General features: G+C 42.9%; 2 protein-coding genes across 3 annotated transcripts; one reads left to right on the plus strand and one right to left on the minus strand.

Annotated features, from left to right (window-relative positions):
• Positions 1-23,711: 23,711 nt before the first annotated feature.
• Positions 23,712-50,771, minus strand: EXOC5 (exocyst complex component 5). Of its 2 annotated transcripts, XM_027719733.2 has the most exons (19): positions 50,648-50,771; positions 46,205-46,296; positions 43,465-43,612; positions 42,879-43,073; positions 37,990-38,054; positions 37,523-37,551; positions 37,275-37,384; positions 36,772-36,816; positions 36,532-36,672; positions 35,369-35,451; positions 34,700-34,909; positions 34,429-34,464; positions 33,409-33,556; positions 31,241-31,349; positions 30,414-30,534; positions 29,927-30,013; positions 27,463-27,571; positions 26,253-26,468; positions 23,712-26,109 (listed from the first exon to the last, which is right to left on the minus strand). In XM_027719733.2, exons 1-19 carry the CDS (start codon positions 50,672-50,674, stop codon positions 25,921-25,923), a joined length of 2,160 nt encoding a protein of 719 aa, XP_027575534.1. In that variant the 5' UTR covers positions 50,675-50,771; the 3' UTR covers positions 23,712-25,920. The 2 variants fall into 2 exon arrangements, with proteins under 2 accessions (XP_027575534.1, XP_027575536.1); XM_027719735.2 differs by lacking the exon at positions 34,429-34,464.
• A 227-nt stretch (positions 50,772-50,998) lies between these two features.
• AP5M1 (adaptor related protein complex 5 subunit mu 1) lies at positions 50,999-59,511 on the plus strand. Its single transcript, XM_027719739.2, has 8 exons — positions 50,999-51,093; positions 54,676-55,321; positions 56,487-56,714; positions 57,175-57,314; positions 58,036-58,121; positions 58,223-58,338; positions 58,587-58,683; positions 59,339-59,511. The coding sequence occupies exons 1-8, from the start codon at positions 51,026-51,028 to the stop codon at positions 59,419-59,421; spliced, it is 1,464 nt and encodes a 487-aa protein (XP_027575540.1). The 5' UTR covers positions 50,999-51,025; the 3' UTR covers positions 59,422-59,511.
• The last annotated feature ends 12,116 nt before the right edge of the window (positions 59,512-71,627 follow it).

Genomic DNA, 71,627 nt, shown 5'->3' on the forward strand with positions numbered 1-71,627 from the left:
TTTTTCACTTGAGACTCATTCCAAGAGCTGCAAAGCCACTACAGCTTCCAAAATGTAGGACAGAATTCCTCAGGTTATTGCCTTACACACATGTCCACACAGCCAACGATTAAAAATTCACAAGAACATCTTGTCATACGCCTCAGCATTCAGCTCGTTCCCGGCCTCTGAGTCTAATCTTACCTTGAGCATTCCTTATCTCAGGAGGGAGTTAGACTCACAGTTAAGACAGGACTAGGCAACAAAGTCACAAGAGTTCAAGTCCTGATCCTGCTTCTGAGTTTTGAATAACTTGTTTAATCCCTCCAAGGTGCAGCTTTCCGTGTGTAGAATGGGAATAATACAGCTTCCTTTAGGTTGTCTGTTCGGTCTTTACAAATCCCAAGTTATTTAGGAAATAGTTTCTTAACATGTATCTACTTTTTGCTTTGTGGAGCAGGCCTTCCAATGCCATTGGAGCCCTTAAGTAATATTAGTGAAAGTTGGTGAAATTATGCCAAAGGATATCATGGTGTGTCTAGTTTTCCAAGCCAGGTTAGTAAAAAAAAAACTCTCCAGAATGTTCTAAACAGAATTGCTCCTGTCTTGAAGAACGTGGTTCAGCTACATCATTACTTCTCAGTGGGGTTCATTAGTTAAGAACTGTTCCTTCTCTCACCCTGGTACAGGGCTCCTGGGTCTGAAGGGATTTAATTTCTGATTTAATGCTTGAGCACCAGGAGGGCATCACTGAGGAAGGAAGGCGGTTTTGTGACTCCTACCATGACAAAAGACTGAACTGTGTTTCAACCTAACATTGATGGGCCTGATGGAGAGATTTCAGGATTAAATTCTCTGGCTAATATCTGCCAAGTGTCAGGACAGATGATCACAGTAAATCCTGTTACTCTTACAAAAATTTGGCTAATCCACTGTGGCCAACTCTCAGCTCAGGCTCATGAGCAAGTAGTGATCAACACACAGAAGACCATCTTGTTCCAACCTCCCTGCCCTGGGCAGGGACACTCTCCACTAGCCCAGGTTGCTCCAAGCCCCATCCAACCTGACCTGGAACACTTCCAGGGATGGGGCAGGCACAGTTTCTCTGGGCAACCTGTGCCTTACACCCCCACAGGCCATACAAGTTGTAGCCACAAGGAAACTTTTGCAAGATTCTGAGGAGCAAATACCACCCCAGATATCACAGGCCATTCAGGGAAATATTTTTTTTTTGCATATGAGGAAAAGGGATGTGTTCGGAAGAATGGAGTCTGCAAATTGTTCACCCCGTTCCACTAAGCCTCCTAAATCGTCTGGAGGTGTCCCAGTTAAGCAGAACTACAATCCCTATTAAGTGGCACTCATTGCCACTAAGCATCGTCGGACTTACACGATTTCCCTTGTAGATGTCTGGATTAAGTGGTTTTGCCAACTAAGCACCTCCTTTTTCCGATTCAGCGGAGCGCACGGAATCGCCCGCGTTTTCCTGCTTTATATGTTTCAAACGGCACGAAAGACTGGCTGGTTTTGTGAAAATTAAAATGCACTTTATCTGTTGCACGAGTTTTCAATACACGTGAGCTCCCAGTGCATGTGGAATACATTTCAGCCCATCCATACATTCGGCCCTGTGTTATGTATACAGTGGTTTTCAGGGAGCAGCGAGCGGCCTCGCCATGCACTTACCCTGGTCTGATAACATTCTTCCAAGGCAGAAATCACGTGCTGAATGTGGGAATAATGTCAGTTCACAAAGGGAAAGGGGGAAATAAATAAGTAAGCCCAAAATCCAGGCACCTTGAAGCGAAGCTCTGAGAAAACCGTGTGTGTCTCAACGGAAAATCCGAAAGCTGGTACATTTGGCGGCTTTCAGAGCGCGGTTTGGAGAGCAATGCCCCTTTCATTGGACACTCAAAGCTCTAGAGTCACATCTGTTTGGGAGATTGGCACGCTGCTTCTGTGGATGAAAGCCGGAGTGATGGTGCCAACCCACTGGGAAAAGCATGGCTTTCAGGATTTTCCCTTTCTTTCCTTTTGCTCTGAGTATTCTCATGCCGTGCCAAGGCGGGCACAAGAGGCGAGCGCACATGAGTTTTCTTTGGAGGATGAGGGGAAGGGAAGGAAAGGAGTAGGGGGTGAGGAGTGTGAAGGGGGAGAGAGGCATCTTGTCTGAAATCTGAACCTGTCATATGGTTCTTTCATTTTGGTGATGAAAAAAACAGGTCCATAATGATCTGGACCACGGAAGGGAACAGAAGGTTTGCCATTAACTTCCACAGAGGCAGCTCCGGCCTCTGGGCCCGTGTGGCGCCTCAGCCTTCGGTGGGAATGTGCCTGATTTTCAAAATAAAATCTTTACAAATTGTTTCCTTTTCAGGTGAAGCAGGTCAAGATCCTCTTCTCCAGAGTGCCTGGAGAAGAGAAGGCTCAGGGGTGACCTTACTGCAGCCTTTTGATTCCTGAATAGGGCCTACAAGGGAGCTGGAGTGGGACTTTGGTCAACAGGATGGAATGACAGGACAAGGGGAAATGGCTTCAAACTGATAGAGGGCAGGGTTAGAACAGATATTAGGAAGAAATTCTTGCTGTGAGGGTGGTGAGGCCCTGGCACAGGGTGCCCAGAGAAGCTGTGGATGCTCCATCTCTGGAGGTGTTCAAGGGCAGTTTGGACAGGGCTTGGAGCAATGTGGTCCATTGGCAGGTCTCCCTGCCTACAGCAGGGGGTTGGAACTAGGTGGTCTTAGAGGTCCCTTCCAACCCACATGTTTAACCTAATGAAGAATTTAAGCACTGACGAATCAGGGGTTGCAAAGCCAAACTTCCAAGTGCTTGGTCCCAGGAGACCCCCCCCAGTTCATGGTGCATGCCTCTGTACTTCTATCAACGGACAGGGAAAGCTGGAGACCTCTGAATTTGGCTGGTGAGTTTTTGCAGCTCATGCTTGAAACAGTAGCACCATCACCTTTATTCAGCATGGTCCAAACAACTCACGCTTCAATTTTTTTCCATCCTCTCCTGGGATTATTCAAGGAACAATATCCAAATAGGCCACTCTATAGCCCGAGAGATGCAAACTTGGGCCCAAGCTGCTGGTTCCCCCACGGGATAGGAGGAATGGGTCACAGAATCACAAAGTCATTTTGACTGGAAAAGTCGTCTGAGATCACAAGGTCCAAACATCCCCCAGCACTGCCACGTCCACCACTAACCCACGTCCCCATGTGCCACATCTACTCGGCTTTTAAATCCCTCCAGGGACGGTGATTCCACCATCGCCCTGGGCAGCCAGTTCCAATGCCTGACCATCCTTTCTGTGAAGAAATTGTTCCTGATATCCTGTCCAAACTTCCCCTAGCGCAACTTGAAGCCATTCCTCTTGTCTTGTCACTTTTTACTTGGGAGAAAAGCCACCCCCACCAGGCTCCACCCTCCTGTCAGGGAATTGTAGAGATCAAAAAGGTCCCCCCCTGAGCCTCCTTTTCTCCAGGTTGAACACCCTCAATTCTCTCAGCTGCTCCTTGTAAGACTTGTGCTCCAGACCCTTCCCCAGCTCAATTGTCCTATTTACACTTCATTTCTAGGTAGGTTTTGATTAATAGGAATTGATGCTATGGCCCAAAATTTGAGTCCTAAAATAGGCCTCATCCAGGAACAAGCGTAAAACCCAGAGTTCTACTCTTCTTGTTTGAAACCCAGGTCTCAGACATGATTCCTTGAACATCAAGTGGAAAGCAGGGCCAGGAAAACATTACAGACCCTTCACCTTGGAACAGCATCACCAGAAGGAAAATAGCACATGAGTCATGAGGCCAGAACTCATGGAGGCTTTCAATGCCTTCATAAGGGAATATTAAAAAACAGCAAAAGAAAAAGAATTTGGATTTGCAGCAGGACTGAGATTTCAGTTAACCTCATTCTCATGCCTTGTAAAATATCTGAGAATAATTAAATTTGTTCCTTTTCTTTAATTAGCCTGTGTCTCATTAGAGCAGTTCACTGCCATGTCTTTATTTACTTGATTTATATCTCCTCCACACCTTTGCCTTCCCTCCTTCACCTAATCTTAACATCTCTCTTTTCCTTCCCTTAAAGCTCTTTATTTCAATGCTTTGATGTTATATTGGCTTCCCCTCGACATGTTTTGTTTAAAAGAAAAACAAAGACAGAAAATCTATACACAAAACAGAAGTCAACTACATCTTGACAAATGAAGCTTTTAAAAAGTCAGAAAAAGCAGATTTAGAGATGAAAGCTCATTCTTAACCCAGCTTCCTTCTTCAGAGACCTTAATATGATCTCTTTATGTAACTGTTTGCCAATTAATTCAAAATATAATGCAAGCTGCAATTTTGCTTAGAGACATGCATTCATTAGGGTTGGGGAAAGTATATAGTTTTCAGGTTTTGATTGATTTTTTAAATCTCATTGAGACGTACAGAACAAGACATCTTTTAAAGACATCAATTGTCCAAACAACCACGGTTTATATCTACAAATTCACGAGAAACAGATGGTTTGCACACAGGGTAGAAAACAGAGTTATCCTGGAAGAATGGCAGCAGCATTTAATCTTAGAGTGATGACAAGCCCTGTTCAAGTTGTGACCTACATCTAGAGAAAACAGCAGTTCTTCATCACAGAGTTGGCCTTTCTCAACATATGAGCAAAGCTTATGAACAGAGAGATCAGATTCCTGAATATGTAAGATTATAACCTGTAAAAGTTGCTCTGGGCACTTGTAATTGTTATTTCCATCCTCTGGAAGATGCCACTGTATTGCCCTATGGCATAAGGACATGTGGCTTTACAGGTAGACACATCCTTAAAACCAGCCCAAATTCAAATAGGAATAGGAAGCTTTTTTCCCCGCCAGTTCTGCTTGAGAAACACATCTTGGAGAGACAGTAATTGCAGGGACAAAGGTTTTACAGGCTCCATTTCTGATTTCATACCTAAACAGTGCTGCTGCCCCAAAGTTGTTCTGCTCATCCTTCCTATAACAGCTCTCTGGCCTTCTCTGAGATACAAGGAAAGATAAGAAGCTGTGGAATATGTTATTAAGGTGTACTGGCATGTGCTTCAGGTACCCAGAGTATTCATTAAACAGGAAAGGGTTTAACTGGGCTCAGATTTAATTTTCAAGGATTCCTGAGTGGAACCAGGAGTCCAAACCTCGATGCCTTTCAGATCTCTCCACTCCTGACTCACTGGAAGTGCTTCCAAGTCCCTGCCCTGCAGCTCCAGCTGCAGCCTTTTTACTTAACAACATTACTGCAACATTAAGCTACAGATGCAACCCAAGATCTCATAGAAAATGGAGTCACTGCCTAAAAAAATAAATTGCAGACCTCTAAGTCCTGGTATAAACCAAAGTATTCCCTGCATTCTTAACATGTAAATGGGCTGAAGCATCAAACATGGTCCCATGGTATCATATTTATGGAATCACATAATCATTAAGGTTGGAAAATACCTCCAAGACCATTGAGTTCAAGTTTTGACTGACCACCACCTTGTCAACTAAACCATAGCACTCAAGTGCCACATCCAGTCATTTCTTGAACATTTCCAGGGATGGGGACTCCCCTGGGCAATCCGTTCCAATGCCTGACCACCCCTTCCAAGAAGAAATTCTTCCTGATGTCCAACCTGAACCTTCCCTGACACAGCTTGAGGCCATTTCCTCTTTTCCTGTTGACATTTTAACAGGACTGGGTAGGAAGATGGCCAGAATCCTTCTGAGATTGCAGTCTACCTGGATTAGCTTCCAAGTGAACCTTCCTCCGCGAGCCTCATTTTTAAAAACTCCTACCCAGCCATTTTTGGCACTTCAATTAAATGCATTACTGTGTAGAATACTGAAGCTAAAATAAACTGCTACTGGAGCATTATCACCCATAGAATTTGGCTGGAGACCATACCAGCTCTGCAGGCATAAAGACAATCTCAGACATTACCATTCTTCAAATACATAATACAAGTCTTGTGATATAAAGGGCACAATGATATGTCTGCAGACAGAGCTCTCTGAGTGTGGTAGTTTCATGTTATTTATGTTAGTGTTTATGTTATTTAACTACATAAACCCACTACAGGTAGGACTCCAACTTCTTGTGCCACCAGACCTTAGGTGACACGAGCCAGGTGGAGAAAGAAAAACAATCTGAGCAGCAGATTAGTGAAGGAAATGGACTGACCATGAGAGAGGGGCACAGTGCACACAAAAAGCAGAGAAAGGAAAGCACGGGGCTGTTGGGTGGAGTGGTCAATGTTTGGCCAACCAGTGGGAAAGAAAAGGAGCAGAGGAGAAAGGCTGTTACCAGCAGCATGGAGGGAAGGCACAAAAGAGAACTGCTGGACTGAGACCCAAACATGCTCTCCCCTTGAGCGGGCCAGGGGTAGTGATACAGCCTCATTGTTCTATCCTGCTTAGAATCATAGACACATAGAATGGTTTGGGTTGAAAGGGACCTTAAGGACCATGTAGTCCAATCCCAGACCATCTAGTCCAATCCCTGCATGCAGGGATCTGTTAATAAACATCAAAACTGCAGCTGGGGATGTTCTGACCAAGCCCCCTTGTTCCTGTGGCCACCCTGTCCTCACCCCAGCACCTCGGTGTGGGTGGCAAACACCCATTCCACAGGCACTCACTTCTTGGATCCAATTTCCAAGTAACACATTAGCCCTCTCAGGACTTTTTCTCCCAGCATGTGACATCTCACTGGCTAAGTTGGAGGACTGTGAAAAGCCAAGTGCTCAGCTGCAGCCCAGCAATGTGCCTCCCTCAGGGACAGCACACGCTGCTGCAGGGACACAGGACCCAAACCACACAACAGCACCACAACGCTTCTCACATTCCAAGACCTCGCTCTCAAGACAACTACAGCTGGTTCATGAGGTAGGAGAGCAGCACAGGGTGGCAGAACAGCACTGCAAGAGTATGAGACACCAGATTTTAATTTCAGGGAGCAGGAGCCAGCTCTGAGCTTCATGTTCAATAAACAAGACCAGTGAATTAGTAAGGAGGCAATTCTGGAGTAGGAAAGAATGGGTACCAGAATACAGCCTCAGACCTGGTTCAGAGACTGTCTAACGGTGTCCCAAAATATGATGCTGTTAGAGGTTGTGTGAAAATAAAACCCAAAATTTAAAAACTCAGCAAAACCAGCAACAAGATGACAATATAGATGGGTTCCTCAGGAGTCCCACATAATCAGGATCCCGACCCTGTCCTCTTTGCTCAGACAAAACTACTGAGGAGAGGAATTTCCTCTGCGACAGAGCGTGCTGGAAGCATGCCCAGGCCCACCATGGCTCCATCCCAGTAGTTCAGTGTGGAGCCCCCGGTGCTATTCACGATCAAGAGAGTGAATTCTATGGCCCCCTGCTTCCCCCTGTCCCTCTGGCAGCCAAATTCCTACACTGGGGTTATGCAAATCCAGCTCAGCCCCCCATGCCCCCCCACTCCTCAGCTCTGTACAATATTTTATTGAGCTATTGTTTCTCCGGGACAGTACAGAAAACATCACGTATTGTTCTCTGTTGACAGTCTCCAGCCACAAAGGAAAACATTCCTGCCCTCACAGCTGAGGTTTGCAAGCACACAGCACGTGCTTACGCCCCATTCGTGGCAGCACAGTCTCACGAGGTCTGGTACACCAGTTATCATCCAGGCAGCCTGTTTCCCCAGCTGGTGTTATCCCCAGGCACTCTGAACAATGGGCCCCCCCTCAGGCAGGTGACAGGCAGCTTCTCCAGCATCCAAGGTGCAAAACTACACACCCAACGTCACCCACCAGTTGGCCCCGTTGCAGTTTCCAGGCTGCCGTGTTCCCTGCAGATGGGATTCTGTAACCGGGGCTCAAACACTTCATAAAGAATGCTCTGGGGTCTGGGACAGGCTGCATCGATGGGCCAAGACCAACAGTATGAGGTTCAACAAGGCCAAGTGCTGGGTCCTGCCCTTGGGTCACAACAACCCCCTGCAGTGCCACAGGCTGGGGGCAGAGTGGCTGGAAAAGGACCTGGGGGTGCTGGTGACAGTGGCTGAACATGAGCCAGTGTGCCCAGGGGGCCAAGAAGGACAGTAGCATCCTGGCCTGCATCAGAAATAGTGTGGCCAGCAGGACCAGGGCAGTGACCCTCTGTTCAGCACTGCTGAAGCCACACCTTGAATCCTGCGTTAAATTTTGAGTCCCTCATGACAAGGGAGATATTGAGGTGCTGGAGCAATTTCAGAGAAGGGAACAGAGCTGGGGAAAGGTCTGAAGCACAAGTTTGATGAGGAGCAGGCTGAGCTGGAGAGGCTCAGCCTGGAGAAAAGGAGGCTCGGGGGGGACCTTCTTGTTCTCTACAACTCCCTGACAGGAGGATGGAGCCAGATGGGGGTCGGGCTCTGCTCCCAGGGAACAAGGGACAGGGCAAGAGGAAATGGCCTCAAATTGTGCCAGTAGAGGTTTAAACTGGATATTAGAAAAACTTCTTCACAGAAAGGGTGTTCAAGCACTGCCAGGGCAGTGGTGGAGTCCCCATCCCTGGAGGGATTTATAAAAGCCGTGTGGATGTGGCACTTGGGGCCATGGGTTAGTGGTGGGCTTGGCAGTGCTCGGTGAACAGTTGGACTCGATGGTCTCAGAGGTCTTTCCCAACCTAAATGATTCTGATTCCCATGATATTGAGCTCTGGGATCCTCCATCATCTCAAGGAGCTGACATGTGTGGCCAAAGCAATTGCAGAGCTGGGCCTGGTGGAGGCAGGTTATCAGTGCAGCAACATTTTGTTTCTCCCACCTGACAAAAAAAAAAAAAAGCAGGAGAGAATTATTTGTCAGCTCAATCCCTGTGTTAATCTAGTTGCAAGATTAATATGATTTCCCTCCTGCCCCAGTAGTAGGTATTGCAACACCTTTACATATGGATCATTTTAATCTAATATAATCTGGCTGGCTAGAAAGAAGGTTTCCCTCCACCACAGCTGCTTGTGATTAATGCTAAATATACACGCCAAGCTTCAATCAGCAAGTGTGTGCATCTTAGCTAGTCTGCATTTGGTAAATCAACAGAAAACCCTATAAAATGCAGAAGATGCTGCAAAGCTCTACATGCTTAAGTTATATCCAGCTTTCCCCCCCCCCCAGATGCTTCCTCTATTTGCCATTTCTAATATATCATGATCTATTATTCCCTTTCTTTAAGCAAAATTGATTTAAAAGCTGCTGATCACAGGAGATAAGAAGTGTCACCTCACCTTTTACAAATAACAAACCCTGGGCAAATACTCATTAACTGTTTTGTCCTCTTCATTTTACATTCACTTACTGCAAACTTCAGCAAGAGGAGAAGCATTTCTGTTGAAATTAAGATCAAGCACATATGTTATAATAAAAACACAAAGCCAATAAACGATAGGTTTTTTATCACTATTAAATACAAACATGTATTCTTATTTTACCGTAATTATCAAACTGGGATTAATATAATCTCATATATTGCTTCCCTTCACGGTGAATTAAATGATGTAAAAAGTCTCCCACTAGTATTCTTACCCAGCAAGAAACATTTTAATTGTAAATTTGCCTTTTGGAGTCTTTAAATTACACACACACGAGCATTAAAAAAGGCCACTACTATGGGAGCTGTGTATCCACTAATCTGTAAATAGACTCCCAGTCCAGGACTCATCTCTGAAATGTGGCATCAATTGCACAGGCTCCCATTTAGTTTTAGTTGAATAAAGCCATACTAGATACGCAAATAACATCAAACTTGCCGGATTAGAAAGGGGCACCTCATACTCTAAATCATGATTGTCAATCATCACCCAGGATTAAGGGATATAGTTTAAAAACCTAAAAGCAAGCACTTCCTTTTAACTTCTGCCTACTGTGCATTTTGGATTATAGCCCAGAAGCAGCATTACTTGAAACAAGGCTGCCTCCCTTCTGCCATCTCCGGGAAGTGCATCTTTGCCATCTGTTAGCCTCTGTTTGGGGAGGAAAAAAAAAGTCTCAGCAAAGCATGCAATTTAGATTTGAGATCTACTGCTGACTGTGATTATATTTATAACTTGCTTTTCACAGAAAAATGGGGGGTTATTTTTGGCTTAATAAGTGCTTTCTGAACACAGTCCTCGTTCTCATCACAAAGATGTAAGGCAGTTAAAAACCAGAGCAGCTGCTCTGCTTGTACACAGACCTGGCAGCCTCCCTGAATCACCAACTTCCACGTGAAGGGTTGTGAGGGAATTGCCTGGAATGCATTTCATTGTGCTCCTAAAAACGGATCAGCATCCCATGGATAACTCACCTGTCCTTCTGCACACAAGACAGTCAACACTCAGCCTTCCAGATCTGTTCCCCACCTCTCCCACATTCTCCTGGTTGAGCTACAAGACACTTGGGCAAAGTGAGAAAAAGTCTCTTCTTTGCTGTCAGAAAAGACCACGGGACAGGGAGATTTGGTCAATAAATATTAACACTGAATGTGTGTGCCAGCTCAGTGAGCCAAGCTCAGGATTGGGCCATAAACCGGGAATAATTTATGGAGATAGTTAACAGACCTGGCTGCTGTTTGGGCCCTGGCTCATAACTTAATACCTGATTTTCCAGGTATGTGGTTTTTCCTTATCAGATGTAAAATTCAGACCATTCTTAGGCTTCTGGTTATTTCTGCCCAACAACTGTTGTGCCAACTCAGGTACCTGCACATGCAAGTTCTGCGGAGAGCAGGACACGGATGAACAGCTCTGGGACTCGCCCCATGTAAAAGAGAAATTACACAAGGAATCCTGCAGAGAGGTACCTGTCTACACAAACAAGGACCTGTTTGCTCTGTTTGAAGGCATTTCCAGCTGGTGTTCTGTGTTTCCATTTCTTTGGCTACTGCCAGAGACAACACGAATCCATCCCATCCTTCACGTCCATCCTTGTGGACTCAGCTGATGCTTGCAGAGCACTAAAATATGCCAGATTATGGCACAGCCCCATTCAAGTTTTTTCCTAATGTCCAATCTAAATCTCCCCTGAGTCTACTCAGGTTTCCACTGCAGATACCTCAAGTGTCCTTGGATGTGACCCTCCCCAAGCAAAGGTTTCTTCCTGCCTCTGTTTATGATTGTGTCTCCCCTTCTCTCTCTGTATATATATATATATATGTATATTTATACACACATTTGTACACCTTTAGAACATTTTTGAACATATGGTATGTAGCAGTCAAGTCATAAGGAAGAAAAAGATAAACTAGAAGAGAATACAGTATCACTGTTATCCTAGTCCACAAAAATAGGATTAAATCAACTTTGACAGCTACTTAAAACCTTCTTCAAAATTAATATTTTTGGAATATCTTTGTAATTGAGATGCCCACCAGAACCTGAGGACAGAGGTCATACCCTCAGCTGGTATGAAGCTGCACTGACTCCATCTGCACTTCCAAAATCTAAAGGAGCCAGTGATCTTGCCCCTAAGGTACAGCTCATGGCTGCAAACTGATTAAAGAAAATACACACTGGTTCTTTAAGCAAGAAGGGGAAAAACCTCAGCTAAGGCTAATCTTATCAACATATAACCTTTTAATCAGATTATTGAAACAACATGTTAATTTATGAAAAGTTCAGCATTCTATTAAATTGCAAACAACATAGTGAATTGCAACCCAACAGGCCGCTTCATTGAATTCATGCAGCCACTCCTGGCAAAGGCATTCCAAATTTGAACTTAATTAATATTCCTACTCCTGGTTTCCATAGTTTCTTTTTAAACATGAGTACCAGCAGAAACTGGCAGTAACTTTACCCATATTCTCAATAATAACCCCCCTCTGGCTGTCAATATGTATGAAAGGAAAAATTTTTTGCATACCCCAAACAGCCTGTCATTTTCCTGCCTTTTGTCAATAATATGTTGGCAACTTCTTTCCCCTCTTTTTTTGCTTACACAGCTTAAGATGCTTAACTGTTTCTCTGCTTGGGTTGTGAGCGAGGCAGTTTCCTTCCTTTGAGTATTGACCTCAGTGACAGCAAAAACCCCCCAAATTTCACAGAAGGATGAGGGTGGGGAAGAAAAGCTTCCCTCAGAGAATCAAAAACTTAATGGCTAAAATGCTTGGGACAGCATTTAATATTTTTTCTTCCTTGCCTAGGAACATCAAAAATGACTAGTGTCCATCTTGGACCAAGAACTTATTATTCTAAATATGATTTAAAGCTATTTTTGTATTCCTATACAAAAGGAATATATATATTTCATATAAGTCATACCTGAGCTACCCTGAATATCACAAGAAAGCCTCACTCACCACATGGACAGAAAGCAGGAGATCCCACTTGGACAAGGAGAAAGAGGGAAGAGACGTTCCCATCAGTGTCCCACTCCCACAGGAATCTTTCTAGAGGGCACAACTACTCTACAGCTTAACAACACTTCCCTTTCTGCATGGTGTAGTTCCCAAAACCATCTTTCACTGTCACGTGAGCCTGTTCACCAAACAAACCCCTCATTCATGGTATCCTCTGACTTCTGGGGAACATTCTTTGTGTTTTGTGCTGGGACAAGAGGAATATAAATAACATTTGGGAAGGTAGCCATAGAGCAGAGTGCTCTTATGAAGAATTTCAGGTAAAAATCTGCATAACAAATCCACACTGAGCTCTGTGCTGCTCCAGGACACTGTAATAAAGATTAATCCCTCAAGCCTGGCAACCAGTGACTTCAGATTTATGCCTTTGGACTTCTGCACAGGATAACCCTGGGCCACTTTCCTTGGGGAGATCAGTGTCTCTGTCTCATCTGGCCAAGCAAGCCTCAAATATTTCAGCCAGTGTCTGACTGAACGTCTCTTACAAGCAGAGTTGACCAGTTGAGCTTTAAACCAGGTGAGATGCAGGTGATGTCAGCTGGCAGGTGGAAAACAACTTCACTATTTCCTCTGTTAGGGACTAAACCTAAAGCTTTTTCCTAAACTGAAACCAGCATCTAAGTCCAGGGTCTTGCCATGGATGTATCCAAACTGATTCTTCTCTCTGAATTTCCCCATCCCTGGAAGTGTTCGTGGCCAGGTTGAATGGGGCTTGGAGCAATCCAGTCTAGTGGAAGGTGTCCCTGCCCATGGCAGGGGAGTTGGAAGGAGATGATTTTTAAGGTCCCTTCCAACAAACTGTTCTAGGGTCCCATTAATTTCTAGGGATGGCCCATTAGTCCATTTTAAACAAAAGTGGCAAAGGTATAGATTAAAAAAAAAAAATAATGTTCTGATAAATTTCGTGGGAAAAGTTCAATGCAAAGTTCGGAAGTATAAATTTGTTTATCACTAAACAAAGGCTACAGAGTGAGCTCAGCAGTAGTTTGTTGTTTATCCCCCTGTTGATCAACTGAAATGTGTGAACCGGTGTCCAGTTAGATCATATGTTAACATATGGGAGATATAAGGGATGTTGTGTGTATCTCAGAAGGATCCACAATACAGATGGACACTCAACCACCCAAAATTTGGGGGACACGGCATGGCACAGAGGGTGTTCCAGAGTGATTTAAAGGAGTTTTGAATCATACAATCATTTAGGTTGGAAAAGACCTCTAAGATCATCAAGCAGAGGGAGGAACCTGTTGGACATTATTCCCCAGGAAACCAAACTTGGTTTATTCCAGTGTTCAAAAAGCTGCACAATAAAAGCAATTAACACCCACCCTGACAAAACAGGGCTTAGATACACACAGTCAGTAAATAAATGCAGTGTTCTTTATGGCCTGAATTCTCTGCTGATCCTGCTTTAAAAGTAGCTGTGTGTGGGGAAGTGGATGACTTTCTGAGGTTCCTTTCAATCTGAATTATCCTGTGTCTATCATATATCTGGGAACACAAGCAGTGAAACCTATACCTGCCATGCAAGTGCAGCCCTGGTTGAATATTCCAATTGCAAAGGCTACTCTAAAGAAAAGTTCCATTTAGGAAAGATTAAAATTCCAGTTAGGGAAGATTAAACTCACAGATTACAAACTGGCACAGTGAGCCTATGTCACACCCTCAACAAGCAGGGGAGACAGACAGTGATGGCAACAACACCGAACACAACAAGGCAGCCTTGGGCTGGACACAACCCCTGTTTCATTCCACCAAGGCTGATGTCAACCACAGTTTCCAGGATTTTGCAGAATAAGAAGGCTGCCTCACTGCAAAAAGGTGATCTTCCATCCTGTCATTCCAAATTCTGCTGTTTTATTGAGTTCAGGCTCTGTTAGCTGTTGTCTCCTGTGTTGCCAGACGGGGAAGCTCAAAGCCACCAGTGAATCAGGAGGGGACAAGATGACAAGCAACTGCTGGACTGATAAAGATCCTATTCTTGGAATAGCTCCTGCCTATCCTGCCAAAAATGCCTTGGCCGAGGAGTGTGTGGTGGCTTGGGAGGAAGGATGAAGAAAGGTGAGGGAGTGCTGAGGATCAAAACTCCCTCCAGGTAAGGTAGACCCAAGGCAGAGTTGAAAGAGAACGGCAGGTCAGATGGAAGCACCCTGGGAGAGACTGGGCATCTGAGAGGATGTCCAGCCAAACCCAGGATTTACTGGAGATAAATAATTTCTCCTTAATGTTGGTGGTAGCCTTCAGCTTCAGAGACTCTCAAACTCCTAAATCTGAGGGAACCAGTTTAGGAAAAAATAAATTGATCGGGAAGCCCAAGTGATCCTTTGATGGGACAAAGAGATGTTTTGTGGTTCACAGTTCATAACACAGAGAAGGGCAAACATGATGGCTGGAAATGCCCTTCACTGCTGCACAGGGGAAAAAGATCTCTTAATTCTTCAGCTGCTCTGTGAAGGGCAACAGACATGATTTCTGTTATGACCTGATAAGCCTCAGCTAGAAGATGGATCCCGGAAAAGAAGAGGGTGAAAACAGTGAGGACATTTGAGGGCAGGTCCTAAACAGAGCCCTGAAGGAAGCAGACAGACATGAGATGCACCCCAGGCTGCCAGAGTAGCTCTGAAATACCAAAAAGCCTGAGAAGTCACTCAGAGCAGCCCCAGCATTGCACCTTCCACCTGTGAGGGGAAGTTCACTGTGTTCGGTGTGGAAAAAGAGATCCAGAAAAGAAACTGTCAAGGGCATCTGAAGAAAGTCCATTTCTCCAAGAAGGCAGTGCTGGAACAGATGGATGGCATCTGTAGATTGTCTAACTTGCACTGTACCTCATCCTGCAGCCTCAGGCAAGTGCACAATCATCAGTGGAGCAAATGGTCAGGCAGCAGCTGCCACTCAGGCAGGCAGAGCTGGGATCCGAGGGGGAGCAACGTGAGAGGGGGCCTGTTCTGCTCTGCCAAGGACCAGCAGGTGTGCAAGGAGAGAGATGCCAAGCAGAAGGGAACCAAGCTAGAAGAAAACTCATTTTGTTTGAAGTTAGCCACTGTCAGATTAAAGAAATCAAAGACTTGTTTAGAGTAAAGCAAAGAGAAATAAAGGAAGCATTTTTCAGATTTCAGTCCAAGCCTTTTGTCCAGTTTAACCTCCTTTCTCTTGCTCCTCCATTTGCCCGTTTCCTTCATCAGTCACAACAGAATGGCTCTTCCAGAAGAGGCTCATCCCTTGGCTTTGAGATCCCCAAAGAGACCAAGATCAAAGCAATTTAGGAAGCACAGTTTTCATGGCTGCATCCTCATGTGCACCAACGTGCTTCTTCACACAGCACTGCCATGGGAGATAAATCCACAAGCAGTGCTGTGCCACAGCAGCCAGAGGGACTGTGCAGAATTCCTAAAGACAACTCCTGAACAGAGAAAGGAAGCATTTGCCTGCTATCAAATTCTCTGCTCTCTAGTCCACCACCAGACTTACCAGTAAAACAACATCAGCTCTAGATTATTCCATTTGACAGGTAAAGGGAATCCCAATAAGTCATGCAAGCTGAAAGGGCTGAATTCATCACAGACAGTTTTCAGGGGTCAAAAGAGCAAGCATCCATGGTTTTCTTGGCCTCTACAAGTAGGTGAGCTGTCTTACTCATCAGGCATTTCATGTTAGCTGCTCCAAAACAAGTGGCTTGGGTCACTTCAGAACTGATGAAGCAACTGAGACTCTTCTAGGAAGCAAATCATCTGTCCTACTTTAGTTCTATTCCAGGATGAATCAGACTTTGGAACAGCTCCCTTCTCTCAGTCCATGACTTAGGGAGCCTACTCAACTAGCACAGTACCCATTTAAACTCACAGAATGGGACTTTGGTGATATCAGTCCCCCATGATGTTTCCATGCCTGGAGAACTGCTCCACTTTTGCTTCGTTTGGCTCCAGTTACGTCTTGTGTGGCAGTGCAGAGTAGCTTTGTTGTCTTCTACAATCTTACTTCATCACAGAACTGGCTCTGTTCCATTTCCCCTTGGAGTCCACATTGATCGACATCCAAAAAAATAACATCCCGCTAAATTAAAGCAAAAAATTTGAAAGTGTTATGTCACTCCCCCTGAGCTTCCTCAGCACATCTTGTTCTTTCTATGCCTATTTTATGCAGAGAATGTTCAAGAAGAAGAGCCATTCCTTGTCTTTTTTTTTTGGCATGAAGCAATTTTCTGGCACTGACAATTAAAAACAAGTGCACTTCAATTCAAAGTTGGAGACAAGTGTAAGAGTGTGTCTGACAGCACAATATATAACTCATGCCATTTTTTTTAAACCGAGCTGACAGACTCTTACAAGTTTCAAAGAGCAGACATCCTGAGCCTGATTAGGACCTTATTCAGCCCTGGAAATAAAGAACCAGGATGAACTCTCTTCTTTAGCAGACATTGCTGTTGATTTCTGCCCTCACAACGTGACTGAACAGTTGAGCACTAAGCACTCCCGTTGAATCATTATTTCCTGCCTTCTTTTTTTAAGCAAGGCCCCTAACGTTGCTAAATGTACCATTTTCACATGAAACAAAACAGAAAACTGCCCACCTTCCTGTTCATTACCTCATACAGTGGGGTCTGAATGGAAAACACCAACGTGGAGGGAATTACGTGTTGCACAAAGAACAGTTTGGGCTTTCTTGACGTTCTTAAATGGGAACCAAACCACGTTTTGGATCACGTCGCTGCCACACGAGGAATTCTCCCTCTGGTGGTCTGATCCAAGGGTACATTCTGGAATAATTTCCCAGAGGGAAGCTGACAGCTCTTTCACACCCTCCCCCCTCCTCCCTACACACAACCAGCAGCATTATTCTTACAGGGTTGTTATTTATAAAGACCAAATAAAGTAATTTCCTTTAAAGCAAAGCGCCGTCGTAGTGTAAAGACTTCAAAGAGGCCTTTGCCCACCTTTGTAGTGACTACCACAACCTTGAACTTACATCTTTTTGTTCCCCCGAAGTCACTTTTACCTATTTTTCAATTTTCAGAGAAGAGCATTCTTCTGTTGCTAACAAAAGCGCCACCTTAGCACCCCTCTCATCAAAAAAACTAAGTGCCATCAGCTAAACACGCTCCACCGTCTGCTCTGAGTTATGCACCAGTCATGGTAGGTTTTAATTTGATTAGTGATTGGGCTAAAAGCAGCTAAATAAAAATTATAATGCCCAAGAGCCACTTAGACTTGTTCAGACACTTTAAATACCAAATCCCTTCAGCAACATAACATTATCTTTATAGACAAAACTGAGTTTAAAAGTACAAATCTAATTGATCTCAAGTGCATTGGAATTACTATATTTAGGCATTGGATTATGCACTACAGAAAGCCTCATGCTATGTAAGCAACAAAACTAATTGTGGGAAGACAAAGGTATGTGTCTAACGTGCTTATGGACTTTTAAAAATTCATATTTCCATTGAAGCTGGCAAAGTTACAGCTGCTCACACCAGCAGTGAATTTGGCACAGCGCCCTGTACGTTGAGCCAACATAAGCCAGCTATTTCTGGTCTCCTTCAGAAGACCTGGACTTCAAGCTCTGCCTCAAAATTACTATTTAAGGCTCTCACTGTTGCAGGAAGGGGGGGAAAAAAAAAAGTAAATTAAAAACCAGCAAGTTGATTCTCAACAGCTAAGCTAGACTTTCTTGTCTTTAGTCTCGACTGGGGGCTCAGTTCATGCAGACATTTATGGCAGATGCTCCGACACCACAGAAGGATGTCCTTACACATTTAAAGAAGCTTTTCAAATGTAACATTGCTATTTCAGAATAAAGGAGTTGCCTAGACAAGAGGAAGGAGCAATCCACCCCCACAGACACTCCTGATATTAATATATCTCAGCATGTATTAAAAAAAAAGGACAAATAAATGGAGAGGTTCACCAGCCCGGTTTAACTTGTGTCTGGCTGGTCAGGAACATTATTTTAAAACCTTCAGAGGGATGCAAGGGTTCTGGCTGCTTTGAACTGCTGCTGCATCCAATTCAGCTGCCTCCCTGCAGACAGGTGACCCCAGGAGGGAAAAGCAACAAAATCCACTTTTTTCCCTGAATATTACCCCAGCTCTGCATCTCAGAACAGAACAGTTGTAAAGAGACACTTGCAGACAACACGATTTAAGATCATAGCCTGGTGTAGGTTGGAAAGGACCTTAAAGACCATGCAGTTCCAACCCCCTGCCACGGGCAGGGACATTTTCCACTAGGCCAGGTTGCTCCAAGCCCTGTCCAACCTGGCCTGGAACACTTCCAGGGATGGGGCAGGCACAGCTTCTCTGGGCAACCTGTGCCAGAGCCTCACCACACTCCCAGCCAAGAATTTCCTCCTAATATTCCATCTAACCCTGCTGTCTGTCAGTTTAAGATATCCCTCTAAAACTTAGTGGATCACCCTCTGTTGCACTTTCTGTATATCCCTGGATTTTCCAGTGATAAGGCCCAGAGTGCAGCCTTGATCCCTCTTTATAAAAAGATACATTCACTGGTTAAACTGATTAATTTTACCCCCAGAGGCTTCCAAAAATGCATTAAGAAGGGAAAACAACAAGCAACATAGCAGAAGACAAAACAGGTCCTAAAAATAAAATAAAAAAAATATTAAAATGCAGTCTCCAGTTAATTCAGGAACATGCACAGAAAGAATCCACCTATTAAGCATCTAAACTGAGGTTGTATCCCAGTATTATTACCAGAGGCTGGGTTGGGTCTTGGAGGTCTCATTTCAAGCTAATTCCTAACAAGCCAGGGAGAGCAGGAATGGAGTTGGATCAGAAATTCCACAGAAGAACAAGAATCTTTCTGGGTTGAAAGGTTAATTTTTTTTTTCTTAATAAGAAATTAAAAATACACACGCTGGGAAACAAAGTTAAGTTAAATCTAGCTCAGCTTTACACATTTTACCAATTCACTCTGCTGTCTGTAGAACACAGCAATATAAATATTGCTATCTCTGTTAAAATGAATTATTGACAATTTTAATACATGTTGCACAGTACATATTAATATAGAAAAATACATGTTATCAGCAGTGCAATGTTGACCATGTACTAATCCATTCCACCTGCTCAAATATTAGTGCAAATAATTATATATTTGTAATGCATCATTGCTGTCTAGTTTGAGTCTCTGCCTCCAGAATAAATGTCTCTTCTCTGAAGTTGTTTGCTATTATGAGTAAAATGTTATATATTCATACTCAAATTGACTTTGGGTGGATAAGTAAAATGAGCAACCTTCAAAAATCCACTTGCCTAAGACTTAGAAAGTAATTTTAATGAATTGTTTACAGCAAAATGGGTGTTACAAAAATGTTTCAAATGCAAGCTGGTGTTCTCTGGCTTCTCTACAACACCCAAATGCCACAGTCAAAGCAGTGGAGAGCTCACAATGACCATCTTCAACTGGCAACATCAACCCAGGTGAACCTTAACTGTGTCTTCCAGCAGGAGCTGTTTATCCTGACACCATGGAGCTTGTTTACCTAGGAATTGGTTCTGGGACATCTCTCCACAGTTCCTTTCTTTCCAGGCAAAGAAGGAGCCTTGATGAGGTTGGACACATGGTAGAACAACAACAGCTCCTGTCCCCACCAGACTGATGATCAACACAGAAAAGCAGATGGACATCCAAGACCTACCAGGGCTCCTCTGTGCTCTTGACTAGAAGTGAGGTTGGGATAGGGATGACAAGGACAAGGGCAGCCCTGGGAACAGAAGAGGTGGGGTTAAGGTGAATAAATGTCAAGGGAAGGCTGTGGGGCAAACAGCCCCCTCTGGGGAGAAGAAACAGCCCCAAAACTTGCAGAGCCCCACCACCAAAGGGGACAAATTAAAAAGACCAACACCTCTTAGTCCATTCTCCCCTCTATCCTTCCTAAATCCAGGTTTAGGAACAACAAAACACAGCGTGAGGAAGCTTTTTTTTGCAACAGCCACTGCTGCTGTGATGCCTATTTCCCAAACAGCATTTCTTTCTTCCCACTCTGGCTCCAGCAGCCTCACAGACAGTTTTGGATTTCAGTGAGAGACAAGAGAGAAGGTTTAACACTTCAAGAAGAAAAATTTTAAAATGTCGACTTTCAAAGAATGTTGTATATTGGAAGATCAGCTGAGCAGGCCAGCGCTGGCAGCTGTGGCTCTCTTGAGATGGTCACACATGCTCTAAAATTACACTACTGGGGTGGAACAATTCTGACCCCCCCCAAGGACACTGGACATCAGGAAAAGGTTGTTCACTGAAGGGGCGGTTGGTCATTGGAACAGGCTCCCCAGGGAAGTGGTCAGGGCACCAGACCTGCCAGAGTTCAAGCAGCATCTGGATAATGCTCTTAGTCATATGATTTAGTTTTAGGTAGTCCTGCAAGGAACAGGGAGTTGGACTTGATAACACTTGTTCTCTGATTCCATGAGCTCAGAGGTACTGGACCCTGTATCTCTTGGACCCAAACTCCCATACAGGCCACAGGACAAGCAAAGATCTCTTCTGTAGCACAGAGGTGACACAAAAGCCTCACATTACTCCACACTGAGGCCACACAACCAGGGGAGGGCAGAGGCAGGCAGAGGACATGGGTGCTGACCCCTCAAAGCAGGGATAAGCTGCTCAGCTGGGACCAGGACAGGCTTTGGCATGGCAAGGGTGGGAACTGCCACAGTCTGTGGCTCAGCCAGCATTCCAGCCTCAGCTCCAAGGTCCTCTCACTTCACAGAGGGGAAGCAGCAGTGCGGATGAGCAGGATTTGGGACTGCTGCAAGGGAGCCTCAGATTTAGTGTCATCCCATATCAGGATGGACTGCAGTTACAAACAAATAAACTACAAATAAAATTTCAAGATATCTTGACCCTCAAGTATCCAAACAATTCATTTTGGTTTATTAAGTTGTTCTCAAAGATACTCAACTTTGGCTCAACTTTGCATTTCATCTTGCTTTCCTGGCACATTAACTCACAGACATCAGCTGAGATATCCAACACTTTTTGCCCCATGGCTGGCCCCTTACATGAAGTTTCATAATGCACAGCCAGGTCAGGGGAGAGAATATGGTAACAGAGCCCTGCAGAGATGAGAGAATATGGGGAAGGCAGAAAAACACAGAGGAATGAAGCCAAACTCCTCCTACTGGGCTACATGTGGATGAAGAACCACTATGTAACATGTAAAGGTCTTCCAGAAGCCACACTGCAAAGTTAAAAGATTTTTTTTCTCTTTGGCAGTGTGGTAACAGAGGGGAAGGGATAGTGCAGTCCTGAGATCTGAAAGGAAAACAGGGCACAGGGACATAAAGCTAATAGAATAAAAGTAGAAACCAAGGTTTCCACACACACTGAGGGCTGTATTGACACAGAGTAAGCAGTGCCCCACACAAGAGAAAAGAAGAGAGGCAAACACAGCTGCTTCCCCACTCTAAGATAAGCAGAAGAGGTGGTATAGAAATAAACCTACTACCACCAAAAGAAATCAGAATGGAGGGGAAAAAACACAAGCAAAGCAGTGAACATAACTGGCAGAAGGTCTGGCTCCCTCCCCTCCCTGAAACAGGTGTAGAAACACCAAGGGAAAAAAAAAAAATCAACAACATGCCAGCCTTGATGTCCAGAGAGAAAATACTCCAATGCAGACAGCAAAACAAAAGTCTGTCTCCATTTACAGCTGCCACAGAGGAGGTGGTGGTAGAAATAATGCCTAGAAGCCAATTTCCAGCAGAACATCAGGAGAGGGAAGGTGCTCCTACCTTTCTGTTGTCCTCTGGAAGAGTGTTGATGGCTGGCTTATCCACCCTGCTGCTCCTGGGACAGGAAGGGTAAAGGAGAAGAGCTGCTACCTGCACTTAAAATTAGATAAGTGATTATTTAGATAATGTTTTCCTTTGAATAGAAAAAAATCATCACCTCAGACTGGATTCCAAGAGTGGTTCAACTCAAGTGCTAACATGAACTAAGGTAGTTATTGCCATGAGAACTTAATCCAAAGAGTACTCCAGTGTTTTGGAATTTTTCATGGCATCTAAAACTGAGTACATTAGGTTTAGTGCCATGCACATAGTGGATTAAAAAACCTGGAACTGTGGGTTTCTGAAGGACAGGCCGAGGTGTACCCAATCCATGAAGGGACCCAACGGGCCTCACACTCTTCAGGTCACTTTGTAAGACACAAAATTTCCTGCAGAAATGGAGCAATCACTTCAGAGGACACTCAATTACACCACCGACGATTTAAAATGACTTTGTGAAGAGGAAAATAAAACCAAACCCAAAGTTTTCTTAGTGATCACGAGCTAACCCCACCCACTCCCCATCCTCAAATCCAGCAGTCACTTACCATCCATCCTCCAGATCACTGCAGTCTCCAAGTTAAAAAAATAAGCTCAGCTCTGGCAAGTTCTCCCTCCCTCCCATCAGGCTGCACAGTGCTGAGGCATCTCTGCTCCTCACAGAGCTCAGGTTCAGCATCACCACCTGTCCTGCAGAGCAGACCCACAGCTGGGTTGGAGCCTCTTCCTGGTGAATCCAAGTCTCCAGATGAATGAACAGCTGCACAGCAAAGTATTTGAGCCAGTCCCCTTCCTCTAGAGGCTCACTTCATTTCAGGGTGGGAGATTTAATGCCAGTCCTGCTTATTCTCCCAGGTTGGTGTGTGTGTCAGGTTTCCATTAATCCCGTTTTAACCTCCTCCTTCATGTGCTTCTTCATTTCAAACTGCTCCTTCTCCACACCCTTTTAGTTCATGTCTTCTTCACTCCTTACCCTCTATTTCCATATTTCCAAGCACTTCCATTTCCCATTTTTTTTGCATTATTTGTGAAGTATTCTTACAGAACACCAACTCCTCCCTGCCCTCTGTGCACATGCAAACAGAACACAAACCCAAATGATCTTAATAAATTATAGGACTTGTAAAAAAAAAAAACCACAGCTTATTTTCCAGCCTACAACAGTTTGCTGCAAAGCCATTTTCCCCAATTGTAGACAACATAATTACACACACACACACTCTCCCCCTCTCAGGCAGTTGTTTGGCTGCCAGCCTGATAAATAAATGCCCACATTGTAGGAGGGAACATTAGACAGGCAGTACTTTAACTCATTATATGAACATTAAAAGGCATATTTGTATTTTAAGATACTATTTGATTGCATTCAGAAGCCACTGGAAATATTTTTCTAAATTACCTGCTATAAGAGCTCTAAACTTAAAAATGTGTGAAAATTATAGTTCCCCGCCCCATCCCAATCCAACCTGTATTATAAAATAAACTTACTGACAATGCAGCCTTCTCCAGAAATAAAAACTTTCAGTATGTGCTGGGGGAGGTTTTTAAAAGGAAGGGGAAAGCTCACACCAGTGATAAATTTGGTCAGTAAAATTACTTTTATTCTTTTTTTTTTTTTTTTTTAAATAGAAGGGCTTATACAATTGAGTATAAATATCTTTGAAGAACATGGAAATGAAATGAAAAAAAGTGTCTGGAAGGAATTTTTTTTTTTATTGAGGAAGAGTTTACATATCTAAGTTTAAGTATTCACCTACTTTTTGCTGCCTCCTGTTAACAGGCATAATGGAAATATTGCACTGAGCATATGCATGGAAAACACAGCTAAGAAAGCGAGGAATATGGTAAATACATTTCATACAACCTTAAAAAAATTCAAACAATCATACAACAAATTCTGAAGCACTTCTGTGATCTGCAATCTCAAGATGACGTTCACTGTTCTGAGGTGTTTACAAATTGACACTTTTTTTTCTTTTTTTTTTGTAGAAAGATTTTGTATTGGTTAATAAAACCACAGCCTTAAAATTGTTGGCTTTCGGTTACAGAGGTAACAGAGAGGTATCATCTGAACTCACATCAGAGCTTTTGAAAAAAAATGGCAGCAGTACAAGCATGTGCCTCCTCCAGTGTCCAAAACTCTTTGTGGCTCTGCCATGGCCAAGGAATAGAGCAGTGCAGCTCAGCAAAGCAGCCAGTCCCCTGGAATACTTGGAGACACTCTGGCATCCATCCTCTTGTTTACTGATACAATGCTCTGCTAAATACAAAACGAAGCAGGAGAACCTCAACTAACCAAGAGAAGTCCCACACAAGTCTTGTCAATGTTGACTACACCTGGGAATTCATTAAGGAAAGAGGAAAACAGAATTATCTGACAGAATTGATAGAAATGCTGCTCTGAAGGTGGGAGAGAGAAAAGTTTCCATAACAGTACAAACAATGTGTTAGAAAGGATTTGCTCAGGGATGGTGTAGGTCAGATTGAAGACACAAACCACTGCACTTCCAGCCTCGTTTCCACAAGAGTCTGCGCTGAGAAAAGGTTTATTTACATCAATTTTCAACTGCTTGTGGAAAAGCCACCCCGGATGTTTCAAACATCACTGTTCCTTCAATTCACTGTGGGTCCATGTCAGAAACACCTTGAATAAACACTGGAGCACAAGGGACACAGAGTAGTCTGTGCCCAGTATGAAAATTATGAGCAGTGGAAGAGCAGCTTTTGCACACTTCAACATTTTATATTGCTCAGGCACTGAGGATCAATTACCTTCAGCACAGGAATTTTCCACCCGAGGTTTTGGCCGGAGCCACATGGGAAAAACTGGGCTACATTTTATCCTTTCACTTCATTAGAATTTGAATTTATTTACATAAAAAGTAAGACAGGAGAAAGTTCTTGTATATTAACCCAACAATGGGCACCTTCACCTTGCAGTAAGGATGCCTTAGGCAAGGCAGTCGCATTTACTTCAGGAGCATGTACAAAATTCAGTGTTCTGGTATCAAACAGAAACAATAATGTCAGATCATACAATGCCAGTACATTCCAGTGGGCTTTTGACTATAGGTATTAAAAAAAAAAAAAAAAAGAGTCAAAGAGCTAAAAAAAAAAAAAAATCCAAAACTTTTCACCACTTTAGTTCTGTTTAGAATGCTACACAATGAATAAATTACATCTTTCTGGGATAGTGTTGCTTTTGCTCCTCCATCTGAAAGAAATTCCAAGCTAATTAATTAGAGCAAGAAATTACATTGAGCAGGATAAGGTTTTAAATGAAAGAAATGACTTAGAAACACCAATCAAAGATAATTTGATTATGATTAGCTGTGCTGAAGCCTAAGTCATTAAAATTGATGAAGGATGTTTTTACACTGGTCTAGTCTATGTAATCCATTACCTACGCTATGCTCTGTACTTCAAATCTAACAAACGGTATCTCATAATTCAATATTGAAGACTAAAATACTTCCAATGCACCACTTGCTTTCCTACACCAACATGTTTCCAATTAAAAAGCAAAACAAACCAAAAAAAAAAAAAAAAAAAAAGAAATCAGTAGCAAGTAGATTTGTGAAATTCTTCACTGGGAGAACTTTAGCTCACGTGAAACACCACCCCGAGTTTTACCTGCTCACCTCCCACACTGTCATGTTTAGATATGGCTGCTGCTTTATTCTGAACAGTCACTGTCCCACAAAAGTTACGCCCACGGTTGGTAAGGAATCATTCCCTGTGCTTTCTGACAACTGAGGCCTGCCCAAAGGTGCAGGTTCTCCTGCTGTGCTCTCAGCTGAAGTGACGGGCGAGACGAGCAGACCTATAATCGACACGCAGCTGAACGAAGGAGTGAAGGATGTTCTTGTCCAGATTAGCAAGTTGTTCTCCTGAGCAAACTTGCTTTAAGTTATCAGGGGCTACAACCAGAAGATTGCAAAGTGCATGCAAGGTATCAAAGAGCTGTAACACCAGAGCAATCTGCGGGCAAGAGAAAAGAAAGAAAAAACAGATATAAATTATTAGAGTTGCTTGAAGTCTTGTAACAGATTGTCCACCTAGATCTTCAAAACACTCCCTCCTGACAGAGGATTCACATCCATCATCCTCTCCTCGTGTCTTACCTTGAAGTCTTTGGCACACTTCCTGTACTCAGCCACATCACAAATAGCCAACATGCCCCCCATGCAGCTGTAGGAGTATTGCTGGAGGTGTTCGTAGATGAGCCGATGGAAACGAACTCCAAGCTCCATCAAAACTGTGTCCACATTCTTGCCATCCATGGAATTTCTGATCTTTTCCACCTGCTTTCTAACATAGCCACAGACCTTAACACAAGCCTAAATTCAAAACAAAATAAGAATGATTAGGTAACTTACTTTCTAGGAATCTGTTCTTCTCAAAGTGGTTTCCATATCATAAGCCAAACATCAGCCACTAACCTTTAAACTCTCACAGCACAGCACTGAAATTAGTCATTCTCTAATTAACAATTTTCTAACGGTTTTTTATTTGCCACGTAAAGATGCAAAAATGTGAGTAGGGAGATGGATGCAAGACAATATTCAATTAAGTTATAGTTCAGAGAAGTTCAGAATAGAACAGTTTCATTTTGACTTTTAATTCAAACAATGATCAACCAAGGGGTAGGTGGGGAGGGGGAAGTGACTAAAAACTTTGTCAGCTGTAGTTATAAATTCAAATTAACAACCATACAGGCATCTTCACCATTCCCACATAGTAAAAGGCTCTACATCCTACTGTTCCACTTCTCCCATTCCCATCTGGGAATGCTCTCACTTCTTCCCAGTGAGTTTGTTCTCTACTCCTCCCTGCATTGTTCCCTAACAAGAGCCCGATGTGAGGCAGCCCTACAGCTCCTCAGAAACCCCCAGGTTGGGATTCAGACAGATTTGGTGGTCCAGACAGCATTGTGCAGCAAAGAATGTTCATGCAGTACCTGTGATGCTTTGTCGTGTTCCTGCCACTCTGAGGGGAAAAACCACCCAGGAAACAGGGAGTACCTGATAATTGATTTTCTGAAACTGATAGCTCAAAGCTAATTATCAGCTAAAAGCCTTGTTCCAAATCTGGGCCTCTTGGGATGGGAAAGAATGTGCCAGTTCCTCCAGCACCTACTGATTTGTGTCTGACACTGGAGACAAAACTGCTCATGTTCATTTTCAGCTTGAGAAAATAGCCCATGAGAGAGTTTGGAGGTGCTTGGTGCAGAATGGAAGTAAATTTAGCACGTGCACATGCTGTCTGAAGCATGTTTGGCAGGGAACATCCTCTACCTGATGACACTCCTAAGCTGAGACTTCAGTTACTTACATTAGTATATTGAATCAAAACATTGTTTTCATCTTCTGGTTTAAAATCTGTCTTCTTCTGCTCTGCAGCCAAGATGTGCTTCATCTGTCCAATCATGCAATTCAGTGTCCTTTAAAGTTACAAACACGGGTTGGGTTTGGAAGGGAACATTTTCATTTCATGGATTTTTATATTTACACAAACTAACACGACTCTGTCCAAAAGTCAGCAGCATAAAGCAATGAGGAAAAAGCCCAGCACCCAATACTTGAGTAATTTACAGAAGATACAATAAATGCTTTTAGTGTGTCAAAGGAAATATTTCATTTAACAAACATGCACAAATACACACTCTTTTCTAGAGTTGCAATGTAATTCTATAGAGAAGATATGCTTGGTTTTTAATGAGCAGCTGGCAAAAGAAGCATCAGCCCAAAAATCCCTAAAAACTCTTCCCTCCAAGTTCATTGTCTTGGAGCACAGCACACAGCACACTGGTCAGCTGCTTTTAAAGGGGACACATTAATTGGAAGGTAATCCATTCAAATCCAGCTCTTCAGAGAAATTGGAGAGGATCCTTCAATGCAGAGGGAATCAGAAAGCTGAAGGAAGCATTCCAAAGGGTTTAGGAGAATTAGATCACATTGCATATTAGTCAGAAGCATCAGAACACACTTGGAAAGTGAAGGAGGGGTGAGGGGGAAGGAAAAACCTCTTCCTTTGCCAGAGCTTGGTATTTCTCTTGTTCTCACAAATCTAATGGAGTTTTACAGTGTCATTTATTTCTCCCTTATAGGATTTATCTGTTCAGAACATTATCTAAGGTCAAGGCCCTGGTTTCCTTTAAGTCCAAAGCAAAGGTCAAACAGCAAAGCAGCTGAGAGAGGCTGCAAACCTCTCCCACTGCCTACCTTGGCCAGGAACATCCCTCTGGTTTTTCCCCCCCTCTTCCCTTTCCTTCATCTCCCTCACCCTTCCAACTTCCCTGAAGAAAACAGTCAAGGCCATCACAGGCATTGAAGGATTCAAGCCGGAGTGGGGTGGAGGGGACACAAATATATGTATCCAAAGAGGGAACAAACTCCTTTTTTTCCTATGCACAGAGCTCAGACTTGCATTTCAGGTGCACTTCACCCAACAATCCACACAGAAATTTAAGGAAATTATATCTTTCATTCTCCTCAATTTCCATTTGCAATAAATACTCCCAGAAGGCTGTTTACACAAAACACATGCTGAAAGAAAACGGGCTGAACTAATTTTGTTTGGCTAATAAATCACTTTTAGAGGTAGATTCAATTGCTGTGAATGGCACTCAAGAAGCTGCACTTGGACTTTTCCATATTGGATAATGCTGAAAAAGCACCAATGTTTAGAAAAATTGCTTTATATTTTAAACTCAATTCCTTTAAGCAAGACAATCCATTCTCAACACCACCAGTGGCACCACAAAGCAGCATGAAAGAGGCACACAGACACATCTCACATGTAATGTTCATCTCAAAATTAATCTCTTTTGTATGGCTGAAACACTAATTTTTTTGAATTCTCCATCCACAAACCTCTGAACATACTGTTTTCCAACTTGTTCTCACAAGTCTTGCTATCGCTTTTAAAAGATTAATTATTTTATACACAAACTGTTTTAATGCTGATGACCAACCTGTATCTGTCTAGATCTAAGCTCATGGCCTCAGTGCTTGAAATATTTCAAACTTTGTGTTTAAATCTCTAAGGTCATTTGCAGCAGGAGCAGCTAAAAATCTCAATTGCCACTTACACATCCCCTATTTCCACCTTTCTTTCTGCACTTCCAGAAAATAAAACACCAAACCAAAAGTAGGGCATCACACAACAGCTCCATTTCCTAACATTAAGCTTGTTAGTTTATTATTTGCCTCTGCTGCAAAACAGCTGTGATTTTAATTTACAATTTTTATAGCTATCCCCTCATTTATATTCTGAGAAATAGAAAAAAGATTAAATGAGTCACAACCTCAAAGCAAGTCAATGTCAGAATCAAAATGATTCCAGGTCTACAGACTTCTATGACTGGGTCTAATCCATAGCACTGCACAGATTCCAGCAAATCATCTAACCTATTTTTGTCAAACTTTGCTCCTAATGGAAATCCTGTAAGTGTTTAACCTATTTCAATCATCATTTCTCCCTCTTTTAAAGTAGAAAAAGAGAGTTTGAGACAATAAGGTAAAACTGAACTATTGCACTCTTTCAGCATAACCATCTTTTAACATCCTTCCAGAAGTATTTATGGGTCAGAAATGTGCCACAGAAAAGATGACCCTCTAACCATATAAAATCTGAATTTCCTATGCACAATAATGCATGTTTATCATTTTAAAAAAATATTAAAATATCAATTTTGCGTTCAGGAATAATTCATGCTGAAAAGGACAGTTAACATGCATCACAAAGGAGTTTTATACAAATTAAGAACTAAGAGGAAGTTTAAATCTCTACTTGCCTATCAATGCCCATATCCAGCTTCACTTCCATTTGTTCTATGATATCCTTTTTCTTCTGAAGGCATTCAGATAATTTAGGAGAGGAACTGCAACAGTGTGACAGTGTTAAAATATCAGGACAAATTTCTCTGCTGGGTTTGCTGCTTACAACAGGATTCAGTGAAAATTTCCCATCCCATCAGAAAGGACCCCAAGGCACAGCCACAAAGCCCCTTCAGTCCTACCTGGAATGCAGCAGTCTCCAAGGAAAAATTGCTTCTCCTACCTATCAATGCTCTTGGAGCTCACTCTCCTTCATTAGTTTTCAAAGGAACCAATTTAATTTCCCTTCTTCCCCCTCCCATTATGGGCATTTTATCTTCCACAATATCAAGTTGATCTACTCTGAGCATAAACTCCTCTTAACAGAGATGAGGAATGAAAAAATTGCTTTCTTCACCAAAAAAACACCACTCACATTGGAAATATTAATCAAAATAAAGGTACCTGATTAATGGCATCAGATGATCATTGAACTGCTTGTCAAATAAATGGAAAATCGTATTGGCCTGGTGGACAACATCCAAGAAATACAGATTTGCATTCTTTGAATCAGAAGAGGGAATGCCTAAAGCAAAGGAGGTTTCATTAGGATTGTACAGATATGCAGTTCTTATAATTAGCATGATGACTTTTTAAATATGCAGAATTTTTCCATGAATGCTTAAATCACAGGCTTAAGAGTTTCAAAACTTTACAGTGGTGCCATATATAGGGTACTTCTCACAGCTATATTGGGTAACAGGCACAGAGAAATATCTCACTGGTAAAATTTCTAAAAGCACAACAGGACAGTCAATTTAAAACCTCCTTCAGAATGGGAGTTTAATTTTGTCATGTAAAAATGACAGGTTCTCACTGTCAAGATTTTAATTTCTTTAAAAAAGCAGTTTTCTTATTTACTGCCACTCTAAAAAGCACAAACATACAAACAAGCACAGAATTCTTATGAAAATTAAGACACTAAGCCTTAATATAAAAATATTCTCTTGTTATGGCACAGAGAACAATTAAAAGAGGCAGAGAGTGCTGATGTCCCAATTCCTGTGATAAAAATGTTTTTGAAGACAGAAGCCTGTTCCCATCTGAGCACCAATTCCCCAAATGAAAGTTACACTTTAGAAGACATTAAATGTTGACTCCAAAACACATAAAATTTCATTTAACCAACACACTGTGAACAAGGCCAATCAATAAGGCACAGCAAGGACCTGCAAAGATCCTCTGCACAAAAAGGCCAAGGAGATGAAATGCTCAGAGAACTCTGTACTCACCAGCAAGGCCTGTTTCTAATGCATAATCGATGTGTTCAGTGCATAAGAACTCTACAAGCATAGAAAAAATTCTGAAAGCATTCTTGGGTAAGTCAGAGGGATCAGAGAGCTTCAAAGAAAAAGGAAAAAATTATCCTAAAGGTCAGTTCTACATAGATTTGAAAGTTTATTTGATATGGCGCAGGGGATAAGCTTAAAATGTAACAAGTATACCAGAATAATTGGAATTTTATTTTAAGTGAAAAGTATCCATATAGAGAATTATAGGAACAGCCTTTAGTATCAATAAACCCTTCAGCATTTACAAGTAAACTTAAGCTGCCACAGATGCTACAAGAAGCAAATCTATAAAGTTTCTAATAATAATAATAAAGGAAGATATTAATTAATAGTCCTTAAAACACATTTTTTCAGATGTAATCTTAAGAATTATCTAAACCACTGGATGCTGGGAATATGCATACAGAAGAAATTACTTTCTTCATTCCCTATATTTTTATTTTTTTAAGAAAGAATAAAGGCCACAGGCCAGAGTGAGAGCCAGGGCAGTGGGTTAAGCTAGACCTCCAGTTTCTGTCCTTTTATCACTGCAGTAAAACTAATGCAGCTGAAGCTCAGCTCCATTTGGGCCAGTTCAGCTGGAGCCAATGGAGCATGAACACTTTTATGAGGTGAGGCAATGCCCACATTTCCACACAGCACCTGTACTTTGATGAGCTGGGAGCAACGTGGGATTTGGGACAGCAACCTGTCAGTAAATCCCCTTTCTAAAGGAAAACGTGGCAGGGCTTTTGGACATAAGAGATACAGCTTTGGTTTTTAAGGAATTAGGTGAAGGCTTTTATGAGTAAGAAAGATTACTATTGCAATTCAAGTTAATTTACACAACAACACTCACGGATATTTCTGCTGTTTTTCCCCCCCAAAACCACAAAACCCCCAACAACAGACATTTACAAACACTGAAATGTTTCAATATATGGTTACATTCAGAACTAACAATTTATTTTTCCTGAAGCAGTTACAGTTGGTGCAGTGTATCTGCACACATTTGCTATGTGACATAAATATCACAATTAAATAGCCAGGGATATGTGTACCTTCTCTTCTGCAAAGTGAGTTGCCTTGTCCACAAACCCCTCAGTTCTGAAACCCTAATTCTAAAAATCTCCTTATATGCCAAGATCCATGAGGGTTTCCACCCCAATACAATTATTCTTAGACCAAATATGAATAAATCTGATTCCAACAGGAAAGCGGGGGAAAAAAAAGTTGTGCACATGTGGAAAAAATCAGTTTATATCATGAATTTAACAACTGTTTCTAGCAACTGGGATACTGAGAAAATTAATGATCCACCTGTTTGTCTTACAGGCAGTGGTTTCACCACTAGGAAGGAGGTGATCCCAGGGTGTGCAGGTAACACTGCTGTGTCTGTATCCTGTTCTATCTTTGGCCTTGCTAGGTTTATAAAATACTAAAACTTCTAAATGTCTGAAATGCTAAGTTTTTCTGCCCTCAGCTCATTTGAAATGTTAGAGGAATTAAAACTTGTTAGAAATCAGTGTGTTTAGCTAATAAAAAAAAATCACTAGCATTTAAGATTGCAATTGAATTTCAAGGGCTTTCATTTACCCTAAGTGCCAGACAAATATGACTGACAGGCAGTAAAAGCAGCAATTTAATCAGAAGTAAAATACTTTTTTTTTGTTGTTAGACTAAAGCATTTAAAGAACACTAGAGGGTAAACAATGTTAAAGACTATTTTTCTCATTAGTGATCATTCACCAAGGCAAGAAGAAATGACACTTGACACAGGAAAACAAGTGTTGAACTGTTCACTGTACTTTTAAAGCAGGAAAAGAAAACCACATTAAAGGCTTCTCAGGTCTTGGGTGCAATTCAGTAAGAAAAGCAATGTAGGCAGTAGGTTTAACCATCCTCACTTCTTCAAAAAAAGATATTAAAACAGTATTAAAACCCACAAAATACAACTAAATACACATGTAAGAGCAAACTCTGCTCCACTATGACCCTGTTGCAGTGGAAAAAAACCCAAAAGATAATTTATTTAACAACATCCTCCCTTATTCTTATTCCTCAATCAAAAATTTAACCTCGAGTTGGGATTTCACACACAAAACAAAGATCACAGGAAGCAAACTCACCCTGTGACATCTTTCAAAAGCTTGTTTGGTTTCTTGCAAAAGGTTAACCACCACTTCTTGTGACAGGAAGGTTTCCCCATGTGTGTCAATGCTTGGCCCCAAGGGTAGGTTTGTACGTTGCCTCAATCTCTCTTTGAGGTCTTGAATACTGGAACAGAAACATTCCCAAAGAAGAATTCACTGGATGGAAATTTCGCTACTGAAATTCCTCAACAATTTAGGACATTTTAGTTGTTAACTTAAAAAAAAAAACAAACCAGGACCCAAGACACAGTTTAGGATATGCAAGCATTAAGACAAGTCTTGCAAGCTTTAAAAAACATTGCCAGTAAATGCAAAACTACCACCTCTGATTCCATCATCAGCTGTGTTCTACCAGGGCACGTTCACACGTGGGACCAGCTACTCCCCTTTGTGGGATAAGAGTAATTTCAATGGAATCCTGTGGCACTTATGCTCCATGGACAAAGTTTAGCCTCCATACGCTGTCACACTGCACTTTCAAAGCACTAATGAGAGCTTTCCATCTCATCCACACCCACAAATCCTCTCATCCTCAGCAGTCCTTTATTTAGCCAAGCATGCTCCGACACATTTCCATGCATAAAACAACCCAGAAAGTTACTCACTACAGTAAATTTAATTTTCCCCAAGAAAATTAAATTTTCATTTTTTTTTTTTAATTACTTTGCTGCTGCTTTTTCCACATCACTCCTCACTCCTGACACACTGAGCTCTCTGTAAGGCGCAGTAGCCTCACCACCTCTGCTTCACACAAGTTTAAATCCTTCCTATCCCATTTCTCACTACTCCTTTCTTAGTTTCTCTACCCTGAGGATAATGAAGTCTTGTTTTACCTTTCTCTAAGTCCATTGCATCTTCTGGGCTCACTAAGAGCTTTCTCACTGACATTGCTATGGTCTTTTCCCCTTCCTAGGTCTTGGGAGGGGAACCACAAGACCTGGGCAGGTGAAAAAAAATGTATGCTTTTAGATACACACATATACATGCTTTAGGTACCTTAGTTTTGCTTCAGTCCTTTTGTGGATCTGGATCCTAAGTTGAAACATAGGTTGAACTGGTATTTTTCACTTCCCATATGTATAAATACCATGCATCACCTTTCACATGTAACACACTTTTTAGCAGAACATAAAGTGAAAGCAAATTATAAAAAGTTGTAGGCCTTTTGCAGTTCATCACTGTACATCTGACAGGGCAAATAGGACATTTCTCCCCTCACCACCTCCCTTCCATCTTAAAATCATGGAACTTCCCAGAAGGAACTTACCCTCCAGTGCCAATGGACCTCTTCTGGTGGTTTTTGGAATCATAATAGCGCTGCAGAATCATTGCACTCCTGCTTTTCAAATAACCAATTTCCACCTCAATGTAATTCTCCAGGTAGGAAATGAAAATGGATTTGATAAGCTTAGACAAGAAAGTCTGCTTATCAGTACCCAGGTTGAATTCCATCAATTTGCTTGACAGATTAGTGGTTCTTCATGCAAAAGAAACAAAGAAGGGGAGAGGGGGGGAAAAAAGGTTGAGTTTGGATGAATCACAGCACTGCATGTTTGTGAAGTACACAGCACAACAGAACCCTGCAAGGCTCGGAGCCATTCTACATTTAAGGAAAGAATTTCCCATAATTCAGGTTTAACTACACACAGCACAACTGCCATCAAGTTGCCAGTGAGATGGGTAGGACTGGCTTTTGCACAGTTTTAAAATGACCCTCAAAGATCACTGCACTCAGTACTTCCCATTAAAAATAATAATGGCAATTTTAAGTTTTCTTTAGGAAAGCCACCACTGCAGAAGTTAATGGCCATATCATTTTTTTTCAATTTTTATGAGACGTTTCCATTTCTGGCTCCTCTTTCAACATCTTGAGAATCAATCCATCTATTACAAGAGAATATCTACGACAATAATTTCATCATGGATATATAAATACCTTGTATATAGATCATAGAGATTCTTTAGATACTGTTCTGCATCTGATTTCCTGTGTTCTTCTAGCTGGTCCTTTACATAACCCTGTGGAATTTGGTACATCTGTTAGAAGATCAACTGACAACCACAGGTTCTTAGATCATTAACCACTTCTTCATAGATTATATATAATTTCCTGCAAAATTTATGTCTTACTTTAGGTAATTCACCTATCCTTTGTTTTTAAATCTCTAATTTACACATCCAGCATTATCTACAGAGAAAGTTAAATGCATCTTTTAGAAGAAAAGTATTTAATAATAAAGGCAGTAATGTGTGAAGCAAAGACAAAAGGCAGATGGCTTTGAAAATATGCTTCACCAACTAACACCAAATCCCCTCGTTTTAAGAATCAAAAGCACCAGAGGCCTCAGGGCATCTCTGCAGCTGACAGTAAGCAAAGGAGATGGTTCTATATTTGCTTATCATAATACAGACACAAAGCAGACACAATCTTAGAGTCTTCTTGTCATTGACTATTTGGACAAAAGTCTTATTTACCATAACATACTAAGTCCAAACTGACACAGAAAATTGGGGCTGAAACACAAGCTCGATCTCTGCACCGTAAGAAAGTCGTCTACAGGGAAATTGCTTTTTGCAAGGGATGTCATGTTGTTGACTTTAAGCACTTAAGTGAGTGTATTTCCAGGATGGAAAACTTAACATTTTCAATTATTCTAGATTTTCATATAAATATTGCATTAGCTGCAAGACAGTATTCACAACATAAGTTATTTTCACTTATTCAGTGAACACACATGACATCCAATCCCAAGAATGAACAAATTAAAGATGCTTATTAAACTTCTTTTCCTGACATATTCTTGGTAGGGGGCATAGAGAAGAAATCAAATACACATATGACATCTCATGAATTACCCAACAATATTCCCTAATAATTTTACATATCGAATTTGAGTATTTTCAGTCACCCTGTATCCAGAGCACAAGCAGCTTTATTTAATATAGGCTTGATTATCTGTCTGAGTTGTTACAGAGCAATGAATATGATTCTACAAGGTTACAAATATTGTAAATTCTCATTAGTTGCTGTTACTGGATGAAATATTTTTTTATTAAAAGTTTCCTCGATGAACTTCAACGTGTTAGAATGTGAAATACCTGAAGTTTAACTTCAAAGATATTTTGAATGAGTTTGGCTAGCACAGTCTCTGGATTGCTAAAGATTTCTCCAACTTGCTTATTCACTCTCTGGCAGAGAATGGCTGCATCTTCAAAGACATCATTCCTCAGGAATGCTCCCTAGGGATTTAAAAGCACATTTCACAATAGATTTACAACCACCTACAGGACTAAATAAATCAGCACCCAAAGAGATACACGTAAAACAAACTCCATTACCTCTTGACACTGTTTTATGTACACATCAACACAGTGGGAATAGCCCTGTGGAAGGAGAAAAACAACTCAGTGTTAAAGCACTGCAGAATGAAATCAAGGAAATAAAACACCTGTGAAAGTTATTGCAAAAAAATTGAGATTCATTCAAAGTGTAGACTTTTCCAAACTCATTTTTGTCACAGATCTAACATACCTTCACTGACCACCAGTCTACAGGAATATAAACAAGTTTCAGCATTCTTTCTCAAACATAAAAGTTCACAAACATGCAGGAAGAGATTAGCTTAGAACGTTCTCCACTGATGTTGCCTCCAATCCCCCATCATTTGCCCCCCTTTATTCTCTTTCATCTGATTTCAGATGGAACATCTGGGTATTTTTGAAGTTCTACATGTCATCTGAGATGGTGGTTGTTCCCATGCAAGATGTTCACTTGAAACAGGCACTTGTTGTACCACGGGTTGTTTTATTCATGTACTCAAATTAAACCCCTCAGTTTTTACCTTAAAATGAAGCAAAACTGCTGCTACTTCTCTCATCCTGGAGATTTCTCCTCTCCGCTGTGCACTGGTAAACTCTTGAATTAACTGGCACTCTAAATCGTGGTACTTACCTGGAGAGAAAAGGGGATAACAACAAAAATCCATCAGGCACTGACAAAAACTGTAATACTGACAGTATTGCTTACTTCTCTAATCATCTTTAACAATTCAAATATAGGAATATGGATTGAACTGCATAGATAACTTACTTGCTATCTTCGATTTTACTTCAGAAAACCTGTTAACAACAAAAAAAATAGCATGATTAAATTCAAATCCACATCACAAGAGGAATACAGGCATCCCAGAACATGAATAAGAGGCACTCTACTTAAAAATGAAAACATGTAACACAAAGACGACAGAAAAGTTCCCCGCTTTATACCCCTAAAAACCTACAAGCACCTAATTCAAATCTAGCATTAAGTCAGCAAAGCAAAATTATCCCATTAAAAGTCTGTTAAGCAGTTTAGGATGTGTATGTAAAGATGATCCTACAACATGAGCATGTGAACACAAATTTGAGAATAGAGGAGAGGGAAATAAGCACACAATCCAGCTCAGCAGCTGCATGAATCACTAAGCACAGCACCAAAGGGGAGACAAGGGAAGCATCAGGAAACTACAGCTATGTGAAGATTTAGTTTCTTAAAAAGATGTGCAGATAGATTTTTACCTGTCAAAAGGCAGTTCCTGTGCAATCAAATGCAGTTTCTGAATAATATCAGCTGCCTCTTTAATCTGTTGAGAGGAAAACATGACAGAATTATTAAAGAAGGTCTGATTGTGGGCTATTCCTTTCCTACCCACCCCCGTCCAATTTCATACCCATAGTTCCTATTTCTAAAGCTGGTTGAGTTGACATACCCATGGAAGAGATCAACCCCTTCAAGCTCCTGTATGTACTTTTAAGATGCTTAAGGTATTTTTCTTTAACACAAAGTTATATAGGTCAAAACATGGTGAAAAGTCTTGCTGCATGTTCCCACTGGGCAGGTCTGTAGGGGTGTGTGAGCTACCTGGACAAACATCCCTTCACTCCACTAGGCCAACAGAGCTTGAAGACCAAAAGATTCCTCAGGGCTGATTAGATCACACCTGGGTAGAGCAGTCTCATGGAAATCTGTACCCTTCCATTTGGGAATAAAATATATAACTGTAACACAGAGCTGTGACATCAAACTTCAACAGTAATTGGGATGAAAGTCTTACTGACTCACACCCAACCAGAAGAGACCTCTGTTGAACTCAGAAGGGAAATGGCTCGTCAACCCTGTCAGGGAAAGCACTGGGAAATGCTTTAAAACTGATGAAATTGGCTGTATCTAAAAAAGCCATGACCTTGCTCAACACTCAGAGAGGAGGAAGGGGAAAAAGGGGATCAAAGCAGAGCATTCTCCCAAGGAAGGAGAAACAGAAGCTGCATTAGAAATTATAAACTCTGAGGTCCAAAGCAAAAACCAAGATGAAAGTCAGTTAATTACATAGCTACAAATTAAGAATAGCTGTATAAACACAAAGGTTAACAAATAAAGATAACACAGCATGCAAATTTGTGCTCTGCCCTTGGTAGCAAAACCTTTTATCATTTATTCTTCCACCATGGATCAGCATGGGAAGTGCAATCTAAGTAGTGCTTAGTGACTTCAGCTCCATTGGCCTGAATAAAATGACAGAAAACACCAATCTGAAAATGTGGGGAACGCAGCTGGTTGCAGCTGAACCTCAGTGGATTTAAGCACAGTGTTGGCTGGGCCAAACCGGACACAGCTCTGGGATGGTTTTACAGGCTTTACTGACCTGTCCTGGGGATTAGAAGGCTCCTCAAAGGGGCTGGTGAATAAAGGTCTGTGTATTGGGGGTACTGACTGACAGTGGCTGAACGTGAGCCAGAGTGTGCCCGGGAGGGCAATGGCACCTGGCCTGGATCAGCAACAGCGAGGCAGCAGGACCAGGGTAGTGACTGTCCCCCTGTGCTGGGCACTGGTGAGGCCTCACCTGGAATTCTGGGGTCAGTTTTGGGTCCCTCATGACAAGACATTGAGGGGCTGGAGTGTGTCCAGAGAAGGCAGTGGAGCTGGGGAAGGGTCTGGGGCACAAGTGCAATGAGGAGAAGCTGAGGGAGCCGGGGGGGGCTCAGCCTGGAGAAAAGGAGGCTCAGGGGGGACCCTCTTGGTCTCTCCAACTCCCTGACAGGAGAGCGGAGCCAGGTGGGGGTCGGGCTCTGCTCCCTGGGAACAAGGGACAGGATGAGAGGAAATGGCCTCAGGTTGTGCCAGAGGAGGTTTCGATTGGATATCAGGAAACATTTCTTCACAGAAAGGGTTGTCAAGCACTGGCACAGCTGCCCAGGGCAGTGGTGGAGTCCCCATCCCTGGAGGGATTTAAAAGCCATGAGGATGTGGCACTTGGGGACGTGGGTTAGTGGTGGGCTTGGCAGTGCTGGGGGAATGGTTGGACTTGAGGATCTTAGAGGGCTTTTGCAGCCTGAATTATTCTACGATTAAAACCTTTATAAGCTGACACAATGGAGAACATGGAGAATATGCAGTTTATCTTGTTCCTCCTGTTAGTGATGATCCAGGGAGCTGAAGTGAGAGGAAAGGAAGCAACCAAATCCTATTCTCCCAGCACTCAGAGCGGGCTGGATTAAAACTTTGCAAGAATAGAACCAGACACACAGGTAAGAATGGAGAGCACAGGCATCACACGAGGTTGGTTGTTCAGCAAAAATAGGGGCACTCAAAGTATATCCACTCTGATTATTAAGAGCAGCTTATGTTTTGAACTGTCAGCTCACAATAGCCTCTTAAGTCAAAAGCAGCCACGCTCCTCAAATAAATCCAATGAAAGAGCAGTTATTTCTATTGGCTTACAGCAACCCTAATACCCAACAGTTGTGATCAATACCGATGTCAGTAAATAGTCTATATATCAGCAGTTATTCACCAATGCTATAAAATAAAAAAAAACAGAAACCAAAACACTCAAACAAAAAAAAAAAAAACAAACCCACAGACACAACATTTTCTTTGTCTCCTCTTCACACAACAGCTGTTAACAAACTTATATTTTATTGAATTCGGGGCCTTTTCTTAAGCACAACAGAAGCCATGACAAATCAATCTTCTGTGGTTTCTGCTTAAACCCGGACATACTCAATTTTTAATTGAATCAGGCTTCTGTAAACTATTAAAAACAAAATAAATATAGATTCTATAAAATACCATTGGAACATATCTGGCAAAAAATCACCCTGGAAATCATGGAGAAACAAGAGAATTTTAACATGGCACATTTTTATGCACAACTGAAAATGTATAATGGAATAATGTTGAGTACAGAACATAAGAAGAGAAAGGGACATATAAGAATAACAGTAAACACATTAAGCAGGACAATGTTATTGCACAATAAACAAATGAGCTGCTAGATCATTTTGATAGTTTAATTGCATTAACTGGAGTGATTTGCTCACTTCAAGACTCTTCAGCACAGGAGAAACATTGGTCAGCTGGTACCACATGGAAAATTGTAAGGATCCAGAGGATGAAGACATAATACATAGGATGGGACAATACAGGAGGGAAAACCTTCACAGAGGTGACAAGGTAGAAGTTAGACCAAGAGAAAGCAATATGGGAAGCAACAAATTGAGTGTAGGGGGGAAAAAAAGGAATCCAATGGACTTTAAGAACTGACACTAGTGAGAAAAATATTAATTAGGAAATAACTGCATTATAATTCATTTTGTGCCTCTCCTTTCACAGTATCTCTTCCTCTTAATGCCTCAAAGAAAAATCCACATTTGCGAGGGCTGGCACAGCACAAAAAAATCTTAACATCCTCCAAAACACCACCTAAAAGCCACATCAGTTCAAAGATCAGAAGACACTGACAAGGCACTAAGGTTTTACATTTAAGAATATTTGTTACTATCTCACACTTTAGAGCTATTTTTAGTTCAGAGATGCATTAAGGTGTTAACAGCACATGCCCAGGCAGGTTCTTTTATAAACACTACTTTATTATTAAAGTAGGAGGCAAAAAGTTACAGAATCCACTTGACTGAAATTACCTCAGTAAGCTAACTTGTATCCAGAATTTCTTGTTTGTGTTCCCACACACTTCCCCTACAGACTGGCACAAGACTTACAGCCTTTACTATATTTGTCTTCCTCCAGATTTGCTGAATATCTTGTTATTCTTCGGGGATGTATAAAGATCCATTTGTTTACAAATTTCCAGCTTTACCCTATTTATAAACCTGATTTTTCTGATCCTCCAACAGGGTGGATTATGAAACTCTAATTTACAAATAAAATGAAAGCTGAATTCTATGAGACTCTTGAGCAGACAACACATAATTCTCTAACTTATGCTTTTTTATTTGCCACACTGTCATTAGATCTCTTTAAAATACATGTTTTATTATTACATAGGAAAAAAAAACAGAAAACTTTACCTAGATCTGGAAAAGGCTGGTCAGAGAAGAACTTTCATTATGTTGAAACCTCTCTGTTTCCTTTGGAAGTCAAGGAAGTTTCTCCTGTGCTCCCTCTTGAATTAGGGCAAACTATCAACTGGTAATTACCATCTATCCACAGCCCATGAACTGAAAGTCAGGGAATACAACTGCATGAAATGATGAGTTTTTCATTTCCCTGAGATACCTCCAGCTCAGTAGAGAGGGGGTGACTATTAACCTGTTCTCAGGTCTTCTATGAGCTGCATTTCAATCACATATTTCTTTGCTGAATGTGCAAACCAAGTTTTTGCTGTTCCCACATTATTATAATTTTTTCCTGACTACAATCCTACCACTGCACAGAATTTAAGGAGAGAGGGAAGATTCTTCAGGACACACCTAAAAAACTCAAAAGCCACCAACTCTAAAGAAAACTCCACCAAGCCAACTCTACTTAATCTGCATAGGGAAACTTAGTGCTCTTTTGTCTACAGCTGGATTCTTTTCCTTCAGTTTATTTCTATTTGCCACACCATTCAGCTTGTATTTGCTTCATGGACACACTCTTGAAGCATAAGAAAAACAAAATGCTTTAACAGTTCTTTGAAGTTTTCCTGCCTGGTTCCTCTAAATTCCAAGGGTGGAGACATAACCACAGGACTATACAAAGCCCCAAGGCATGCTGTGACAAAAAGGTATCCAAGGCCAGTGGACTGACCCAACAGAGCAAAGTTTCACAAAGAAGTTGCATTCAGAACTGTTCTGCATTACAGGATGGAACTGAGGCAAGGGGTTCAAAGGGAAAAGGCAGATATTGTGTGGACTCCAAAGTTGCCCTCCCAGCGTTCCTCAAATCTCCGATAATTTCATAAAATGAGAAATGCCAACATTGCCACCTTAAGCATCGCTGAATACAAATGCTTTATCAGCAATCTGCAGCCCAGTGTTGTTCATTTACATTTCAGAACAATGCCACTTTAACAAGTCAGTCACCCAGTGGTTTGAAGTCTGACCATGGTAAGTCATGGTAGCAGCTTGTAATTAGGGCAGCACCGCTCGTTGCTTTGAACTGCTTTCATCCCGCTGACAGCTCTTACCTTTTCAGAGTTTGTAAAAACATCAGACTTCAGCTCTCCATCCAGAAACTCATTAAAGTATTTCATCAGCTTCTGAGCCTCCACAGCCCGTTGCCGTGGCGTGTTTACCCCCTCCAGTTGGTCGCCAAGGTGACAGACCTTGGTTGCTACATAGCTGATGTGCTCATCCAGCTCTTGGAAATGTTGGAAGGCAACCTGGGAGAACAGAGACATGGACACTAAACCCATGATTTCCATTTAATGTACTCCAGGAAACACTAGATTTACTCCAGTAACAGGCACTGTGAAAGCAGGTGCTGTGTCTCAGAACCACAGGCCTACTCAAACCACTAATGAATTACACACATCCCATTAGAGTTGAGTGTCTTCCTTTAAACTGCTGTGAAGATTCACTACTTTCACCATCGCTAACACACATTAATGGAACATGCAGATAAGTCCCCCTTGACAGGAGAAATTGTTTTCCATCAGAGCCTCTTTACTCTTATCTCAAAGAGTAGCACAATGTACCAAGAAACGTTGAAGGAGCACACGATGCTTTTAAAACTTGCACAGCTTTGCACTGACTCTACTCTTCAGACTTTACCTGGTTGCTTTTCTGCAGCTCTTGCACTTTCTTGGCAAATTCCTTTGCTTCCTTCTGGCATTGCTGTTCTAGTTTCTCCACCTTCCTCTGAATCCTTTCATCCATTACCTGTAATTCTTGGATATGATTTACGAATTCTTCCAATAATCTGATTTAGAACAAAATACAGGAAAACACACTTTAGTTTGAAACACACCGTCTTCTGCAGAGAGTTTAAAACACCTTGAAGGAAAGAACTTGCCAACAAGGCTGATATAACCACAACTTAGAAAGGCTCTTTTGTTTTAAAGTCTATCCCCCTGGCTGTACAGCACTCAATGCCTACATAAAAACCGTGTATGGTAGGCCAAGGGAATGTAGGGGGATAACTAAATTCCAATCACTCAAGAACATGGCTCAAAATCCTTCTATCCCCATCTTCCCTTAATAATTCTCATAAGGACAAAAAGAGCTCAGGCCACTAAATCCCTTCAATGGAAGGGCTACAAAGGGAAGATATTTTCTACTGTACATGTTACTGTAAAGTTGTAAATCAGCATCCTATTAATAGGCAATTAATACACAGTTTAATAATGTTGGTTTGATTGATTTCACTTCTTCCTATACCCATTTTAAGGCTTTTTCTGCCCTTTCCCATCACTTTCATTTTTCTTTCAGACTCACAGTTTACTCTCCCCAATCGCAGTACACCTCAATGCATTCTTAAATTCCCACTATTATTTTCACTCCATTCTTAATGTCTCTCTCTTTCTCACTCCTGTTCTTGCCCATTCTGTCCCCTTCCTGTCATCTTTTCACTTCTACTTTTCCAACCATCCCAGTCACTGATGCTCAGGGAATGTTTATTCCCAGATCCTCCAGAGCCATGAAACTCAGTAACTGAAAACATCTGAACCATTAGAGAACTCCGCTGTCCAGGTTTAATGTCCAAGCAGAAGAGGAGAGGAAATGGGAAGTCCTCAGGGAGCTATTTCTGGACTACTCAGGAACCTGCATTTTCACAAACACTCTGCTCAGAAGGTGGATGTGAAGCCCTCCAACCTGTGGTGCTGCTGCAAGGCAGAATGAGCCCGCTGCTCCTCTCCTGGCTTGCCAAGTCCAGGCTACAGACTCGCAGTAACCAGAAAGAAAAAGTAGAATGGATTATTCCACCCTCACAGACTCCTTCCCTGCTTGCCAGAAGCCCAAGAGGAAGCACATTGCATTAGATTCCACAGAAAACCACAAGGAACAGGTCCAAGTTTACAGAAATATATTTAAAATAAAATCTGAACGATAGTGACACACAGCACACTTTCAAACAAAACCCTAGGGAAGTGCAGAGAGTTTCTATTAATGTTAACAAACTGATTCAACCTGGGGTTTGTTTTTTAAGCAGATATTGTGCCAACTCAGCACTTATTCAGCCACAGTACTCGATATAGTGAGAGAGGAAGGAATGCTGAAGCAGAAGAGGCAGCTGCTGGTCAGGTTTCTCAAAATATAAATAAAGACTGCAACACACAACCAAACAAAAGCAGCATCTTCTAAAAACAGAACAAAAAACATATACCAAAAGATCTGGGTTTTTTTATATTAATTTTGGCTCCCTTCCCAATACTAGAACATGCCACAAGAAAAATATTAACTGCTGCAGAATTCTCCTACTTGTCCTGAAAAACATGAAGGTGTATCACAGAAGTTAACACAGGCAAACCAGCAGAAATGTAGAGGTACTGCTACAAATTATCCACTACCCTAAAGTAGATCCTAGGAAAAAGTGTGGAGAAAGAGCTCCAGGAAGCAATGTTGTGTCTTTCCAGGCTTCTTCCTGCTTAAATCACATGTAAAGCTCTGCACAGGATACAGGCCCCAGACTGAATGTCGAGGGTTCAGCACCTTGCTAGAAATCCAACAATATCCTTCCTCTTCTTGTGTGCCTCCAGAGAGCCAGACTGCTCCAGGAGGAATGTCTTTGGCCATGCTAATAAAGTGTTTTCTATTTGCTTTTGAACAGCAACAGCTGGTCTATGAAGTTGGCTATTCCTAAATTTCTGTAGCTCAGGTTACTGCAAACCATCTCAATCTGGAATAGGATCACGTGGATGAGAAGTCCCCAAGGCACAGCTACTGCAGTTGCTGATCTCTCAAGTTATAAGCATGTGGAAAATGAGAACACTTAAGTTAGTCGTGTCTCTAAAAATATCACCAATACTGGTACAAAAGCTAAAAAGTAGCACTATTTGAAAGGTACTCTTTCAAGCAAAAGAAGATCCAGGTAGATCCAGAAGTCAGAATAGCTTATATCATGGGATCACATCCCTAGAGCTGCCTTTCTTCCCACCCTACCTGTTTGTGCTGTTTGTTTGCACCAGGATTGCCAACCATGGGGTCTTAAGACAAGGCAGCTCAGGGAGCTGAAGTAAGAAACTCATTAAATTAACTATCACAGCAGTGAAGCCTCATGTTATGCTTTAATCCAGCAACTCCAGTGCTTTGGAACATTTGTGTCTGACAAGGACAAACAACACCAAATTTCCTTCATTTAAAAGGTCTTAATCGGAAAGTGACTTTCCCTATTCTTGTCACTGAGTAATTAGTTCTGAATAATTAACTCATGGTCACAAATTTTAGCAATTCTCCCAGATGAAAACCTCCTTGGACACACAGCAACACCACATACAGGTTTTTTGTTACATGTGGAATGAAACAGTACAATCAGAGACACATTCACTTTGACCATTATGCAGTTTGGTTTTACCTTTTCGGATCAAAAGCTTCTCCACCTCTGGAACCTCCTCCAGGTGTTCTCCATGCCAGGCGTTCAATGTATTCATCTGCCACAAAAGGCTCCTGGCCACAGAATAAAAACCTCCTTACAATGTGCCACAGCAGGTTCTTCCTTAAGCAGCTGCTCACACATCATTTTGAAAGTGTTTAAAAGCCTTATTACAATCAAGAGGAAGCACAGTGCTGACAATTACCCCATCACCTCTTAGCTTTACATATTTAATTTGAGGAACGCTGCTCTTAATATGGTGACTTTGAACATCTAGTCTAGATTTTAGGATTTGCTGCAGGTCTGTGAGTTGGCTCTAAACGACCTTATTTCCAGCTGAGCCTGTGCCTTGTCCTGACAGAGCGTCCGCCCCGTGCAGCAGCTCCGCTGGTTTGGGATGTTACATCACCAGCCATCAGCTGCACAGCACAACAGACAGGAGAATTCATCTGTCTGAAGAAATTATGTGGAAAAATGAGGGTTGTTTTCTTTTTTTTTTTTTAACAGTGGTTCAACCCTCTGGTGCAGGTCACAACATGGCATCACACCCAGAGCTGGCCAAGGCGCTGCCCCGTGGCAAAACCAGCACCAGATGCCACCGGACATTGTGCAACATCAAACTGCAGCTGCAGGAACGAAGCAGATAAAAAGGGAAAAACAAATCATACAAACACATGAGGGACTTGACCTTCCCAAGAAGGAAAAACAGGGTATGAGGGATGCTAAAAGCTCAAGGTTATGCAAGTTTCTTCCATATTTGCTAGTTCTTCCCTTAAAATACCGCTCCAGGCTGAAGAGTTAAGATTATTTCTCCACTCAGCGATGTTTCCTGAAGGCAGAAACCTCATTTATAAAACCAACATCTCCTGTTTTGGCTGGCACAATACTTACACCAGCTCAAACATTTCATCACATGGTTAATACTAAATTACTCTAAACACAGTCCAACATTTATCCTTAAAAAACCAGCATTTATCACTTCAGCTTCACCGGTAATTTAGCAGCGTTGAGTAGGTGCTAAGCTCAGCACATCTAAAATCAGCAAGTAAGTTATTCCCACAACCATCAGGATTTCATAGAAACCTTTTAAATTACACACAGCAACAGTTTTGAAAGTGTGAAACAACCCAAAACAGAGCTGGGAGTGGCTCTGGTTATTAGAGGTATTTGCCACAACTGATGGTATTTGCCATTTCTGATGATGATGACGACGTGTGACCATGCTTTTGATAAAACCTGGTCTTAAAAAATGAAAATAATAAAAAATAAACAGGTATAAAATTGGTTATGGTATCAATATGTCTGAAACTTTGTCACAAGTAATAGGGAGGGAAAAAAACCCAGCATTATAGAGTTAGTTTAATAGCTAAAACCAAGGGTTAAAAAGCACATATTGCCAGTTCAAGGTCTGTTTTCTCAGAAACAAATTATGCCCCATCCAGGCAGGCCCAGCCATTAAAGAGAAAGATTAAAGTTTTTTAAATATACTTTGCAATATACTGAATCCTGCTGGATGGGGCAGAAATTTCACCCTTTCAACAGATCACCCAGTAACTCCTCATGCACAGACTGACTCGAATAACTGTGTTTTACTGGTTAAACTGCAAAAATAACTGCTTGATGCTGCATAAAAACAATTTCCCTACAAGTCACTCATCTCTTTAACCAAGTTCCTCCTTATACAAAACACGAAGCTTCCTTTACCCGAATCCTCTTCACCAAAAATCAAAATGCCATGCTTTCATACCAGTATAAATTCTCTCTTTATTCCACCTTTACATCTAAAAGTTTGGGAGCATTTTTGCAAGTTTAATTATAGGTGAACTGAGACATCTGATACCGTAACATTCCCTTCAGGGGAGTCCTCCAGCTTCCCAATTACCTTAGGGCTCTTTGCAGCACTTCTCCTTTACATGAAAATCACAATCTTTCCTGCAGCTCCCTCCCTTGCATCCCAAAAACACTGTGGCTGACCCCATATGCAGGTGTAATATTTCAAAGGGGCATAACCTGGAAAATACCTGTTTTTCAAGAACACTTGCATGGGACAGCTGTCCTTCAGTTCTTTATTCATATAAATATATCACATTTATATCATATAAATCATGTTCTGTATTATTTAAGGAACAGTAATTGCAGTGGATATTATATGAAGCATATTGATCAACAGAGAAAAAAAAAAAAAAAGAGCTTTTTCTTCCAAATTTCCACAAAGGCTGTGCTAAAAATAATCTACTTGATTTATAAAGAATAAATGAAGTTCAACAGTGTCTTTCTAAGACACGATTTCCCAGATTCCACTGCAGATCCAAAACTTTTCAGATCAGTTTGTATATCGTATCTTCCACATCCATTTGCTTTTTTAAAATGTTATCTTGATAACAGGGTTAACCCACAGCAGACAGCCTAATTCCTATTTTAAGTCTCCTATCCTGTCCTGCAGAAATGGCTGAAAATCAGCTATTACAAATGTCATTTGCAAGTCCTTTGCCTGTTATCAGATGAGCCCCAACAGTCAATTTCTTCCCAGCTTTGAACTTCCCTCTGGCTCCAGATGAATTAGCGTGATCCCCTCCACTCAGCCAATACTCCTGATTTAATAAGAGATAGGCCTCAAATGGATGATAACCTGGTTTGATCTGGTCTTTATAAATGAAACTATACTGGATCCAGCCAAATTAAAAACCACTTTAGAAGTAATAATTGTTAACTTATGCTTTAAGTGATGCGAGGGAGAACGGAGTCCACATTGTGTCCATTTTCAGCACAGATCCTGCTACGCAGTGTCACGTATCCAGAATGAAAATGACTTCAGAACACACAGTCATGAAAATATGGTAATCAAATTCCACCCTCAGCACACAGGTAAAGGGTTACTCCCATAACAAGCACATTTTCATGTTCTGATGTATAAGGAAGCAACTTCAAACATGAAATTAGTGAACGCCAACAAAACCTCTCTTGCTGAAAGAGTAGTGAAAGCAGGAGAGACAGAAACACTGGATTTCATGTTGGAAAACATAATTTCAAGCCCAGTCTCTAGGCAAAATTCTCACCTAATTTGAAATTTCATTGCAAAATGGAGCAAATTGTTGCATGGCCCAAAGCAGCTAAAACATAAGAGTTTACTTTCTGTATCCAAGTTACCCCACATCCAACATCCCACAAAGAACAGAACTGCATTGTCATTATGTTGAGAAATAAACGGGCTCCTAGAGAGATACAGAGAGGGCACAAAACCTGGCATCCAGCTACTTGGAACACAGCATTTCAGTCCTGCTATTTTTTTAAAACCACGCAAGCCAAATGATGTGTCATAACACTTCTGTGCCATAACTGTGATTCATAAATTCAAGTGCACACAATGCATTTATCATAAACCACAGATATAGGATCTTCCAGAGAAACAGGAAGACCTTCCCTGCAGGCTGGGCAAAGCATGTCCCAGTGATAGCCCATCAAATGAACAACTGGCTCATGAGAGACCTGGAGAGCAAACACAGGACACCTGGTGATGACACCACATCCCCACACACGAAGGGAGGGGACAAACTTTTTGTTTATCACAGGTCACATCATGAGAGCTCATGGTCCAGGCCAGGAGTTGGAGTCACAGACACCCAGAATGGTTTGGGTTGGAAGGGACCTTCAAGATCATCTCATTCCACCCCCCGCCACAGGCAGGGACACCTTCCACTATCCCAGGTTGCTCCAAGCCCTGTCCAACCTGGCCTGGGACACTTCCAGGGATGGGGCAGGCACAGTTTCTCTGGACAACCTGTGCCAGGGCCTCCCCACCCTCCCAGCCAAGAATTCCTTCCCAATATCCCATCTAACCCTGCTGTCTATCAGTTTGAATCCATTCCCCCTCGTCCTGCCATCCATGCTCTTGCCAAAAGTCCCTCTAGACCTTTCCAGTGGACTCCCTTCAGGAGGGAGATGATCCTTGTAGGTCCATTCCAGCTCAGGACATTCTGTGGTTCCACGAGAAGGATCTGACAGACTCCTGCCATTCCCGCTCCTGCGTGGCCTTGGGTGAGCAATTCCCTTTTCCGTTCCTCGGTTCCACAGAGGGAGGGCAAAGTCATTTCCTTATTTCCTTGCAGCAGGAGCCGCACTGAGACACCCCAGCGCCGGGATCAGAGGAGCGTGTTCCTTTGGCAGAGGGAGGCAGAGGGAGCGCGGGGCCGGGCCTGGCATGGCCTGTCACCCCGGGCAGCCCGGGCAGGGAACGAGGGAGCGAAGGAGGGAACCGCAGCCCCCCGGCAGGGCCCGGGCGCCCCGCGCTCCCTCAGCCCCACACACCCACCCCCCGCTCCCTCAGGTGCCCCCGCACGCCCCGCGGGGAGAGGCCGCCGCATCCCCTCACAGCGAGCCGGCCCAGCCCGGCCGCCGCCTCCCAGCCCCGGAGCCGCCCGCACCCACCTCGAAGAGCTCGGCCGTGGTGGCCATGGCCGCGGGGAAGGGAGGCAGGGAAGCAGGGAGGGCGGCGGCCCCTCAGCGCCCCTCGGCCGCCGCCGCCGCCCCGCCGCGGCCGCCCATTGTGTCCCCCGCCCCGGCAGCAGCAGCGGCGGCCGCGGCGCCGCCTCCGCCCGCCGGAAATGGGGCTGCGCCGGGCGGGCACGGCCCGGCCGCGGCTCCTCCCCGGCCGCCATCGGCACCGTCGGCATCATCGCCGGCATCGGCATCACCGGCACCATCGGCATCACCGGCACCATCGGCATCGCCGCCGGCATCGGCATCGCCGCCGGCATCGGCATCACCGGCACCATCGGCATCACCGGCACCATCGGCGTCACCGCCATGGCCCTGCGGGCGCTGTGGCTCCTCAGGCACGACCCCGCGGCCGGCGGAGCCGTGCTCTTCTCCAGGTAGCGGCGGCGGGGCGGAGGGAGGAGGGCTCGGGCACGGCGGGCTGGGCAGGTCCGCGGGTCGGGCTGGGCGCCCTGGGGGGGTTCGGGTGTTCTTGGGGGGGGAGAGGGTGCTCTGGGGTGAACGGGTGCCCTCAGAGGGTGCGGGTGGGTGTTCTGGCGGGGTATGGGTGCCCTGGGGGATGCTCTGGGGAAGCGGGTGCTCGGGGGGGTTCTGGGTGCTTTGGAATCAGAATCTTCCGGGGGGGTCCGGGTGCCCTCAGGGGGTGCGGGTGTTCTTGGCGGGGTCTGGATGCCCAGAGGGACCCGATGCTCTGGGGGGAGTGGGTGCTCTGAGGGGAGTCCGAGTGTTCTTGGTGCTCCCGGTGCTCTGGGGGGATCGGACGTTTTTGGGTGAGCGGGTGCTCTGAGGGTCCAGATGTTCTGGGAATCAGAATGTGCTTGGGGGTCCGAGTGTTCTTTGGGGAGGTCTGGGGTGCTCTGGGGTGTCCCGGTGCTTTGGGGAGTCCGTGTTTCGGCCGCTCCTCCCCTCGGTGCCGGGGGAAGTCCAGGGGAAACTCCCCTGGTTCACCGCGGAGGCTCCGGAGTGTTCAGAGCATCCTCGGGACCACAAACGGATGCAGAAACACCAAAACATTATGATGCTGAATAAATAAGTCCCCTGGCTCATCCCAGCGCCGCTGGATACTGTTCGCTTCTGACCCCGATTTCGAAAGTGTCTGGCTTCAGATCATGTGCTTTTGACTATATCTGGGTTTGGTTTTTGTACAACTTCTGCATTTTGCACCTGAGTTTGCTTGCTCTGTTCCTCTTTCTGTTCGTCTCTGTAAATATTTTAACCAGCTCTTCTCCGTCCTAACATGGAAAAGGATGAGGCAATGGTTATGGAATACTATCAAATTAACAAAATGGGCAAACAAGAAAACATTTTTTTTTGCTTACGTGTTACTTACGTTATCTTCGTATTGTTCTGTAACTGTACAAGAAGTAGACTTTTTTTCAGTCAGAAATTTAACTTTTCATTTGATATTGATTTTTCCATACAAATACAGGGGGTTTTAAAGTTATTGGAGGAGGCCACTAAGGAGCCCTCCAAAGGAGGAGTTTTCATTCAGAACTCTTCCAGAGTTTTAAGTAAGACTTAGGGCTAGACAGGCTGCTTTTGTTGGGCTGGCAAAATTTGTTGCCCTTTTTACCTCTGTGACTTCAAGGAAATCAGTTCCAAACAATGAGAGGAAAAATAACTGAGGCTAGGGAAAGTTTAAGAAAAAAAATCTGGATAAAGAGAGCTACAGTCCTAGTCTGAATTCAGTAAAACCAGAGAGAGAACCTAGGACTAAAGAAAAAACAACATAAAAAAAGAGCAAGTAGACTATCTTCCATCTTCAGGTGCAGACAGATCTCTACATTGGACATTCCTCTGATTGTTTTAGGATTAGTATTATGGTCCTTGTATTACCTACAGGACTAGAGATGAGGCCTCCCCTCTACAAACACAGATAAAGAGAAAGCCTTGTCCCAAAAAAGCAGGGAGTGTAATCACCAGGGAGGAAGGGGGGGCTGGTGACAGGGATATGTGAAGTAACTTGTCACACAGTGAGCGGCAGAGACAAGGAGCCCTTGCCCTTTGAAAGGGCAAACTATACTTGATGCTTCAAGTGATTTCCAGACTTAGATCTTTCAAGTTCCCAGAGGCAATAATAGGGCCGTGGAAGCCCCAAGTTTATCCTCCTAACTGACCTTAAATTCAACAAAGCACACAGACAATATAAAGAATGCGGGATCACATGGAAGCTGCTGGTTTCGGGACTTACGCGCTCAGCTGGAGATACGTGAGCCCTGATCTTTAACCTCGGGGAAGACATCGGGGACATCAAAGCATTCCCTTTTTTTTTTTTTCCCCTGAGCTGATCATAACTTAATTCAGGCAACAAGTATGGTGTCTCTCTTGAATCGCCAAGTCCCTGGAAACTTTCATCTTTTTAAGTTTGCCTCGCTTTCCGGAAGGGAATACTGGAAAACGGAGATCTGAAGGGCTAATTAATCATCTAATGGCTCAGCTACAGCTGGGAAAATTCAGTGGGAGGAGGAGAAGGTTGCTGAGGTGTGGGGGCAACTTCGACACACAGAGCAGAGGCACTGGGACTTGAGCAAGACAAAACCAGACTGAAATATCTCCTCTTCCCTTGTTTTGAAAACGTCCACCAAAAATAAGAGCTGCTCACCAAGGTTACACACAGCCTCTTATGAGCAACCTCTCTCTGGAAGGCCTCATAAATTATTGAGCTGCAAAAGCCAAGCACTTTGTTGCTTGGCTCTCCAGAATAGATGTGAGACTGCAGGGAGGTGTTTTACTGTCATCTGTATCCTGTTTACGGATTTTGTAGCTCTGGCTTCGCCCTGCCTGTGCTTGCTTTTTCCTTACTGGAAAAAAACCCAAACCCAAAAGCCCTAAATGCCTGATTAGGAATCAAAGAAAAAAAGCACAGTCACTGAAATTAAGCCTGAGGAAGTGTAGCTGCCTCCAGCTGGAGACTCTGCTACTCAGTTAAGGAAAGAGGGTGTAGGTGGGACTTAGAAGCAACAGGATAAGATCCATGGAAGTGTTCAGAAGCAGGAGGGAAGTGCTACAGATGGAGGTCATAGATATAACAAAGTACCACATTGCTGGGGTTGCAAGTTCCCTGGCAATTTAACAAACAGACTGTCAGTGTGACCTTAAAAAGATGGTATAAAAAGCAGAATAAATGAAAGCAACATGGTGCAACATAGCAGTTTTAAAATATGCTGTACCTTGTGTCTGCGACACGATTACATCTTAAATACTTGAAAAAAAATGAAATAGTCATAAAAGCTTTAAGTCACATACGTTGCATGTGCAGCGTGAAATCAGTTTTGTGCCCTGTCCACCCAAATTATACAGGCCTTGCTGGAAAAATTGGACATGTGTACAGTGAAATATTTTTGGATTTATAATATTGTAAAGATTTTTAGTTGATCTTGTTGATCAACTGTGTAAGCTCAGAACACCAACGGGAAACCTGTATATAAGTAACTTCCATTTTCTTAAATATCTGAGAACTTGTTTTCAGTGTGATGTCACCTCTTAGAAATATTTGGGTGTTGAAGTTTTGCTGCACTGGTGGGAGTCATTCATTAGTGTTTATTAATCATCCCGTGCCTTTGTGCAACAGGCAGGGGCAGATTCACATTTTATTTAAAAAAATGAGTGAATGTAGCTGCTCAAATTTTCCAGTAAAAATCCACGGGCTAGAATGAATCCTAATTACTCATTAAATACTTTTATTGATTTAGATTCTGATCCCATCAGTGTTTCTACCAAGTTGCTTCTGGCTTCCGTGTACACAAGGTTATTTTTAGGACCGATGGGTTTTGGAGAAGAGAAGAGAAACCCATCCTTGATTTTAACAGTAACCCAAAGATTTTTATAACGTTTTTGCTTTCTCTGACAGCCAGAAGAGGGATTGGAGGGCTCTGCTCCTGGCAACTCCGTTGGTATGACATTTTGGGTGAATAAATAAATAAACAGATAAATCAGAGGCTCTTGTTTCCTTGTCCCAGGCGTTACCCCACGGTCGAGCTGCGCGCCGAGACCTTCAACGGGTCCACGCACGTGCCGGTGCCCTCGGACGGCGCTTTCCTGAAGGCCCTGCTGTTTGAGCTGAGGCTGGTGGACGACCACATTTTTGTGGAGCATCGGGACACTTGCACTCGGATCGACCACTCCTCGGTGTATTCAGTGTCCACCGACTCAGGGGATCTCTGGCCTGTCCTTGCTTTCCAGAAGAGCGGGCTGATCTACGCTTGTCTTCCGCTGGTTGAGGGGCCCTTGGAGCCACGGCCTCCCCTCCTCACCGTCAGCGGGCTCTCCCAGGGACTGGCTCTTCTGTTGGGAATCATGGACTACATCTCTCCCAGCCGGAAGAACGAAGCTGAGATGAACACAAAGGTGGGCCAGCTCCGAAATCTGCTCATCCAGGCCTGCCCCCTGGGCACCCCCTTGAACACAAACATCCGCAGCCTGAACAGCTCCTTCGAGGACATCCAGGAGATGCCTGCGGAGAAGGATCAGCCGGCTTGGAGATCCAGCAGCTACAAAGGCAAACCTCAGGTCAATGTCTGCATCACTGAGAAGGTCAAGTGCATGCAGTATGACCAGAGGGATGTGGTGGACACGTGGCAGGTTTATGGAGCTGTAAACTGCAAGGTGAGGGTGTTTGGTGTGCAAGACCGAAGTAGTTTTTGTGGGACACTGAGAAAGTAAATACTTTTGTCATTTTACATGTGAAAGTAAAGTGAAATGGCTGTTTACTCCTCAGTAAAGTTAAGAAACTCACCAGCAAGTGTCTAATACTGTAATATTTCAGAGTGTACCAATATTACACATTAATTTGATGCATTAGTTTTATTTCAATTTTTACTGGGTTTTTTTTTCCCCGTAGCAGTGGGAGTTGGACTAGATGGTCTTTAAGGTCTCTCCCAACTGAAACCACTCTATAGTTCTATAATTCATGCATTTCTTTTCATTAACTACTTATAGGACTTAAGTGTCCAGCAGTAGTTACATTGCATATATTTTCCCAAATTTTTCTTATTTTAAAGGAAACAGGGAGAAATAATTTCATATAGTATTGGCATATAAAGACTAAGAAATGGTGGTGCTAACACCAAGTTTATTTCCAGCTATCTAATGAGCAATGTGTTAAATAATGATTAGAAACAGCATTTCTAAATATCTTCCACAAGTATCTTTACGTGAACATTTCTAATTAAGTTTTCTACCAGACAAATGTTTAATCTTCTATCCTACTTTATGCTATTACAACACCATTTTGAATGCACAAATGTTGGTTGTTTGGCTGACATAAGAACAGTTGATAAAGAATCTGGTGAAAGAAATGGATTGTGTAATTATTTTGAATGGTTTTATATGTGACAATGGTTTTCAGTGTAGAATCACAAAATGGTTTGGGTTGGAAAGGACCTTAAAGCTCATCCAATTCCAAACTCCTGCCATGGGCAGGGACACCTTCCACTAGCCCAGGTTGCTCCAAGCCCCGGCCAGCCTGGCTTTGAACACTTCTAGGAATGGGGCAGCCACAGCTTCTCTGGGCATTGTTTAATATTAAAATATCTCACAATGACCATTAATAGCAGGCTGGAATCCATTAAGTGGATGTTGTAAAAGTGACTGAATTAGTTAGACTGTCACCAAGTGTGTGATATTAATGTCTCAGTACTGATTGTCAGCACTGAGGTGAAGATTTTGAGTGTGGTTTTTATTTTTTAAAAACTATAAATATATTTTTGGACATCTAATTATGACTTGATGGAGGTATTTTAGAATAACTTCTCGACTTTGTTTTTTCAAGTGTGACATAGAGGGATCTGCACCAAAAGTAACCCTCACCCTGAACCTCCCAACCAACGCTCCTCCGCTCCAGGATATCGTGATCCATCACTGTGTGACCTCCATTGACCCTGCCATGCTCATGTCCTTTAGTGCTGAGCCACTGGATGATTCTGTGTACAATGGACCTTACAAATTTCCCTTCATTCCTCCTTCAGATTCTTTCAACTTGTGTTACTACACTTCCCAGGTAAGGACATCCCTGACCCTCGTCGTTTCCGAGTCTTCAAATCAGAATAAAACCCCCTGTGTTGTTGAAGCTGTGGGGATGAATTTGAGTCCAATACAAGTAGTAAAATCTTTTTTACATAATTAAATTTTTTTTTATATAACTAACTGCTTGGAAGGCACTTCAGGACTTGAATTGCCTGAGTTCAGGAGTTGCTGGTATTTTTGATTTCTTGACAACACTGCTCTAACTTTAAATGAACCACTTAAATGCCTGAATTAGACAAAATCTATCCAGGCTGAGATGTCAAGTGCATGTACCACAACTCTGTGCATTGCAAGCAGCCTTGAAGAGTTTGGCACAGTCAGTAATTAATATGTTTGGTTTTTAAAGTACTTCAGCCAGCAATGTAAACAGTAATATAATTGATCTTATGATGATGGTGTTAATATATCTTGAGAATGAATGCAGTTTTCTCCAGGTTCCTGTTCCACCAATTTTGGGATGTTATCAACTCGTTGAAGAGGGACCACAGATAAAAATAACAGTTAATTTAAAGCTCCATGAAAGCATAAAGAATTCTTTTGAGTACTGCGAAGCTCGGATACCTTTTTTCAACAGGTGAGAATAAAGAAATCCTAAATAAATTCCTTCCATTGCTCTGTGATCTTCCTGAAATGAACTTGTGAGGATTCAATATAACAGGTTATGCTCTATCACCAGCAGACACTGACCTTGCAAATGCTGGGAAGCCCCGTTGGATTTCCTGTAATTTCCAGAATACAGAATTGTACCAGGATGTTTGGTAACATTCCAGATACTTCTCTTGCTCATCCTGTTTCCCTGGGGGATTGTTTTCACGTGCCACAATCCTCCAGGTGGATTAAGCCTCGAGATCACTTCCAGCCTAGGGCTACCTGTTCCTTAAGGCTGCTAATCCCAGCTACAGATCAGCTTATCAAAAACATAGCTATTTCAAATTAAAACGATAGTTTTCACTTAAGCCTCTCTGACATCTGCCAGGGCTGCCCTGGCACATAATTATCATGAAAATTTAAAGGTGAGATGATACAAAGTGGCTGGTGCTGATCATAGTGTTAGTAAAACAGTATCAGTGAACTGAAAGATCAGCAACAGCCCCTTTGTGACTCCTGGGTTGAGACCACGGTGATCCCCTCCTGCTCTGTAATTTCTCCTCCTGAATCAGCAGTGTGCTCACATAGGGGTGGTTTGTCTCTATGCACATAAATAATGCCTTTCATCATTTGCTTGCTTTCTTTAACAAAATAGGTATTAAATTGTAGTTATTCCAATGGTTTTCTTTCTCCTCTGTCACACGTAGGGGCCCAATTGCTCAGCTGGAGTACAAAGTTAGTTATGGCCAACTGGATTTGTCCCGGGAGAAGAGCCTCCTGGTTTGGGTCATCGGTAAAGAAACACACCCTGTGCACTCTCCTTCCTCCCCAGTCAGTTCTCCAGAGTGTGGGCACAGCTGGAGCATTTCTAACAGATCCTGTTTCTGGCTTTAGGACAGAAGTTCCCCAAGTCTTTGGAAGTTTCTCTGACTGGAACCTTGTCTTTTGGCCCTGCAGGCAAAGAGCACCCTAGTGATTACATGTGCACTGGGAACACTGCTTATGTCAAAGTAAGTCAGAGGCTCTGGAAAAAGAGGCCTTAGTAGGCACTTTTTTAACTGCCTTGAGCTGGCTGTGAAGACACATCGGTTTAAAATCTTTATTCTCAGCATGGAGTTTTGTTTTCCTGCTTGGAGGATTTGACATCCTGTCCCTTTGGAGTTTGTTTCACACCAAGAGCATGTAGCACAGATCGCCAGTATTTGCACAGCAAGGGTGACAACATGCACCTGATCATGTTTTCCCTCTCTTCCTGTAGCTGCATTTTAGGATCCCAGACTTTACACTTACTGGATGTTACGTAGACCAGCATTCTGTTCAGATCTTTGTACCAGGGAAACCCAAAATTACTGCAGGTGAGTTGCTAAAAATGCCATTTATTTAACTACAACTGCATATTGAAGTTATGAACTGTGTGACAATGACCAAAATTATGGAGCTAACGTTGAACTTTTGTTCTCCAAAATTACACTAGCTGGGGCACAGAAGGCACTCATTAAACCTGAGCAGCTCTGCCTAATGGAAGCATTTTTATTTGTAGCTGCCTGTCTGTTGCAACTTCTGCCAGTCATGTCAGCAGAAGTCAGAAGTCTGTAACTGCCTTATAAAAGCTGTGGTCTGCACTGTTAATTTTGTGACAGGGCACATTCTGCCCCAAATTGTAACGCAGAAAAAGCAGCGTTTTCTTCCTGTGTGTTTTATACTGAGTGTGCAATTTATATTCATCAAGCAAAATCCAAGCCATTCACCTGCTTTTGACTTAACCTCTGTTTGAATTTTAAGCTCATGACTGATACATTAGTAAAGGTAATTGAAGCTGAGACTTTAAATGTCTCATTATCAGAAACGATTTTCAAATAATAATAAGAGTCTTACAGTTTAAAGAGGCCATTATACCTTTTCTGTAAACTGGTAAGGATGGATTAGTAATCACTTAAGTTGGATGAAGGAATGTCTGATTGTAAGGCATCCTGTAATGCTTATTTTTCCTGCCTTTTTTTTCCCCTTTAGCCCGGGAACTGATTTCTTCCGATTACTACCTCTGGAATTCCAAAGCACCAGCACCCATGGTGTACAAAACCTCACTGGACTAATTTGCTTGCAAATAATTTTTTGTATTTAATCAAAGCCTATAGTTAATGAGATTATGATACAGTGAAAATAAATATTTTCCAGCACTTGTGCTTTGTGTGTGTCCTTAAAATTTTCTGTTGAGGAAAAACAAAAGAGGGTTTTTTTAAAAACATAAGTCTCTTAAAAACATAAGTTGGTTTTTATATTGTTTAGTCCTGGATGACAGCCTAGAGAAGACAGTTTGAAAGGTACTTGCTGTGGCTGTTTTTACTTTCCCTTCTAAAACTAACTGGTACAAAATATAAGCACCTGGTGATAGAGACAAAGACTCCAGTTACTTCACTGGTTTTGTAAAGCAGAGAGCTCTCAGGATGGGAAAGGTTTTAGTATCTTATTCCTGTCCTGAAATCACAAGAATCTGATCAGACCCCAGACTAAGAGGACAGTTAAAAGCACGAGTTCTGTTATTTTCATAAGATTCCTACAGAATACATAGATAATTTATATGTCAATATAAATTGTCAATAAATTATCAATGATTTGCCACATTTTAAGAAGGGCAGCATGGCATGAGCAGCACCTTTGAAAGTGGAGATGACACAAGAGTCTTTATTGCCTCTGTCAGCAGAAGTGGTGACTCCCTTTCCCACATGCCTGTGAGCTGCTTGCTCAGAGGTGTGAACGTGTTTTTTCAAATCACAAGACTAGCTCTGGGCAGGCAAAATCAGCCAAGTTTGCTGGAGGTCCCAAAAAACATCACTGAGCTGTTTTACCTGGAAAAATAGGTGGAAAAGGACTCAATTTACAGAGACAGATCTCTGATTTTGAGAATAATATCTGCAGGAACACAGGAAATGGACTTTAGGAGAGTCATCAGGAAATGTGCAGATTCTGGAAAGCTGGTGAAGAGCTGACAGAGCCTGGAGAGCAGCACAAAAGCAGAGAATGCTGAGTAATAACCATGTGCACCAGCTGCTCCTGCCCTACCTCCTGCTTCACTGTACACCGTGTGATAAATCAGATTAGTGATTACGTAAGGAGAGAAGTTCCAAGCTATAATTTAAAAAATACTTAGACTGAGATAGTGATCTGATTGCTTGGTTGAATGTTCTAAAGGGTGGATCAATCCATGTGAAACACCGTCCAGCTGAAACTGCTGTGCAAACTCAGGAAACAGAACTTAGGAAACAGAGCTGTGCTGCAACCTGCTCCACACAGGTGAGGTGTCTGCTTTGCTCAGCAGGTGACAGGTGAATTAGTGATTTTGCCCTGGATCCAGCCCCTACCTGTTACAGTTGTCCGTGTGTTTGAGCACCAGGATGTGAGTGGGGAGAGGTGGTCTCTGCTGGAAGGGCTCAGATCATGCTCTGTCCACCAGGCCACTCGTGTTTCGTTTTCACCTACCCGTGAGAAAAGGTGGGAGCTCTGCACAGCAGCACTGGGGAGGGATGGCTCTTCTGGCTCAAAAAGTGCCACCCAAAAAAACGCTGGGAAGAAATGGGGCTGCCAAAACTCACAGTATGTTAGAAAAGGAGACCCTTTGCACTTAACAGCAGGGGGTTCTTCCAAATCCTGTTCCTTTTTGTTTCCCTCTAGCTCTCTCCTGGTTGAGGGAGTTGCAGTGCTCAGGAAGGGAGGGCTGTGGCTCTGGGTCACTTTGCACACACACACACCCATCAGTGCAGGTTTGGAGAGAGAGAGGGAGTGGGTGATCTTTCTCTTCTAGCCCTGAGCAGTTTTTTACAGCTTCATGCAAGCCATCACCTGTTTTGATTTGTTATCAGGGTTTGCTCCATAAACCCCTGGATTAGAATCCTTCCTGCAGTGCTCTGGGGCAGCTCTGTGCTAAGGGAGGTGAGGAAAGCAGCTCTGTCTGCCTGTTTTAAGAGAGTGGCTGAGGTGTCTCTGGCAGGTGTGAGTGTGCAGCACGCCCTGTTCTTTGGGAAGCACCATGGACGGGTCAGACAGCAAAACAAACCAGGTTAAAGGTGCCCACTTCATCCAAAAGCCTTGTGCAACAAGTGTGAGACACCCACGCTGCGGGGAGGGAAGTCAGAGGAAGCCTTTCCCTTGTCCTGCTGGCTACACTTGTCTTCTGGGAAGGGCCCATTCCCACGGATACTGCAGAAATATTTGTAAGGTAGAAATCTAGTAAAGTGAGCTCTATACTAAACTTAGTAGGCTTGGTAAATGAGATGGCTCACAGCTCAGGTGTGTCACAACTCAGGCAAAAGAGGGGACACTGGAAGAGTTCAAGGATTTATAAATGACTAAACCTGTCTGCCTCTCTCTCTCTCTGTTCCCTGGTAGTTGCTCAGACAATTTCACTGTTTCTCTACATGGTCTGACCACTTTTCCTGTTTTAAGAGAGAGAAAAAAAACCCCAAAACCTTCAAAACTTAAATCAGGAATTGATTAATATGATTGAGGGCTCATATGAGCCTGGGGACTCCATGGCAGAGCTGGCATCTAACAGTAGTTCTGGTGGGCTCCAAAGGTCATCAAGTGTCAGTGGTATTCCTTTAACTCTTCAATAAAATCCGCTAGTTTTTAACACAACAGTTTCTTTAAAAATGTGTTAAAGGGGGAAAAAAAATATTTCTCTTTTGTACAGAGTGCTGTTTCTTCTACAAGAGTGTTTGCTGCTTGGAGTGCTTTTATTTATAATTTCCTCACAGGTATAGACTGTATGAGATCTATGGAGATAGCTTCAAAGACTTCCAAAAATAAGTGGCCAAAGAGTTCTCTAGAACTTATGTTGCATTTCAGAGGGCCAGAGGAAAACTAAGATGGAAATAATTGAAAACAAGAAATGTAGGGACTTAAATAAACGTTGGGTTGCCAACCTGACATTTTCCCACATAAAATAATGTGTATAAATAAATAGAAGATATTATGTAACTCACTTCATTAGTTTATTTATTTGTTTCATTTCGTTAAAATTTGAGAGTAATGTAAGAAATGGCAATTAAAATTAATTGAAAGCAAATACACACTGTCAAGCTTTTTAGATTGAACATTCAGTTGGCAATGAGAATTGATGTAACAGACCTCTAAGAAATTACAATAATGCAAAATTCATGTATAACCCACCAAATCTCAGTAAAAAAAGCTGAGATTTCCAAATCCAGTGGTGAGGGGGATCAAACACGTTTTGGAGCCCCCAAGTTTTACTTAAAACTTTGTGGAAGGAATCAGGGAATTTGCACTGAAAGTCCCAGAGGGTGCAGTGGCTGAGAAGCAGCAACTTCTGCCAATGCTGAAACCATTTCAACCTTGTTGAAACCATCAGGGTTTGAATGAGGGTTTTTTTGGGGGGGAATAGATGTTCCAGCACAAGCAGGTGCCAAAGTGTGGATCCAAGAAGATACATGATACATGGTGAGAGGAGAAGAGGACCAAAAAGTGTCAAAAATTCCTAATATGTGGCTTAGGTGGGCACTGCTGTGGCCAGAAGGACCAGAGCAATCACTCCTGGAGTACCTGGCACTGGTGTGATCCTCACCAGCCAAAACAGCCCTTATTTCTAGGAAAATATCTAGACCCTGAAGCTCCTGAGAAATCCTGAGCTCACCAAGATCTCCAAGTCTCCCTTGTTCTTCACCCCTACCCCCTCACTACCCTGGTGTAACCTGCCTCTCCCTCAAAGTGTGGAGTCCAAGGGGTTCTACCAAGGTGCCACAGTGAACAAGGTGACAAGATGATACAGAAGATGCCAAGGTGACACAGAAGAACCTCTTCAGGTGTCTCATGTGCATTCTTCCCGCTCCAAATCCTGAGCTGTACCAGAAGAAAGACAGGACCAGGAAGCCCACCTTTCCTGACTGGGAACTACTGCAGGAGAACAGCTTCCCAGGCCCCTGGGAATACCATCCCTCCACTGTCACCTCAATTTGTCTCCTGAGTTTGCTTGTCAAGTGGGGAGGCAGAGTCAAACCATCACCAGTGTCCATGTGTGACACAAATTTCCCCTCCAAATTCCCAGGGCCTGTTCCTCTCACCACAGGAGGGATTTAGTCCGCCTAACATGGCTCCGTGTGGTCAAATTTGTGCCGGCTCTTACTGATCACTAATCAGTAATTTGGTGCTTTTCCAGTTTTCTGGAAGCTCTTCCCTCCCCCAGGATCCCAAGGCACTTGGTGACAGCCCCAAGATGGTATATGCCAGTCCCTCAAGTGTTTGGGGTAAACCCCATTCCTTCAGATAATTTGGAAGCAGCCACTTTTTTTACATAATTCAGCCCTTCTCTCCACTGCAATTTTTCACTGTTTTTCCCAGCACTAACTACTTTGGCTGCTTGTTAACAGTAAACATTGAAACAACAAGATATTAAACAATCAACAGCAGTTGTCCTCTGTTTATTCACACTGTCCTAGGAATTTCCCACACTTTGTCGTCTTTGTACAAGCCCTGCTGAGATTTAAGTCACGAGAGTTTGTGAGTAAGTCCATGTTTGTCCCTCACTACTCCCGCTGGCTCCTTCACCACCACCTCATTCTCTCATCCCTTAGAGGATGGACAAAATACAAGTGTATTTTCCAGCATCTTTTTGAGTGGAGTAAACCAAGCCCAGCCATCCTGAAAGTCCATCCTGAGAGCACCAGGACAGGAAATCCCTGCAGCCCTCAGTCCTAAAGAGGACATTAGATGAGTTTTGTGGATCCCAGTTTGGGAAGTGCAAGCTTCCTTGGAAGAGCTGCCATAGTCCCTGTAGGACTGTCAGTGGGAATCCCATAGGGGCACCTTGGAATTGTTCCTAAACTCCATTCCCTTCACATCCCCTGTGGTGAGTTGACTTTGGCTGGACACCAGGTGCCCTCCAAAGCTGCTCTGTCATTGCTCTCCTGAGCAGGACAGGGAGAGAAAATTAGGACAAGAGACATAAGGACAGGGAGATCACTCAGGTTCGACTTGGGGAAATGAATTTCATTTACTACCAGTCAAATCAGAATAGGATATGAAAAATAAAACCAAATCTTAAAAGATCTTTGCCCCACCCTTCCTTTACTCCAAGTTTCTCTGCATCCTCCCCCCAGTGGCACAGGGGGATGAGAAATGGGGACTGTGGTCAGTTCATCACAATGTCATCTCTTCTGCTCCTTTCTCCTCACTCTCCTCCCCTGTTCTGGCATGAGATCCCTCCCACAGGAGGAGGGACTTCTCCCACATGGATCCTTCTCATGGGTTGCAGCTCTTAATGATCTTCTTCCAGTATGGGTCCCTCCCACAGGGTCAGTCCTTCAGGAACAGACTGCTCCAGAGTGGGTTCCCCATGGAGTCGTGAGTACTGCCAGAAAACCTGCTCCAGCCTGGGTTCCTCTTCATGGAGTCACAGGTCCTGCCAGGAGCCTGCTCCAGTGTGGGCTTCCTGTGGGGTCACAGACTTCTTTAGGTGCATCCACCCATTCCAGCATGGGCTCCTTCAGGAGCTGCAGGTGGATCTCTGTTGCTCCATGGACCTCCATGGGCTGCAGGGGCACAGCTGCCTCTCCATGGGCTGCACCACGGGCTGTGGGAGAATTTCTGCTCCAGCGCCTGGAGCACATCCTGCCCCTCCTTCTGCGCTGCCCTGGGGATCTGCAGAGCTGTTTCTCTCACATATTCTCACTCCTCTCTCCCTCTGAGGTTCCCAAGGTTTTTTTTTCTTCCCTTCTAAAATACGTTATTCCAGAGGTGCTGCCGCTGTTGCTGATGGGCTCAGCCTTGGCCAGTGGCAGGTCTGTCCTGCATGTGTTTGGCACTGGCTCCCCAGGCCACAGGGAAAGCTTCTGGCATCTTCTCACAGAAGCCACCCCTGTAGCCCCTCACTGCTACCAAAGCCTTGCCACACAAACCCAGTACAACACCCCGAAGTTATTCAGGGGCAGGAAACAGAGAACAGAGTTTTAACTCTCAGTGGCTCCCAGTTTCAATGCTAAAAATTCCAGGGGCACAAGCAGGATCCTGTATGGGCCCAGCACAGGCCACTTGGATAGTGCATCTCCTTGATTTTCTGAAATTTTTCTTTCTTATTTCCACAAATACCATGTTGCCTTAAGATGCACTAATTTGCTGACTTTTTTGCAGAAATAAGTTGGTAATTCATGCAGAGGAGCAGGATCTGAGAGAAAAAAAGGCTTTGTACCCCCCCAAAAATGGGAATTCTCTCTCTTGTGAGCAGGCTGGCAATAAACCACTGCCTCTCTCCACCCACAGCCAGATCTAAAGGTCCAGAGGTTCATAGCTTACAGCAGCCCTCCAAAACACAGGACAAACAGCTGGATATTCCCAGGAGGATTTCAGAGGAAATGAGCATCCTAGGAACTTCAGTGCTGGTCCATAAGGAGCTGCTGCATGTGTGAGATGTCTGGAAGGACAGCAGCCTCACCAGTCTATCCCAAGTCAATGAGGCCAGGGAGGAGCTGGAAAACAGGAGCTGTGCTTCTCCCAGGGGAGTGGGATGTCCTACTGCACCCCAAACCTCACCTCGCTGCCCACAAAGGGGCCATAAGACTCTCCCAAGAGGCTTCCCATTAAAGATGCACCTGTTCACCAAGATGCCGCATCCTCAACAAACCAAGTTAAATACCACAGGGAGGTCTCTACCCTCATGGATGCTTTTTTCCAAGGACTCCCCACCCACAATTCGACTGAAATTCAGGTATTTTAGGGCACAGGCCTGCCCCCTTTTCCCCTTCTTGCTTTGCTTCCTTGAAACCTGGTTGAGCTCTAGATGAATTTATGAAAGCCTGATGCCTTCTGTAGTAACAGCAAAGAACTAAACCCAACCCATTTTCTTCCCAATGAGATCAGCTGGTCGCTTTTGATTTTCTCTAGAAACCAATCTTTTCAAGATCTTTTTTTTTTCCCCCCTTTTTTCTTTATTTTTTTTGAAGTCAAAGTCTGTTTCCCGTTTGGTAGGTGACCTGTTTAATGTTTTCCCTGTGTCTGGGAACTCCTTAGTGTAATTAGCGACCTTTGAACTCCACAACTAATCCTGAGCTATTTTGTATTCCTTACTCATCTTTAAGGCTGGACCTTTCTTTTCTTTTGAGTCCGCTGCCACAATTAAAGAAGAAACAGCTGCATTTCAAAGGGATTCCAATTCCAGAAGCTTAATCGTGATTGACACGTTCTTATTCTAAGCTATAAGAAACTCTAAGAGTCCTTTCTTGGGTTAAAACTTCAATCATTTTCTAAAAAATTATTTCAATATGGATTTTATTCATTTTCTTTGATAACCATTCTTTGCGATTTTTTTGACTTGAAAGATGCTTTGAGTTTGCGACGAATATGAGCTGCACCCACCCAAGGAATGAATGGTGTCGGGCTCGGGCTGGATGCAGAAGTGCCTAAATTCCATTTATTGTCAAAATCTGATTATGAAACCTGACGTCCTCCGTGTAGCTTGACATCATTCCACATGCCTGAAAGGTAGGAGAGGTGGGAGCGCTCGCAAATGAACCCCGGGAAGGCTGGGGAGGGAGGTGGCATGAAGCATCCTCCAGAAATACGTGCATTTTTAGCTGTTCTTTCCATTTTTTTATAGCACAGATTAAAAAGCCGTTGTCTGGAAGAGCCCCTCTTCACTCTTGGAGAAATGAATTCCCCGTTAAAACTCACAGCCATAAAACAGGGATAATTCATGTGGCTTGAAATCATCGCCACAACCACAAAACAAACCCCGAGCGAGGCTGCGGCGCTTAAATCTCTTCCAAGGCTGATCCTGGGAAATGATGGGAGCCTGTTGGGTCCCGTTATTTAATTATCTCCCTCTCACTTACATTCAAATTCAGCGTGACCTCCGAAAGATGGGCTTAAAAAGGGGAAAAAAAAACCTGAAAAATCTGTGTGTGTGTGTGTGTTTGCCCAGATCCGTGGGCACACGAATCCATGGGCACCATTGGTGGATGCTGGTATAAACCTGTCCAAAATGATCCCAAGGAGCCCCGGGTATGGCAGCAGGCAAGACCCGCTTTTCCTAAGACAAAGGTCAAATAAAAAAAGGGATGTTAATAAACAGCCCTCCAGTTTAAAGGGACTTTTTTCTTTCTATTTTCTTTTTTTTTTTTTTTTAAGGATTACATCTTAAATTCCGACAAATCAGATTTAGGAGTTGCTGAAAGTGAAATTGATCCATCCCTCAGCCAAACTTTGCAATACTTTCCTGTTCTGACATCATTTAGATAGTTAGCTGTATTATCAGATTAAAAACCATTGTACAGGGCCGCTGAAAGGAAAAGGAGCCAAAAAGCTAAACACTGCCTGAATTCGGAACCTTTTAACCTGGCTGAAGTACGTTGGGTCCCTGTTATGCAAATACCTTCAATCCTCTGCTAAGTTCAGTGGAAATAATTTTCTTGAATGACAGGTTTATTCAGCAAGGATTCAGTTGGCGATTAATCCCCCTTTGATCTAAGGTATTTCACTTAACTACCAGTTACCTCGTCCTGACAAAGTGCAACCGAGATTAGGGAGATCACTAGAACACGACCAGGGTGTGCGTTTATTCTCCCCAACCGTTCAAAGGGAAGGGCCAAGAATGCAATCTATTTGCAGCATTTGAAGATGGAAAAGTCCTGTCTCCCAAGTTAGAAAGTCAATTGAATTCCAAATGCTGCTCGGTCCCGATGGGACGGGACGCGCGGCGCAGACGTCGCCTCCGAACCCGAGATATTCCCACCCCCTGGGATTTTTCCCGGGACCTGCTTTTCCCTCGCTCTTCCAAAGATGCCTCTTTATTTCAAATTAGCACGTGGCATGTGTGAAAGATCTTTGCTCTTGAAAAAGCAGATGAGGGACGATATTTTCCAGTTTTAAGCTGTTCAATGTTATTCCTTGAGATTCACCTTGCTTTTTGCTAAAAAAAAAACAACCCTTCTCTACTTCTCCAGTGACTACATATATATATATTTTATATATATACTTTTATACATATACTTATATATTTTATATATATTTATACTTATTTAAATACATTTATAGAGAGAGAGAGAAAATATAGAATATATATTCTATAAATACATATAATAATGTACATATTGTAAAATTACATATTTTTAATCTGATAATGCAGCCATTTAAATGAAGTCAGAAGAGGGTTGTATCCATTTCACTTTCAGTAGCTCCTAAATCTGATTTATTGGAATTTAAGATGTAATCCTTCAAAAAAAAAAAAGAAAGTCCCTTTAAACTGGAGGGCTGTTTATTAACATCCCTTTTTTTATTTGACCTTTCTCTTAGGAACACCGGTTCTCACCTGCTGATGTACCTGGGGCTCTTTGGCATCATTTTGGGCAGGTTTATACTGTTAAATGTATATTTATACCTCCAGCAGACACAGTACAACATTTTTGTACCTATTCATGAAGGAAAACACACCACTAGAGATGACACAAGTCATTCCCTAAAATAAAAAAACATCAGGCAGCTCCTCCAGGGCTGCCCCACATCTGAAATAATATATTTTTTTCCTTTGCTTGTGTTTTCTTTCTGCTGAATTATGACATCATTTTGTGGAAGCCTAAACTGCAAAAATGCTGCAGCAACCCAGACAGCACCACGGGAGCACGGTCCTGATCCAGGGCTTAGCTGGGTCAGCCCGTGAGAAGCTGATTACGGGATTGGGCATAAAGCTGTATTTTCTTATAGCAAAGGGAGAGGCGGAACAATATCATTTGTGGGATCCTTTTCCCGGTTAAAGTGGCTGCCAGGATTTTCACTCCAAACCCAGTGATTTTAGGGGAGGTTGTTTGTATGTAAATATGGCTGAGGGAGGGGAGGAAAATTATTTTATTCCACTTTTAGGACTTTGCCATTTCATGAGATATCAGGCTGTTACTTGAACAAAATTCCCCGTGCGTAGGATCTGTTAAAATCAACCTCCCGAAGCATGACTGTGTTTGTACATCCTTGCGGAACTGGGGCTGTATTTGGGTTTTTATACATTCCATGGACAAACTGTAAATCATCCAAATACCTTGTGATTGTTTTTCTTACGAAAATGTTAAATGATTTAGATCATGTTAAATGATTTAGATTTTTAGGAAGATCCATGTGAAGGGGCTTGAGCCTGCACTGGGGTCCCCTCGCTCCAGTTGAGTCCCCTCGTTGTTTATTCGCATTTTACAGAATCACAGGACAGTTTGGGTTGGAAGGGACCTTAAATTTCATCCAGTTCCAACCCCCCCCCCCCACACACATTTAGGGAAATTTTAATTTCCAGTGAATATTTCCTCGCGGGATTCCTCGCCCGCAACAGCCGCGAAATCCCCCCGAAGGCTCGTGGAAGGCCCCCATCACACTTGATCAGGTCAATAATACACAAACTAAGAAGGATTTGCACTCGAGACAGTAACAGCTTCTCAAGAGCCATTACAGTGTAGTGGCTTTCAGGGAGAAATCCCTTTTAAGAAATGCCAAAATCTGGAGTAACGTGATAGTCTGCGAGGCTTTAGGGTCTTTCTCGTAAGCATAATGTTACACGTACTTAGGAGTTGGTAAAAATAAAAAGGGAGGGGTTTAAAATGCTTTTTATATTTGCTGTATAAACTATATTTGCTATATGAACTCCATGACAAGCCAGCGAGGGAGAGAAATTTATATTTGAAAATAAGCCCAAATTCTTGTCTGCCTGATCTTGCAGCATAATAAATAGAACGTGGGGACTGTAAGCAGTTAGAGCAAAGACCCATAAAGCCCATGTTGATCTCTGTACTGCCTCATCAGTGGTAATTGATGACTTGATTTATCTAATGGCTACATTAAATTATTTAGAAAGACAGGGTTGTATTTATACGAGATAAAAAAAGTGCCTCATGTTTTAAGCGACATGAAAAATGTGGAGGGGGTGTTCTCGCTTTGCAGTGGTTGTGTGAGTCTGTGCTCCTGTGTATACAATACATAAGGATATAAATAAGATGGGAAATATCTTAAGGCAAAATATCTGTATGATATTTATCAGTTTTGTGGGCTGTTTTTCCCAAACTGAGCAATGACAAATTTTCATCAAATGCGTAACACAGGATGATAGTCTATTCTGATGACGTTAAAAACTATTTACTGATTAATAATAGTAAACTGGTGCCTAATTGCCTAATTTCTTAATAAATACAGGTTTGTTCAAAACCAGAAGGTATCTCCAACATCCCTGAAGTGCAGATAATTTCTGTTTTTCGCCCCTCAGCAGTATTTCTAGAGGAGAAATACCTCAAACCACTGCAGAGAGCTCTGTTTTAAATGCAGTGGACAGTAGGTCAACCTCCCAATAAAGGGCAGGGATATATTAATAAAGGAAGAACTTTCCTTACTTCAGCACTGCTGCAGTTTTCCTGGGAAAGGCTGATGTTCTCCAAAGGCCGTTTCTGCCCCCCGGTGGTGGCACCAAACCAGCGCTCCAGCTCCAAACCCAGCCCGGCAGGAAAGGGATGGCTTCGGATGTGTCATTTATTTATGTAGTGTCTGGGCTGTCTGCAGGTCGCTGGTTCACGGAGGGTTTTTTTCGGGAGGGGGACTTTTCACAAACGGCCTGGAGTGACAGGACAAGAGGGAATGGCTTCAAAATGACAGAGGGAAGGGTTAGATTGGTTATAAGGAAGAAATTCTTCCCTGTAAGGTGATGAGGCCCTGGCACAGGTTGCCCAGAGAAGCCGTGGCTGCCCCATCCCTGGAAGTGTTCCAGATCAGGTTGGACAAGGCTTGGAGCAACTTGGGATAGTGGAAGGTGTTCCTGCCCATGGCAGAGGATTTGGAACAAGATGGTCTTTAAGGTCCCTTCCAACCCAAATTATTCTCTGATTCTGTGGTTCACTGGTGTGACTTATTTGCTGCACCCTTCTGTGGTGTGAGCACTGCAACCACCTCTGCTCTGCTGCCTTGAATCCACTGTCATCCTGGTCCTCACCCTTTTTATTTTATTCTGTCATTTTTTACTCATCCAGGTACACATTTCCTCAGGGTCTGGGTGGGGATAGCTTAATTTTGGGGATGGAAGAGGGCTGGGAATCACTTTGTTACCACAGCTTGGCCTTTGCAAATATTTGGGCTCACTCTCAGCTCCCCTCCGAGCCTGGAGCTGACCTGTCCTCATCCCAGGACACAGCAGCTCCCTGGGGTGTTCCAGGTGAGCAGAGGTACATCATGCTGAGAAAACCTCCAGTGACTGCAACAAGTGGTGGCAAAGCTTTGAAACAGAATTATTTCCGCAAATTGCTGTGGAATCACTTTGCCACTGGCAGGGCTTCTCCAA

Source organism: Pipra filicauda, unplaced genomic scaffold (assembly GCF_003945595.2).
Source record: "Pipra filicauda isolate LSUMZ 115617 unplaced genomic scaffold, ASM394559v2 scaffold508_size1329835_pilon, whole genome shotgun sequence".
Taxonomy (NCBI): domain Eukaryota; kingdom Metazoa; phylum Chordata; class Aves; order Passeriformes; family Pipridae; genus Pipra; species Pipra filicauda.

Bases quoted from the DNA above. Each gene is read 5' to 3' on its own strand.
- AP5M1 (XM_027719739.2), top strand. From the start codon at position 51,026: ATGGCCCTGCGGGCGCTGTGGCTCCTCAGGCACGACCCCGCGGCCGGC. The intron at 58,122-58,222 runs GTAAAGAAACAC...TTCTGGCTTTAG, and splicing joins CCTCCTGGTTTGGGTCATCG to GACAGAAGTTCCCCAAGTCT. The intron at 58,339-58,586 runs GTAAGTCAGAGG...CTCTTCCTGTAG, and splicing joins GGAACACTGCTTATGTCAAA to CTGCATTTTAGGATCCCAGA.
- EXOC5 (XM_027719733.2), bottom strand. From the start codon at position 50,674: ATGGCCACCACGGCCGAGCTCTTCGAG. The intron at 34,910-35,368 runs GTATTTATATAT...TTTTGCATGAAG, and splicing joins CTCTATGATCTATATACAAG to AACCACTAATCTGTCAAGCA. The intron at 30,014-30,413 runs GTACCTTTATTT...ACACTGTTGCAG, and splicing joins CATCTGATGCCATTAATCAG to TTCCTCTCCTAAATTATCTG.